The 72,089-nt window shown below is 38.8% G+C and overlaps 2 protein-coding genes and 1 pseudogene across 2 annotated transcripts; 1 reads left to right on the forward strand and 2 right to left on the reverse strand.

The window, feature by feature from the left end:
• Window positions 1-6,840: 6,840 nt before the first annotated feature.
• LOC121761431 lies at window positions 6,841-15,266 on the reverse strand (annotated as a pseudogene).
• A 3,887-nt stretch (window positions 15,267-19,153) lies between these two features.
• Window positions 19,154-21,607, reverse strand: LOC121760583 (zinc finger MYM-type protein 1-like). Its single transcript, XM_042156226.1, has one exon. It carries the CDS (start codon window positions 21,605-21,607, stop codon window positions 19,154-19,156), a length of 2,454 nt encoding a protein of 817 aa, XP_042012160.1.
• Window positions 21,608-39,538: 17,931 nt separating this feature from the next.
• On the forward strand, window positions 39,539-43,038 carry LOC121762722 (MLO-like protein 10). Its single transcript, XM_042158688.1, has 15 exons — window positions 39,539-39,836; window positions 39,934-39,991; window positions 40,059-40,264; window positions 40,361-40,480; window positions 40,666-40,726; window positions 40,838-40,926; window positions 41,016-41,090; window positions 41,184-41,272; window positions 41,390-41,439; window positions 41,512-41,552; window positions 41,628-41,801; window positions 41,986-42,021; window positions 42,103-42,170; window positions 42,241-42,301; window positions 42,397-43,038. The coding sequence occupies exons 1-15, from the start codon at window positions 39,711-39,713 to the stop codon at window positions 42,838-42,840; spliced, it is 1,698 nt and encodes a 565-aa protein (XP_042014622.1). The 5' UTR covers window positions 39,539-39,710; the 3' UTR covers window positions 42,841-43,038.
• The last annotated feature ends 29,051 nt before the right edge of the window (window positions 43,039-72,089 follow it).

The following is a 72,089-nucleotide window of genomic DNA, read 5'->3' on the forward strand; positions in this document are numbered from 1 at the left end:
CAAGTTGAGTATCGAGATTTTCGATACTTAACTTGCACGATCATCAGTTTGATTAATAGTTTATACTCGTATTTAGGAGTCCTTCAATTTTTCATTGATAGTTTAGGCTCGTATCATAGAGCTTCTTCAAATCATCATTGATAGTTTAGACTCATATCAAAGAGTTCTTCAATTTTGGTTAACAGTTTTTGCTCGTGTCTTAGGAGCCGATTCCGACAGTTTTAACTCATGTCTTAGGAGCAAATTCCGACAGTTTTTGCTCGTGTCTTAGGAGCCAATTGCGACAGTTTTTGCTCTTGTCTTAGGAGCCAATTTGACAGTTTTTACTCGTGTCGAGGAGCCAATTTTAGACCATTATTGGCCCATTCCGGCTCAAACCAGTAGCCAATTTCGTTTCTTTTTGGAAGACCATTTTCGGCCCTTTCCACAGCTTAAACCATGAGCCAGTTTCATTTCTTTTTTTTCTTTTTTCTTTTTTCCATTGATGGTGCTTCGTTCAGCTTTCCTCCTTTCAACAGTGGCTGAGCGACACCGCTTCATCAGAGACCACCAACAAACCTTTTCATTTTAGCATCTCCATCTCGGAAACTCTCAGTAGTCCGGCAGGATTTCTTCCTCTCCCATCGATTCTCTTTCTCCTTTCTTTTCTCAAAAAATCGTTTGCCAATCGTAGGCCGGTTTAGGGTTTAGGATGTTGCTGCTGTCAACAAGTGATCAAGTTGATCTGCTCACTTGATCAACTTGAAAAGCTGAACTTGCCTCCTATAGCACACTTGCTGGACATGAGCACTTGATCAACTCTTCTTCAGCATCCGTTCCTGTTCGCCGTTCGCTGCTGTCTCGCCTTCTTCGGCAGAGACCTCTTCACCCGGCTCCAAACCGCTGGTCTGCTTCTCCTCTGTTTGTCCGGTCGGAGCACTTAATCTCTCCCTCGGCCGGACAGAACGAGAACTCCTCTCTTCCGGTCTCCCACCAACTCCACTTTCTCGCAAAATGCCCATTTGATTTCTCTCAGACCTTTCAACAAACAGCTTACGCGCAAGAGTTTCTTTCTGAAAACCTCACCCAGATGCTCTCTTCCATTTCCCCACAATTCGACCTGCAAATCCACTTGTATTCCCAAAATCCGCTCGCTCAAATGCTCGTATTCGACTTCAGATTGGCTGCAACCACTAAAAAACTTTCTCCTTCGAATCCCTAAAATCATCCCTCGCCCAATTAACGCCCCTCGACATATGCAAATGGTGTTTCGCGCTCTCCGCGGCGATCGCAGCGTCGAAATGGGCGGTGAATCTGCTCTTCAGCCCTTTTTTCTGGATGTACCTGAGCTGGACGTGGGTATTCTGGCCGTGGGCGGCGGCAATTGCGATCGGCGCGTACGGCCTCTACAGCCTAAGCAGGCACCTGAAGGGTGAGGCCACGTTGGCGGAGCAGCTCGCCAACGTGACATCGACGCTAACGTGGCTGACGCTGGTGCCGCCGGCACATGTCAACGGTGGCGGCGTGCACTGCGGGCTGAGGGAGGCCGACCGACACCTCGAGGTCATAGTCAAATCAAGGTCAGACTCATCAAATTAACACCATCTGGTTGTTCTCTAGCACCACTCTCACTGTCTCCTTCCTCTTCTGCTCGATTTGGTTTGGTTATCTTAACGAATTAATTGCCGTATCATCTCCAGATCGCTCTCCAGATCGGACCGCTGTAGCTACGACCGTTTCTTCTCGTTCGGCGGTAGACGCGCCGATTCTACCCGTTGCATTTGCGGTACCGGCAGCCCGGTCGTGGTGGTCGCCGATCCTGGAGACTCCTCTGCCTCCTTGATTTCCTTTGTTCCGTTTTGCCATCTTTCGTTTCATCTCCTCCTATGGATCCGAGTCGCCCTCGAGATGGATCTGGGAGGAGGTTGTCTTCTCTCTCATGGCGGTCGGGTCAAGCTCCGTCCGTCGCATTCGCCACCAGAGTACTTCTTCGCCCGATGGATCAATTTTTCGTTTTTGATCAAATCAGAGGGATCTCTTTTGGTCCATCTGCAGCAAGACAGAACTCAAGCCAGGTTTTGGAAGTCCCTAGAGCAATCAAGAATCCCACCTCAAAGATTGTCTACGACGAGCACAACTCTCTGAATTTTTTTTTTGGATAGGTATATTAACAATTGGTTTTCAAACAAACTAACGAATTACGGATCGTTAGCTGCTCTGATACCATCTTGAAAAATATAATACAGAAAATAAAATACAAACAGAAAAATAAAAGAACAATGAAACTGAAGACTACATTGTGAATGTTTTTGTTGTTTTTTCAATGAACAAGTCCACCACCCTTATATAGGGTCAGCTTGTGGTCTAGTTATGGAATACAATCAATGCCCTTAATCTACTCCAAATTAGTGTTTAATGTGATTTTGTCTAATTGCCTATCAATCATGTCTCTAATTGATTCTTGATTGCTAATTTAGTCTTGATAGCCTCCAATCATGCTGATATTGATTCTGTTTGACACGTATAGCATAGAAATACACTTATTTTTTGTGATCTATATCCATGTACTAAAATAAATAATATTTATGAAATTTAAATATGTACTATTTGATCTATGCTCCCTCCGTCCGCCATTAGGAGTCTCATTTCTTAGCTGCAAGGGTTTTAAGAAATGTTAAGAAAAGGGGGTGGAAAAAAGTTATTGGAATATGGGTCACATTTGTATATACTAGTTTTAATTGAAATGTGAGTGGAATGAGTTAGTTGAAAGTGAGACCATGTTACCATTTATGATAAAGGTGAACCGGGATTCCTATTCGCGGATGGACAAAAATGGAAAAATGAGACTCCTATTCACGGACAGAGAGAGTATTACTTTTGTATAATATTTACAATAATTTTGAATTTTTATAATATTTACAACGATTTTATATTTTAAGATGAATAATACATATGTGCAAGCTAATGCATGTTTTATACTTTATTAGTGAAGCTAGTAATCTTAATATAGTAATATTTATTTTATTATTAAATATATTGTAATGTCTTTATTAACTCACAAGCTAAAGCAAATGTTTCATATTTAATGAGACGGATGGAGTATAAATGTATGTGTGTTTTTGTGAGCGCAGTTTGTGTATTTAGTGAGTGTGTGTTATGTATATGTGTGCAATGTGTGTATTTAGTTATTGTGTGCAACGTGTGTATTGTGTGAATAAGCATAAATTTTCATTTATTTCCTATATTATTTCTAGTTACCAAGCAAATGACCGAAATCAATCAAGGAATAACAGTTTCATTCCCTTTGTATTCATTGCGCTCACTAAGCATAAGAATGGATGAAATTGTCTCTCCATTCCAATCTTCATTTCATTCCCTCCCTATTCAATTCTGTCATGCCAAAAATGGCCTAAAGATTATCTTACTCACCGTCCTTGAAAAAATAAATAAGTAGTAATTCAGAACATAAATGAGAATGAGACTACCTATCGTGAACAGTTGTAGTGTTTAGCCTAAAGTATCATAACCTTATTATTACGAATGACATTAATATGATATAGCACTAAATAGAATCAAGTAAGACAAGTCTCTCTTGTTGATTACTAAAGGACAAAATTTTGCTTTATATTTTCTCTTACTCAATGTATATAACATCAAGTATACATCTTTCATTGCTTCTAACTCCATATGTAAAGACAAGAACTAATTCTATTTTAGTTTGTCCCTTAAAATTATGCATTTTTATTTTAAGAATTTATTCCTTTCTAATGTGATGTGACGTATTCATTAATAATACTTCATTAATTTTTTCTTTCTATTTTCATTAATTATACATTAAAACTCATATCTTTTCAAATGTTCTTATTTTTAAGGACGAAGGGAATATATAAAGTCATCATATATCAGTAAATTTATGTTACGTATGGGAAAATAGAAAAAAGAAAATGAACTCGATATGCAATTAAGAATTTTTGAAGGACTTGTATATTTTCATAAAAAATGCAAATCCTATTTTCTAAAAATCTTAATGTAAAGTTCACTCTATTAAAAAACTAATATATATAAATAGCATTAATAGAGGAGTGTTATATTGCTAACTCAATACTTAATTTTTAACTACAATTAAATAATAGCCATTGATATTTAAATCAATGGCCTAGATCATCAGCCCTGGATTGACAATACGATCAACAAAAAACATCAATAAGGGTATTAAGGTCAATTTAGAACAAATTAGTTGTAACTAACTTTTAAAAAATATCTCATACCTTTAAAACGCATATAATTTTCACAATTTAAATTATTTTTTCGCACAACATATATCAAATTAAAGATAATTTCATAAGGATTCTAACGAAATCTCACGTGCATATGTTCCGATGTCGAAATTTGAAAAAAAATTAAAAAATTTTCAATTTTTTCGTACAGCAACAAATGTCAACATAGTATATAAAATATATCAATATAATACATGTAGAATGTCATTCTTAAAGCAATGCGTTAACATTCTCAAAGCGTTGTGTTGATATTTTCGAAACACTATATTAACATTTTCATCCAACACCCTAATTTGATAGTTTTTTTATTTTTTTTTATTTAATTAATAAAAACCAAAATTACATATGGCAAATTTTAGATCACTAAATTTCTAAAACACTATGGTCTTAAATTAGTTGTAGCTAGCAATTAGAGAGCGAATTAGCAATGGATCACAAGCCTAGCATTCATATTACACAGAACTTTTTCCAGAACTTTTTCCACGAACTTACTTTTACATCTCTTAAAATTCACAGAATCAAAATGAGACATTATAAATGATTTCTATGAAATCCAACGGACCATTGAAATGTAACGGCTTAAATAAGCCACACAAACACGTCCCTCAAAATCTAGAAATGTATATGACTGCTATAGAAAGATTTCTCATACAGTATTATTACAAATAGAAAGTAATTACAAAAAAGAAAAAATCGTCGGACTCAATTTCTGTCAAATAGAAGAAAGAAAGACCGTTGGACTTAGGCCATCCGCAACGCTATCTCTTATCCGTCAACCGTCTCATCTCTTAACTATTCATGGGCCACACTGTACTTTTCACTCTATCTCTTAACTAAGAGACAGAACCTGCGACCCTCCATCTCTTATTCGTCTCTTAATCATCTCATCCCTTAACTATTCATTTAATTTCATTTTTTATTTTTATTTCCAACAAATTCAATTAATAAAAACACACTTCATTAAATAAAATAAAATTACAACTTAAAATCCTAAAAAAATACATAATTAAATTCTTGGCAAAATAAATAAAAATAAGGCATAATTTAAAATACAATTTTATAGAAATTATAAAAACTACTCTGCCGGCGAATCATTTCCCGAGGGAGGCGGTGGAGGCGGAATACCAAGTTGTCCCGCCAGATACACAATGCCAGCATGATGGGCTTAAAATTGGGCAGACGTGGCCGTGAAGTGTCCGCCATCGTGGCCGTGAAGTACATGGACATTAAGGAGGAGGGCGACCCTTGGGAGCCCGCCTGGCTTGATTCACCTCGGCCCCTCCTCCCTCTAGCCGCCTTCGCTGCCTTGGTCCCTTGCGGCCGACGACGCCCATAGGAGAACTCCCTGCATCGTCCGCCGTGCACTCAACCTCCTGCGAGGCAACCTCTTGTGCGGCGCTGCCCGAACCGCCTCCACTAGACGAGTATTGGCTGCCCGCCGTGTGCTTCGTGCTCTTCAAGGTCGAGCCCGAGCTGGACCGGACACTGCCTGCCCACATTTCCTCGTCTTTGACGGCCTCCCAAATATCGACATGTCTGAATTCTTTGCCGGTGTCGTCGAAATAGACTAGCAAACCCGATCTCAGAATGTCGGCTCCCGTGGCCGCTTTGGTAATGAGCCGTTTCTTTCTTGTAGATGCCGCAGAATTTTTTGACCTCTCTGTCGACTCAGTCAAAGTGAGATGTGTGGCGGCGGAACCCCTTCGGCTTAATCTCGTTGTAGGCCTTAGTGACCTTTTCCCAGAAGCACTTCCGGGTTTGTTGATTCCCGACGATGGGATCGTACGAGACGCTGATCCAGGCGTTGTACACAGTCATCGTGTCCTTGCGGCTGTACGGATGCCGGCCTACATCATCCTCCTCCTCCTCGGCCGCCTCCGCCTCTTCCTCCTCGGCGTCGAATGCCCTGGAGCTTCCACCGCCTCGTCCTCCTTCCGGAGTGGGTTCATCCGGATAATCCTCCCGAATTTGGGATAATCCCTGCGAATACCTCGGGGCAGAGGGACGAGCGTATGCATCAACATCAAAATGGGGTGGTTGGTACGCTGCCGGCGTCTACGAGCCTTGGGTGCCCGGCGTCGACGAACCGGAACCGGAACCGGAACCACCCAAGACATTGTACATGCCCCCCAGTCGCCAAACGCGTTGATGTCAAACCCGGACATTTTGTGATGAAAATTGGAGAGGTTAGATGAAAATTGAAGAGGAAATGAAGATGATTTGGGAAGAATAGATGTGTATTTGTGTGTAATGAGGATGAAATATGAGTATTTATAGAGTAAAAAAAACGATCGAATAAACGGTAATATTATCGTTTTCGTTTATTTAATTTTTTTTTATTAAATTCAAATTTAAAAAAAATGATTTATTGCGTCGTGACGAAGCCTACTCGCGGGCCGGCGAGTGGGCGTCACGCGTGGCGCCAGCTCGCACCACGTGGCGAGATAGCCAGCGAAACGTCTCGGTGAGACGGGCGTCTCGGCGAGACCGGGACGAGACGGGGCGCTGCAATGCGTCTCGCCGCCGTCTCGTCTCGGCGGGACGAGCGGGTGACCTTAATTTCTATCAATCAGAAGAACCAAACTGCCTCACCTACAACCTGAACTTCCCACTCAACATACCAAACAAGATTGCACACAAAAAATACAATGATAAAATTGCAGAAACTAGAATGCTTTCCAACTATCGGAGTCCCTTGATGGCGTTTTAGATTCATGCGATGACCTAAATGGCTCATCCGATCCAAACGGATCGGCTGTGTCATCAAATCTATGGCCATAATCAGCATCCCGCATGCTACTCGAGGAATCAAATCTCGTCAATGACGTGGGTGGAGGAAATGCTCCAAAATTATAATCAGAGTCAGCAGTGCTGCGGAAAGAGTCAAACCTTGTGAGGGTGTCTGGTTGAGCAGAGTATCCCTGATCGAAGTCAGTAGAATCTCCAGTGCTTCGCATCGAATCAAATCTACCGAAGGACTCTCGTGAACTGAATGGGGCACTGTCTTGCATGTTGAAGGAATCAAATCTTGAGAAGCTGTCAAATGAATGCTGCTCTTCTGAACCTTCACTGAACTTTCTCGGAGATGAGCTGAAGTTATACATTGGTGTGGTTGGCACAGAGTCCGCAAATGAGAACGGGCTATTCCTTGCTAACAGATTGTCTGCATGAGGAGAGCTTAGATTGTGAAGTGGTGTGCTTGGAACTGAATCAAAAAATGGTCCCTGCTTCTGGAAAGATGTGTTGGATGGGGTGCTGGGGACTGAATCAAAAAATGGGCCCTGCTTTGGAAAAGATGTGTTGGATGGAGTGCTCGGAACTAAATCGAAAAATGGGCCCTGCTTCGGAAGAGATGCGTCCGTGCCTCTGGCCCCGGTTCTGATTGGATTAAGAACCCAGTCGTCAGGGCCAAACAAAGAACCAGCTTCCTGAGTAACAATGTGAAGGAAAGTGTTAAGTCGCCACTAAACAATTAAAGCTTGAAAAACCGACACCAAAACATTCTTCTGACATACCTTTGAAGCAACAGAAACGGAATCCCATGCTGCATCCGCATGCATCATAATGTGAATCAGAGGTACCCCAACTTGGATCATCAAAACGTTTGTCCCCAGAAAATATTGAATCACCCCCATATTCACTGCAATTGCATATCAGTTAACTTCAGGATTTCTTGTAGAAGAAGAAGACCCACAAGGTTTAAACAGATCAAAAAACCTCTAGACGGGAACTCAGATGACGAGGTTAGCTAGACTACTAGAAAGAGGCAAATATTTTTCAGTCTAGACTATGGGGAAACAAGTAGTGCCATTACCTTTGGGTGTCAAATGCATGTGGTGAGCCATTCATATTGAAGTCCTTGTGTATTCGCAAATCTCGGAATTCCTTGGATGGGCTAGCAACTGCATTACTTCCTACTGGACTGTCAGGTGGAGTTCTTGCTGTATGCTCTGAGTTGTTGGTCTCTCGCACAGTTACTCTCTCCATAGAACTTGGCAACTCTGAGTTGTCATCAGCCATAGAAGTTGATTTTCCAGTCGTGCTGTTGTGCAACGAAGAAACCTTCTCTCTAAAGGAAGATTTTAGTTTTGGAGGAGCAATCACATTTTGCACTTCAAGAGTAAGCTCTTTGACATAGGTAAATCCTAAAAGAATTTAGGAATGAACACCGCCAGAGGCAAATAAGTGAGAAATATTTGAAAACGAATATTCTGCTCTTTCAAGGTATGAAGCTTTGGTAGCATCCAAAATACTTTTAGCATCAAAGAATCCAAGCTTTAGAAAAGTACCTTCACCTTCAAACTTATCCCAATCTTCATCCCAGTCAGCTGCTGTGCCTTCAATGCCAGGTTGCCATAAACAAAAATTTATCCCATCAGGCATGACAAATTCCATCATATCCTATTTGTAGAGCTGCCATTTAACTTTTCTCTTTACAGGTCCAGAGTCTTTTGTTGAGGCTTCGAAGTACAATGGCAGTATGACCAAGTGAGTACTTCTTTAAACCTATAACCAGTGGGCGAGTATATATACTGGGCACTTATCCTATCGCACTGTGGAGATGATGGTAGTATAAAGATAAAATGTAGATTATCTTCCACTAGCTTGACTCACTTCCACTTATCCAAGTGAAGCGTAAAAGAAACTTTACCAACCAAAATCACGCAAGAAACCTGATAGAGTTAAGGCCACCGGAGTACGCGAGCACAAGGAGTGCTCAAGATTATCGGTTTAAGAGACACACTAAATGTTGAACACAGATAGAACTAATGAGTAAGGGAAATAAGAACTCGGCTTTATTGATTAAATACTGGAATTGAGATGAATTGAGAGAACAATCCTCACCAAGGAGGCCTGCGACTAAGCGCCCAAAATACTGATTTCCCCAGATGATTTTCATCATTGTGGAGATTCAATATATAGACTTACAATGAGAGAATTCAGCAACAACTAACAAACTAAATTCAAATTCAAATTATAACTAAAGAAACTGCAACAAACTAACTACTAGCCGAGATATTTGCGCCTCCCTTTTGACCGCGCCTACTCCTCCTCTGTTTCCTCCGAATTCGCTGGCCATGTGACTTGGCGGTTCCCCCGTTTGTAGACCCTCCAAACCGTATCAAAACCAAACACTAAAACCATGTAGCAAGAGAAAAATAACTACAGTAGAGAGTCCCGAAGCTGTGAGGCTTTAGATTATAGACAACAAACATTACATGTTTCAAGTATAATATTTAGATTTTTAGCACAAAACAAGCATAAACGTGATACCATGTTTTGATATACAGACCACACAATGATTAGATTGCAGAGACAAATAATTTGAAATACCAACAACTTGTGGCAAAACATACTTTGTATAAATAGGGCTAATAAAGTGGTTTTCAATCATTCAAAATTACAAGAGATGCAGATGGCATATAGGCATGCATATATTATGATTACCAAATGGAAGCTCAAGGAGTGAAGTTGGTTTTGCACGTAATCCGTAAGTTTTGCACCGTTCATTCAAGGCTTTCATTAGCACCTCAAGATCTGATTGGACTTGATTAGCTCGATCCTGGTGGACACTGAACCTTTTTTATTCTGAAATTTTCAACTGTCCACTAAATTAATTGGAGGTGGTACATACCTGAGCACCATCCGCATTCTCTTGGTCCAATTTAACAATTGCTCGATAAAGTTCCATTTTTTTCCCCTACATACAGAATGATCAAAATAGTATCATCTGACGTCTGAAAGGAATGAGAATCATACAATTGACAATACATTGATATAGAGCAGAGGGAAACCAAACATAACGGTTACCTGAATATCACGAAAGGTGGACTCTTCAATTGTTAATTTTGAAGCACATCTCCGACCTGCATGTACTTCTCTTCATATTTCTTTGATAATAATTCAGCCTGAGGAGGGACAGCTCAGACAAATGAGTCAACAAATAGAAAGATGAACATGAATGAGTCATATCAAAGAATATACCTCTCTCTTGTCACCTACAACTTTTTCAGAGATCTCATTCAACCTATTGTCACATCTACTTTTGTACAGGACCTGAAATCAAATAGTACATCAGGAATGCAGCAGCTATGTCATATGTTCACAAGAAACCAAAAGGGAATTTCTCATTATTATTAATTTCGTATTGTGACAAAAGGTCAAAAAACTGAAAGTAGAAATTCGGTAATGTAGAAGTTGACAGAGAGATAATGACATATAATGAATGCTATTGCAACTTAAGCTAAAAATGAAAGTCCTCAAACAAGATAAGTTTTGAGATTAAAAACTGACAGGTGTAGATCCCACACATAATTTGTATCTTTGATTCTTTATGCCCGCATTTTCATCATCACATCAGAAATGAACGTCGAACTCACAAGTTCTTGCATCTTAGCATGGTAGAATTGAACTTTTTGTTTAACTTCCAGAATATCCTTCTCAAGTTCTTCCACCTGTATAGAAGAGATCGCATGTTCAAACAAATGAAGGTTCGATAATGCTCCAATGTGAAAGATAATGCCCTATTTTGTGTCAGATGTTCTAAATGATTCAAATTGTATATGTAGTAAGGTTACTTTCAGCTGTGGGGATTTCTCATCCCATTATGATGCTCAGCGTTGGGGGATTTCTCTAGTAAAACAAATGTTCAAGCTACCTATCCCGTCACTCTACTGAAAGTTACTTTGAAATTTAATTTCTACTTCCTGTGTGCTTGAGAATCTCTGTGTTCATGTGTATGGGAGAGAGAAAGTTAGATGAAAGGATGTTAAATTATTTGGTCTAAAAATAGCTACCTATAAAAAAGGGCACTTGATGTGTGAGAAATAACTTCAACAATGATTAGTTACATGATCAACGATGCACTAACCAAGTAACTAGTTAATTTAAAATCTCTGGAGATATGTTGAGAAAAATAAGAAGCAATTATACTAGTTTGATCAATATTAAAGCATTTTTCTTTAAAAAGAAACCAGACATCTAATTTCGATCATAAATGTTGATTTCCAACTTGTGCATTGACCATACACTATTAAAGTGTGACTTCAACAAGAATAGAAATATGCAAAAAATACACAAGGAGGAAAAGGATGGGTTGGATAGAAGAGGTAGTCCAGATACATATATATTCACAATGAACTATACTAGAGTAACCTCTCCATCCAGTATTGTACCAAAAATTATTTGAAGCACAAAAACAGTATTCACAACAAGAGTGAAATTCTGGAGAAATAGAACAGCAGTATAAAATAAACACCTTCTTCTCAGCATCCTTTGCCTCCTCAGACCTTTTATTCAATGCATTTTGCTCCTCTGTGAAAAGCTGGTTCAAAAGATGCTTCTCCAGCTCTGGTACTTTAGCCTTTAGTTGATTGGGCTCATCAGGGTGGGGAACAGCGACTGGACGTGGAGGCCTTCCAGGACCAGCAGAAGGTATAGCTCTTGCATTGTTAGTCCCTTGGGATTGTTGAAAACCTTAAAAAGAATAGACAGATTTTCAGTCAAGTTATTAAATTTCAACATAGATGTTTTAGATGAACAGAATAAAATGCCAACCGGAAGGTGGTCTCCAGGATGTAACACCATGCACAGCAGAAGGTTGACTTGGGGCGGGAAACAATGTGTCGTCTAGTATAAAAGAGTGGGGAAGTACTGTAGGAAGATGACGTCCTTCCCTGTAGCGCTCCATCAAATAAAGCGCAACACAGAATTCCCTCAAGGAAAGCATACTGTCATTGTCTTCATCAGACAAGTCCCAGACCTGTTTCAAGATCTCTAATAAAACAAATACAACAATTTATATCAGGAAAACAAGCAGGATGCAGCCTTTATAGCACAAGCCTTGATAGCATAGCAGAGAGTTTTTTTTAATGATGTCAGACAATCATACAAGGATGACATGCTTTTACAAAGAATACAAGCAATCATAGGATACAATCAGAAAACACCATTAAAAGTAACCCACCTAAGTTTGAAACTTTATTCTTTCAACCCAAAGCAACCACCACAAGGTAGGGACAATAGACCCCCCCATGTCCCCCACAGGACTTCACCCTTTTATAACTAATGAAACCTTCACCATTGGATAAATCAGATAAGGCACTGGGTGAGAGATAGATACTCCCCTCACCACTGCACTCAAACTTCATGATTACCACACTATAATACATCTTAGGTCCCACTAGGCCTGTGATATCCAACAATAGAAAAAGTATGTTGACCTCCTGAAAGCTTTCATTCATCAAAAGAAGCTAGACAGACAACTACAGATATCAACATACCATTTGAATGAAAGGTTTGACATGTAGCTTAACTGAGCACAACACAAACTGAAATAAAAATACTGCTTTACATAAGAAATTGTAACACAGCAAGAGCAGCTACAACAAAGACAGAAGAACTCATCATAAATTATTTCAGAAGGTAGATATGACTATTACCCTTCAAATCAGTTTTGATCAGCTGAAGATAGAAAAGAAACTGCTTATATACAAGATGAAACTGCAATAATCGAGCACCAAATAGATATCAGGATAGAGGGAAAATATCCAGCGTCTGCTAACCATGTTTTAAGCATTGTTAGAAAAGAAGAAAACAGATCAGAGAAAGTACAGATCAAACTAGATTTTTCAGTCACAAATGAATTAGGGCATACCTCTAGGTAACTTCCAACTCAAGAATAAATTATGTGCTTGTCCGCCACTAATTTTCCCATCTCTGTCAGTGTCAACTTGCACAAACACCTTGCCATACTTCTGAATATCAGACTGGGTAATTCTTGGCCAAGGACCCTTAGATTGTCCAGCTGCAGGAGGATGTTGTCCAGCTGCAGCAGGAAACAGAGGAGGTTTATGTGCGGAAACATGCTGGCTTGCTTGCCCAACGGCTTGGAATTGCTGAGCTTGAGTAGTTGGAGGTTGAGAAACACCACTCTGTTTAAATGAAGAGAGGTCTCTAGTTAACACCAAATTCCCGATGAAACAGGTCCGTTACTTGTTGGATATGCAGGTCCAGAGGAATTCTGTTGTGCTTGAGAAGATGATGCATAGAATACATCTCTAAACACCGAGTCTGACGAAAAACCATTCCCTATTGTTGAAAGTGGTTTTGGATCGTCCTTTCTGACCTGGGTGGAGGATGCAGATTGTAGTGACCCATTGATCTCTGGCTCTTTTAGTTGAGTCATAGCTGATGCCGTTTGGCCAAATTCACCCTGAGTTGCATGAGGAATCAAGATGTTGTTGCTTACTTGAGAACAAATTCCAGGTCGGGAGCCATCCACATTCCCACCAAGAGCATCAAACAAATTTTGGGGAGGAGATGTGGTCATCAAACCAGTCCCAAGCATAACATGGGTTGCAACAGTTGGCTTAGATTGAAATCCAGAACTAGGACGCAAAGGCCGGGGAGGCCTTGTCACTTGGTTTGGCTGAGTTAGAAGTGCCTGGCTACTTACACCAGTACCTGGCCAGGGTGCCTGAGGGCCAGCTAACTGTGCAGGAGATGGATTTGCCTTTGCATTAGACTGAGGAACCAGTAGCCCAAGATTTATCTGAGGAGGAGGAATTTTGAATGAAGCTGGACCATACAAGGCATTCTTTACGAGTTCTGGGGTCAACTCTCGCTTGCTTTGAGCAACTGTAACAAGTTTAAGAGCATTATAAAATTCTTGACGACCCAGGAAACCGAGTCGATTTTGATCAGCAAATGTCCATATCTGCACAATAGTATAATTATTTAGTATCCATTATACAAAAACTTTCCAAAGGGCGTATTGCTGTAACTGTAACAGATTAAGGTATTTGCATGAAGGTCTAATTTCACAACATTTCATGCTAAATCAATAAATAGCTCTTCAATTCAAATAAGAGCAGTAAGAAAATTACAGTAGGTGCTGCAGCACTGTAATAAAACACTTATCACCATATGGACTATTTTCAGTGACATCCATAAATCGCAGACATAAATATAATGTTTATGATGAAAGAAAGTACTGACATACCCTGCCTTTCTTCAAGATTAATATATTGGTGAACCACTGTGTAAACCTCTACTCTATATGTTGCCTTAGTACTTAATAGTCAGTAACATCAAAGGAAAGAAGTATCACTTTATTTCAAAAACATTTTCAGAAAATTTACACGTGCACCCAAAACAAACTCTTTACCAGCAAACAAAAGAAGCAGAGAACGAATCCAAACCTACTCCCATCCTACTTCAAAACAATGGGACTTAATGCTCTCTTTCTAAATCCCAAGGATGATTAAGCTTGAGCAACAGAAACCAAATTGACCTCTCAAGTTTAACCTTCAAATCCTCACAGCTCTAATGTTTCAGCTGCCTCTTCGTTCAAAGCTAAGATAGTCTAAATCCTCAAGGCAACAACAAATGTAACCTTCACAACCGAGATCAGCCTAACAAAGCCAAACCTGCTCTGCTGCTCCGTTGCTCAAAGCAACTTGGATGTTATTACTTCTCACATCCAATGATTAGTTTACAGAAGCAAAAATGTCTTAATCATCTAGTTACTGAGCATGCTAACCACGAGAAAATATACCCTCAACTTGAACTAACTTAGCTAGTGATAAGAGTGGCAAAACAACAAACCACTTAGCAATCTTAAGATGGGGAGTTGGTAGCTGGTTAAAGAGCAGAAGAACTATTTTCTTATGCACACTGATAAAGAGAAAATAGATAGAAAACCAAAAAAGTAGTAGAACCTGAGCGACGACTTGTCTGGGCAAATTTGAAGCTTGGAGAAAATTAACGGCCTCACTCCCACTAATCCGCCCATCCCGATCCACGTCAGCTATCTGGAAATACGCCTCGAATTGATCCATATTCGGATTCTGCCCCGCCATTTCCGTTGATTACAACGAGAATCGCGATGCCGACGAATCCGATGGATGAATCAATGCAGAGATCGAAATTAACCGCGAAGCATCCTAACACCGGATGCACGGGGATGGAACTAGCAAAATATCTAGATTAGGTTTTAGGTATGGGTAGTGCTTTGGTGTGGTGTGGTGTGGTGTGGTTTTTTCTTCTTTTGTACTAGATTAGAGATTTCATTCCTCGTTTGTACCGGAGTTTTTTTTTGTTCCGGATTTGGAAAAGACGCATGACCCTCATACGTCTCCTTTTAATGAGACGCATGACGATCATGCGTCTTTCATAAAGACGCATGAGGGTCATGCGTCTCTCTTTTTTTTTGTTTTTTTTAACGACGCATGAGGGTCATGCGTCTTACATAGAGACGCATCTCTCTCATGCGTCTTTTATTTTTTTAAAATTTTAATAGACGACGCATGAGCGTCATGCGTCTTAGGGAGAGACGCATGAGGCTCATGCGTCTCTAATTCGAAATAAATCATTCGGGCAGAGGCAGTAGCCTCATCCGTCACGGTGCACGCATGTGAACAAGGGACTCTCCACATCTGCCACTTCCCACAACTGCACTTTGAATCCATAAACTCGACATCTTGTCTGTTATTGCCCTTTGCCTGTCCCTTTTCAACACGTGGACGACTTCGAATTTGGTAATGACCTAATTCTCGGTCAAGTACTGAACAGTAATGCATTTGCCCCTTCGCATCATTCGCAGCAAGTTTGTCCCTCGCCCAGGGGGTCAACCGACCTTCGGTATGTTGTATTTCTGTCTTTCTATCTGCCCACCATTCAACTGTTCTCCAAAATGTCAGATCAACCAAAGCTCTAATTCGCAACTCTCTTACACCTCTCAACACGTTGTTGTAGCTCTCTGACATATTTGTTGAGGGCGCTCCCCATCTCAGTTCATCATCGTAACAAAGAGACCAGTTCTCTTTTTTGGCTTTGTTGAGCTCGTGTATCGCAATAAGACTTTCCTCCCGTAGTGCACGTCGCCTTCGCACGTCTGCCTATTCTGCCTCAGTGGGCAGAGTTTAGCAAGTTAGAGACGCATGAGCCTCATGCGTCTCTCTTTAAGACGCATGACGCTCATGCGTCGTCTATTAAAATTTTAAAAAAATAAAAGACGCATGAGGGAGATGCGTCTCTACGTAAGACGCATGACCCTCATGCGTCGTTAAAAAAAAGAGAGACGCATGACCCTCATGCGTCTTTGTTAAAGACGCATAATCGTCATGCGTCTCATTAAAAAGAGACGCATGAGGGTCGTGCGTCTCTCCCAAACCCGGAATAAAAAAAACTCCAGTACAAACGAGGAATTATATCTCTATTCTAGTATAGAAATAGAAAAAATCCGGAAGAACTGAATTGCTTCGGAATTCCGTCGGAAGGACGTCTTCTGGTGAACCTCCGTGCAGGGGAGGAGACGTCGGTGGTTGTAGTGGCGGCGGCGCCGTGGAAGAATCTAAAAGCGTCGGAGAAAATGTAGTGATGATGGTATAATCGGAGAGATTGGGGAAAATGATTGTGTCACACCAGATAAACTCTAATTCTACAGTTAATCGTTTTCTATACAGTAAAAGTAGTCCTCCCTCAATTCCCAAAAATTGACAAACTTGTAAATGATACGAGTTTGAGTTTTAATATGGGATTGATAAAGTAAAAACGAGATAGAAAAAAAAAGTAAAAAACAAGGAGAAAAAGGTAATGGAATTGTGAAAATAGTGTTTGTGCATTATAGGGTCTACATTATTAGTGGTGTTTTTGTTCAAAACTTTCTTATTAGAAAAATTAGTCTATTTTTTTAGAACCGAGAGAGAAGTTATTTATTAGAAATGAGTCACTTACCCACTTAAAAACCTCATAAGGAGAGGTTTATGCACTCTTATATATTCCTTTTGTCCATGAAATAATATCTAGATTTGTCATTTTCGTCTGTCCATAATATAATGTCCACATTTACTTTTTCCACTTTTGGTAAATGGACCTCACTTTCTAGTAACTCATTACTCTCACATTCTATTACTCCATTCGTCCGCTATTAGGAGTCTCAAATCTTGGCGGCACGGGTTTTAAAAAATATTAAGAAAAATGGGTGGAAAAAGTTAGTGGAATAGGGGTCTCACTTGTATATATTAGTTTTAAATGAAATGTGAGTGAAATGAGTTAGTGGAAGGTGAGACCCTATTATCATTTATGGTAAAAGTGAACCGGGACTCCTATTCGCAGGCGGACTAAAATAGAAAAACGGAACTCTTATTCGCGGACGGAGGGTATAAAACTATATAAAGTGGGACCTACATCCATTAACCTTTTCGACTCTTTTTTCGCATTTCTTAAAACCCGCACCGAGTCAAAGTGAGACTTTAAATCGTGGACGGAGGAAGTAGAAGAGATAGGATCATCACCAAGATGATATGGGACAAGATTTAAGATATTTAACATGCCTCCGCACGTGTGGACATGAATGACACATTGGACTTCCATCACGTGGGTAAACAAGAAAAGAGATAAAGAGATACTCATAATCGACTTGAGCCCGCTCGAACACCATATTAGAAATGGGTCACTCATTTCCTTAAATGCCTCATAAGGAGGGAGGGTTATCCACTCTTATATACTCACTCCATCCACAAATAGGAGTCCCGTTTTTCCATTTTAGTCATTCCGCGAATAGGAGTCCCGGTTCACTTTTACTATAAATGGTAATATGGTCTCACATTCCACTAACTCATTCAACTCACATTTTATTTAATACTAATATATGCAAGTAGTACTCCTATCACACTAACTTTTTTCCACCCATTTTTCTTAACATTTATTAAAACTCGTGCCGCCAAAAAATGAGACTCCTAATGGCGGACGCAGGGAGTAAAAGAGATAAGATCATCACCAAATCGATCAATGCCGTGTAGAAACTGATAATTGAAAACACATGATCTTTTATTTCATACTAAAACTTAAAATGAATCAATCGCTAAGGTTATTTTTGTGAGAATGTAATCAAATGCAAACTCATATATTATACAAACTCCAAACTATGATCTGGATCGTTAGAAAGTGTCAACAGATGACAAAATAGTAGCAACAGAAAATGTCAACACAATGTCAACGGTTGATGCTGTGTTGATTTTGTGTTGACACTGTGTTGACATTTTCTAATGCTACTATTTTGTCATCTGTTGATATTTTTTAAAAGGTCCAAATCATAGTTTGGAGTTTGTATAATATATGTGTTTGCATTTTATCAATACCCTATTTTTTGTGCGGGTAAACATAGCATTTATGACTATTGTTATGACCCATGTTATTTGTTTTATTTTTAAATATAATGATTTAGCTGGCCCAACCTACTTGCATTGTGGGTTTGGACTTAGATTGGGCCCAATACAACTTAGGCTTAGCCCAGCTGAATACAACTTAGGCTTAGCCCAGCTCACTTCAGACATAGCTCCACTTCATCTCTAATTAGAAATTACTAGATCTCAACAAAATACTCCCGTCGTTCTTTGTTAATAGATGCGCTTCTTTTCAACACGAAGATTAAGAACAATGTGTTAAGTACTGGTGAATAAAGCAAGAGAAAATAAAGTAAGAAAATGGTTACTTTTTGCTAAAAATAAAAATGACTCAATTATCTTGAACATTCATATAATAGAAAAATGACTCAATTAACATGGAACAAGAGGAGCACTAGCTATAAGTGGCATTAATTATTATTTGAGAAAAATTATCTAAACCAAGATTATTGATATTTCTATTGCAATTGCAGGCCCCCACTATTTCCCCACAATACAAATACATGGATTATCTTTTTTTTTGTGTGTAAGTATACCATAACAATCGTTATGTACAGTGGCGGATCCAGGAATTTATATTCGGGGGTGCGAGTCATATGATAAATCATTATATAACATACCAAAAATAAAAACTAATACTAAAAGCAATATATTTTGAAATATACAAATTTTAGAGTCATACATTTCAAAAAATAAACTACATTATATCTAATTTATTTTTCGACGAGTCTTCATTTCTTCAAAACGATTCACTATATCATCATCGGATACTTGTAGAAACACATCTTTCTCAATGAAAGTGACCAAACAATCGTTCAAAGGTTGATCACCCATTCTATTTCTCAACTTATTCTTCACAAATGTCATTCCAGAAAACACCCTCTCTACACTTGCAGTGGCAACCGGAAGAATCAAAATCAACTTGATAAGCAAAACCACACGCGAATAAACCACATCTCTTTTTGTTTCAACAAGCTTCATCAAAAGAGAACTAATATCTCGCAAATTCTGAAAGTCTTCATCACTTCTCATATCTCCAATGAATATATCAAGTTGGCACTCAAGGTCCATCAAATCAATGTTTGAAAAATCGGAAGGATAAAAAGTGGCAAGTTTGAGTACCTTTTCCTTGTCAAAAGAAGAGAAGCCATCTTTAGGATTGAAGCAAGCCATACATCTGAGCAACTCCATATTAACTTCATCGAATCGATTATCAAGTTCTTGAAGTAAGAAGTCAATCACTTTGATAAACACATCAACACGAAAATGATGAAGATATGAAACTTGTTGAACAAAACGTTTTGATCTTCCATGAGGGCTATAGTGAGCTTTCATATCTGGAACAACAATGCCATGTTTATTGCAAATTGAGATTACCTTGTTCAAGTGAATCTCCCATCCATCCTCCCTCATTTTCTGTAGTTGATCCTTGGTTAAAGTGACAAGCCTCATAGCATTAATGATGTCTTGATCTCTTCTTTGCAAAGCAAGACACAAATTGTTAGTGTACCCAAATATAGTAGTCATTAGTTGTGCCATAAACACGAAATCAAATGACTCTAGTAAGTACAAAATGCCTTGAGCTTTTCCCTTATCATCGAAAACGGAATCTTTCTTTCCAATCATCGTAAGAACTTCAAAAATTGTAGAAAATAAGTCCATGATATTCAAAAGAGTCTTGTAGTGAGAACTCCAACGAGTGTCTCCAGGCCTCTTCAAACTAAGTTCTTGATTCAACCCCGATCCCGATTCAAGTTCACCAATTTCCAAGGCTTGAGCAACTTTTTGTGCTTGAACTTCGCGAAGCAATTCATTTCTCTTACAAGAAACTCCAATTACATTCAACAAAATACCAACAGTTTCAAAAAGCCAACTACAATCATCGTTCTTTTTTGAAATGGCTACCAATGTTAGTTGAAGCTGGTGGGCAAAGCAATGTACGTAGTAAGCGCTTGGAGTATCTTTCATGATCAAAGTCTTGAGTCCATGTATCTCACCCTTCATGTTACTAGCCCCATCATATCCTTGCCCTCGAATCTTGGATGGGCTTAATGAATGTTCAACAAGTAAAGTCATAATTGCACTTCTAAGAGACAAAGATGTAGTATCACCAACATGCACAAGACCAATGAATCGTTCAACTACCTTTCCCCTTTTCTTTTCAACATAGCGCAAACAAAGAGCCAGTTGTTCCTTTTGGGACACATCACTAGATTCATCAGCTAATATAGCAAAGTAGTCATCACCAAGATCATCCACAATTCTCTTCATTGTTTCTTTAGCACAACAATTGATGATGTCTTTTTGAATAGTTGGAGATGTCAATTGACAATTTCCAGGGGCATTTTCCAAAGTCACTTTTGAAATAACTTCATTATGTGCCTTCAACCATTTTAAAAGTTCAAGAAAATTTCCCCTATTAAGGGAATCTTCACCTTCCCTGTGACCACGAAATGCCATGCCTTGTCCCAATAGGTAACGTAAACAAGAAATTGAAGCCTTCAAGCGAACATTATATTCGTTGTTAATCACATCACTAACATTATCTAAAGAAACCAAAATCGATTTCTTTTTGCCATCCCTCAAGTTCACATATTTCTCATAAGCAATATTATGAGCACTTCTAACTCCACCAATATGTTTTATAAATCGGTCCGGCTTATTCCACGACTTAAATCCTTTATTCACAAATGCATCACCCCCCGCATGTCCAACTTCATTCTTGAACAAGTAGCATACAAAACAAAATGCAGCATCTTCATCCATACTATATTCAAGCCAATCCCATTTATCAAACCATGAAACCATAAACCGACGACGCGAACCTCCAACTTCTTTTTGAGGAAAAGAAAAAGTTCTTGGCTGACAAGGTTTTCTAAGAATATACGCCCTCCTAATTGTATCTCGCTCATTTGGAGGATATTTCATTATATCGGTTCTTCTAATAGGATCATGATGAAGTTTTTCGATATCATAAATCAATTCTTCCTCATGTAATGGCACACTAGCATCTGAAGGAGATACAATACCAATTGAATTTGAAGCCGGAGAGCTTGAAGGTGGAGAGCTTGAAGGTGGAGTGCTTGAAGCCGGAGAGCTTGAAGGTAGAGAGCTTGAAGCCGGAGAGCTTGAACTATCATGAGTTTTTCTCCTTTTGGACATAAATTGTCGAAGATCGGATTGTTTTCTCATCACTTTTTATTTTATTTCCTGCACACGATTTCATTACAATAATTACTAAAATGTTCAAGAAAGGTAATATAACAGTAATTAGCAACAAAAATCTTACATTGGATGAGTAATCAAGGAAACCCCAGTTCCAAATCCAATCTTGGAATAAATTTCCACACAAAACGAATAAATTTTACTTTCTCAAGAACTCAGAGGCTGTTCAAGTTGTGTTCTGGTAATGATATGAGGAGCATCTTGTTAAAATAAAAGAATAATAATTTTCATTTATTATAAGGTTTTGGTATTTAAATGATCGAGGAGCAGAGCATGTGATATTTACTGAGGCAGGGCAGCCACAATAACTCAAACAACACCAGAAAACGAAATCAATTCGATAACTACATTACACAAAAATTCGAGCGTTAATTTGAGGAAAACAACTAACCTGATGGCTGATGATCAACCAGTGGCGGTGGCAGACTGAGGCAGGCAGGGACGGTACAATGAATTGAAAGTGGAAAATTTGAAGGCCCAATTTGGGAAGTTTTTTGGGCATATAAATCTTTAAAGGCCCACTTATAAATTTTATTTGTACAGGAGTAGCCCAATAGCAATAGGGGACAGTATACCTATATTATTAATATAATACTACTAAAAAATTTTTTTTTTTGGGGGTACACTCGTACCCCCTTTGTCCCAGCTCCCTCCGCCAGTGGTTATGTACTACCCAAATATCTTGATGATTCTTATTAAATGTGTGCAACAACTTTATATGCTACAATGTTTGATTTAATAACAGATTATTTGAATCTGTCTCAAATTTAATCCAAATCCAACCTTAATTTAATAGTTGTGTTCATATCTATTTTTGAGCTCCCTCCGCCAGTGGTTATGTACTACCCAAATATCTTGATGATTCTTATTAAATGTGTGCAACAACTTTATATGCTACAATGTTTGATTTAATAACAGATTATTTGAATCTGTCTCAAATTTAATCCAAATCCAACCTTAATTTAATAGTTGTGTTCATATCTATTTTTGTAATGTATCATAAAATATCAGACCTAATTATGACAACTAGAATAGGATGGTGGAGCCGCGGGGCTCCCAAATTATTAAATTTTCTCTTAAGACAATAAAGTTGCACCCATAATGTGGAAGTTGCCATGACTGAAAGTTTGAAAGTTGAAAACAGTTGGTTAGAGAAGACTAAGGCATTGCAATAACTTCATGAATTGATGAAACTAGAAAGAAATTTAAAAATTCCGCAATTGACGCCAGAATTTCAACGCTATAATTAATTTGGTAGATCATTTCACATGTAAGAGTCATTTAAATTGTACGTGTACCAATAGTATGTGGATAAAATAAAGTGATACAAAATGGAATGTGACGTAATCATCCCTTTCTTTTTTTTAACTTTTATTCGATTTTTTTAGTAGTTTCATATTCATATTTTTTATATTTATGTTTAATTTATGTTATAAATTTAAAATGACAATGTAAAGCAATTGATAGAAATAAAGTTAGAAACCAAGCAAGATAAATTTGAGCGATAAATGTATAGCAAGTAGTACTCCATTAACTTAAAATAAGACGAAACATACATATTTAATGATGTCATTCTTTTCCATTAATTGTGTCTTTTATTTTTATTATACGTACACTTACTAAATAAAATATGAGTAGTGATAAATTAACAAAAATTGTATACACAAACTTGGACATTTTAGGTATTTTATATCTATAATACATTTATTATGATTAATTAATTTAATGTATTACATAATTACCCTTCTATAATCATTTAGGATAAAATAAGCTTTCCATATCAACATTTACACATTTAGGAAATTATTTACTACTTCATAATCAGTGCATAATTTCTTCTTTCATTTTTTTCATTTCACTCTTTCTCAAAATTTAAACTCTCATGCAAACTAAATTATAGTTTGAATCGTGTAGCTGTATTGCGATCCATGTGATTGTATATTTTGTAACATCTCTGACCTAAAACTTAAAGTTTGCATAGCAATATATATATTTGTTTTTTGTTGTTATTGTATGTTATATTCTCTTTGGCTCTACAAATATAGTTTTCGGATATTACATAAGACCTTATTTTATTTAATTATGTGGAGTAATTATGGCTAGTATTAAAATTATTTTTTTTATCTATATATGAACGAAACATAAAAATAGTTATATATATATATATATTATATATATTTAGTTAGTAATAAAATTAGTGTCATTATCTAATATTGATATAGTCGTGTACATACATGAAAATATAAATAGAATATTTGTGCATGAAATGTATATAAAATATACATTCCACGACAACTTTGCAAGAAAGAGAAATAAAGACATGGTCTATTACATGTATACCGTACGTGTTAATTTAGAATTCTTACATGTGTTACAAGCCGGATGAGTCATTGTTATAAGATAATTCCAAATGTTTAAAAATTAAGATATTGTATCAAAGTATATATATAATATTATGCTGTATAAAAGATCTCAAATTAAAGTCGGTTTAGCCGACTTCGAAAACTCGCCTATATATATTTGCATGGTAAGACAAAGAGAAGGGTCACACTTCGAAAACTCGCCTATATATATTTGCATGGTAAGACAACACGATTAGCTAGACTTAAAAGAGAGACTTTTTCTTCGGCGGATATAAACATGACATGATAAATGAGAGAGAAGATAATTTTGAAAGGAGTAGAGAGTAGAACCAGAAGCTCGGCTAAATTATCTGGGTATAAATTATACTTTTAATTTTATATGCAGTATATAATTAATGCTATATGTTAAACTGAAGTGAATAATTAGATTATATGGAACATGATATAGATGTGTGAGTAATACAAGGGATATATATATATATATATATATATATATATATATATATATATATTATATATATATATATATAGAGGATTGTGATCAATACCGAACCACTCTTAAACCTTAAATGCCGAACAACATCATTATATGATAACATGGAGTTCATTATAATGAACTAATAACAAACATATAATGAACTTCAGATTTCTAAATTATGCATGATGATGTCATTGTTTTTAAATCTTAGAATTCCCTATAATAAACTACAAATAAAGTTGTAATGAACTCCGCATTATTATATAATGATGTGTTTGGCGTTTAGTGTTTACAACTAGTTTGGTATATAATACAACCCTAGAGTTGTGATCAATGTCGAACCATTCTTAAGGGTCGAACTAGAGACCAAATTAGGGCCCTCCATTTTTTTAATCTTGTGGTTAGGATTAATTTACAATTAATTTAATATTTTATTCAATTAAAACATGCTAAGGGGTATTTTCGGAAATCAGTTTATTAATCTGCATAAAATACGTGAATCTCTTTCCTTCTCTCAATTCTTCGATCTTCATACAATCTTCACGCAATCTCCATCAATTTTTACGCAATCTTCTTCAATTTCCTTGCAATTTATGTTAGTTGTATAATCTGCATCAACATCTTCTTCAATCTGCATCGATCTCCACGATCTACCTCAATCGCGATATGCCTCAATCTGCAATTCCTTCAATTCATGTTCTACATCCATCACGTTTTGCTTCCTCAGTTTTGCTTCCTCAATTCACGATCGTTTTGCAATTGCGTCAATTCACGATCTGCATCGCCGGACAATCGCGATCTGCATCAAATTCTCGATCGATCTGCCTCAGTTTTCGCAATTCCTTCAATTCACGATCTGCCTCAATTGTCATCCATGGAGAATTCCACACGTGAAATTCATCAGCATCTCGATGGAGTAGGAACGACACCGACAAATTCTGGGGTTAAAGATGGATCTTCATCGACCAATAATGAAGAAGCTAGTATTGGATCAATTCTGGATGATCTACAATATGAAGGAGGCACTCTATTCGATACAGATTCAGATTCAGATTCAGATTCAGAGTTAGAAGGAGAAAGTAACGCTGTTGAAGGTTTGTAATTTTAATTTTTTTTCATGCTATAGTGTAAACAGATTCATAATGAAGTAAAAGGTCGAATTAATGCGGTAACAAACACACTAATGAAGATTTTATCGTAATATGTATGCTGACATGCTCTGTATTGTATGCGATAAATACGACTCATAATGAACTAATCTTTGATTATAATGAAGTAGTAATACAACTGAATGAACTTATATTCTTGTTGAATGAATATGTTTTGTTTTGTTTTGATTTTCCACTAACAGTAGTTTGTATGCGACAATAGTTTGTATGCGATCAATACGACTCATAATGAACTACTGTGTGATTATAATGAAGTATTAATAGAGCCGAATGAACTTATATGCTTGTTGAATGAATATGTTTTGTTTTGTTTTGTTTTGTTTTGATTTTTGTTTTGATTTTCCACTAACAGTAATTTGTATGCGATCAATACGACTCATAATGAACTACTATGTGAGAAAAGAAGTACTTGGTGAGGGAAATGTATTGTCCATAAGTGAAAAGAGACAGATGATTGAGAATTTTTATGGCTCACAAGTCCCTAGTGAAATAGAAGTTCATCCACCTGATGTTGTCAGCACCAAGGGTTCCGGTCGACGTCTTTCACGCCTTGAGAAACAATTAAGAGAGTTGTCCAAGCCTAGTCGGAAATGTGCAAAATGTGGCGAGGTTGGTCGGCATGATTCAAGGAATTATGACAAGATACAGGAGGAGAAGAAGAAGAAGAAGAAGAAGAAGAAGAAGAAGAAGAAGAAGAAAAAGAGGAAACAACAATGTTGAGGCTTGTTGCTCTGTTCTGTTCCAGTAGTTCTGTTCAATTGTTTATTACTTCAGTGGGATATGTTCTGTACTTCATTCTTTAAGTTCTGTACTTCAATCCCGTAGTTTCTTATTTCATTTACACTTTGAATTTGAATTTGTTTAAACTTTTTGCAATCTTAAAGAGTATTGACTAAAGTATTTTTATAATGGCTTATGTTGTTCTTTATTATGATGTTTTTTTATTGTTGAGGCTGAAAATATTTTATAAGTTCTATAGTTTAGTTTATTAATTGACATAAAGTAAAATGTCATTATTTCATTTAGTACACAAATAGCTTCATTATAGCAATTCAGTACTTCACAGCAACTAGGTTATAGTTAATATGAAAACAGATCATTTGCATTACCTCATCACATGAGGTTATATATAGTTCATAATTAGAGTATGTTACTTCATTATTAGAGTCTGATACTTCAAATTTGTAGTTTGTTACTTCATTCTACCAATTTACTACCCAATGAACTATATCTATTACCTAATGTAGTATTTAAAGCTAATAATGAACAACATTAAAAAGCGTGGTACTTTATTTTCAATTGCTCAAAACAGATGTATGAGTATTACAAAATTTAATATGCTAAAATCATCATTTCTTCTCTAAATATGCTGCAATCATTTTCTCAACATCTATTACATGGTGTTTGCTTTCCTCCTCGTAGTATGCTGCTGTAACGTGTTTTCTGTTGAAGCTTTCATGGCTGTTATTTGCTAACATCAACGCTGAGCAATATTTGGCCCTCAAGCTCTGGAGCACACCTAAACTTGATTTTTTTAAGCCACAGTTCCAGCAACCTTCACGCTCACCCTTGTATATTTCCATGTGGCGCATTAGAAATACTCCACAGTCTTCAACTTTATCAGAAGTTCTCCATGGCATTTTGAATCTTTGTATTTTAGCATTGGATATTGTCTTGCACTGTGTGAAGACCAGTTTGGGTGAGGAAGTGACAAAAATATGATCTATGCATGTATAAAACAAATATATGTTATTTTTAGTTGTGTATCAATTTCATATGTAAGTCTAATAAAATTCAATCATATGAGAAGAATACAAACCAGTGTCTCTGGAATGTCACCATAATTGATGGTGAGATCATTGTTGTTGCCATTTCCAGAGTTATCTAGTACATCAATTCCACTTCTTTTGAAGCAAAAGCAAATACCATAATAATGTTGATTCGCACATATGGGGAAGATGACCTATGTAATGAAGTAACAGACCACACGAATGAAGTAATAAACTGTGAGAATGAAGTACAATAAAAAATTTAGGAAATAGAATATTTCAATTTATAATAATAATATTACTCCATCAAAATATATCATTACTACAGTACTATGTGCATATACTTCATATAATAAGTACAACACTTCATTATCTTAATTTATTACTTCATTTTAATAATAAACCCTATTGTATAAACAGGTCATTTATATTACTTCATTATCATAATTTATTACTTCATCTTACCAATTTACTACTTCATTAAAAAGAATATGTAGTTCATTTTAATGTGGAAACAACACAGATCCTAAAACCCTAACCCATGCAACACAGTAAATAGATAGTTCATTTTTAGACTATGTTACTTCATTATCATGTTTTATTACTTCATTTTACCAATTTACTACTTCTTAGCTTTATATAGTAGGAGTAGGGCTTTAACTTCATTACTATCTATTTACATGTACAATAGATTGTTACTTCTAAACCTTTTACATACATCCAGTCAGTGTATATTACTTCATTTAATAGATTATAGATAATAGTAAAACAGATTACTTGCATTACTTCATCACGTGAGGTTATTATATCATAAATTAGAATATGTAGTTCATTTTTATGTGGAAACAACACAACAGTTAAGTTTAATCCTAAAACCCTAAACCCATTCATAAGAAACATTGTATCAATATACAACATATCATCCACAATTATAGACAGTTCCCTTGGAATACTCTGCTACCTCATTATGATAATTTATTTCTTCATTTTACCAATTTAATTTCTAGGTTTTACCTTATGGATCTGGAATTTTGTTTTCAGCATCTGCATCGGGCTTCGAATTTGATTGTTTGACCGTCTTTGATTTACCCGGCTGCTTGCGAGTATATTTAACTACTATTTTGACAAAAATCATATTCCAAGTTAGGAATTGATGACGTAAATTAAGACTAAGAACTTTGCAAAGCTTCAAAGGTGTATTACCGTCACCAGAAGATCGGCCAAAACGCAAGTGGAGGCCAGAATTTTCGGTCGAACTTTTTCGAGTATCAACCATTTTGAATATGTGGATTCGATGTAGATGCTAAATCTACCGATTTAAATTCTGAACAGATAGATCGAAGTGCTGAATCGTCGATGAATGTCGTCGATTTCAGTCGTTTTTGCCGGAGATGACCGATGGAAATGAAGATTCTTCATCGGATTTTAGCTAGGTTAGTGAGAGAAGTTTTGAGAGAAAAGAAGCTTATAGCTGAAGACTCGTAAGCGGGACGAGTAAATTTTTGGTGATTTTGATTTTTTACCCTAATTATGAAATTACATAAATACCCCCGCATTGAAGTAAATTGAGTATGCAATGAAGTGCGAAAAATAACCCTTGATTATCTAATCTAATCCATCAAATTTATGATCTAAGGGCCTAAATTTGGTCTCTAATTCGATCTTTAAGAGTGGATTTGCTATAATGGGACTCTATATATATATATATATATATAGAGGATTGTATTCAATGTCGAACTAATTTTAAAGACCGAACCAGAGACCAAATCTCAGCCATCCGATTTTATAATCCTGTGGATATAATAAATCATTCAAATCTTTAATTTTTTAATCTTAAAAATCGGCTTAGGGGTTGTATTGGAAGACTGATATTTTCAGTAGTTAATTCTTTCCTAAAATCATACACAATTATATATGGAATATATTGTCAAAATTTGTCCATTATCCCACGTTAATTATTGTAGATAGATAGTATCACTATTTTCTTTTCTTATACACTCAACCAATATTAATGAAGGATTCAATCACCACCACATCAACAAGGTAGATCAACGAGATTCATAGATTGTCTGCCACACACATTGCTCAAGCTTGGGATTTCATCTCTATTGATTCACGCCTGCAATTACAGCTCCATCATCAATTTACGTTTACAATCACATCTCCATTGTCAAGTCACGCTTGTAATTTCACACAATTCATGCGTCTTCAATTGATCATTGGGTTCTATTCCAACACTAGACAACCAAGAGGATGAAGAGAATGAATCCGAAATTAAATTTATTCAGTTTAAAAAGAAATCAGAGCATTATATAATACATTTAAAAAGAAAAATGGATTATGGGGAGTGGTTGTTGTGTTATATAACTTCATCTTATAATCAAATTTCTTTATCTTTTAGTGTAATAATTTCACTCGAGAAGTGGACATATTTTAGTTATAATGAAACAAATTTCAACAATTTAAAATAAATAATTTCATCTTATGACATTATTTCTTCATCTTGTTAAGAATTCAATTCATCTTATATTGTAATCAATTCCCCTTATACATTTAAAATGAATCAAATCTGAACCATTGAAAAAAATCCAAACTCATATCTTGAATGAAGAGCACCAAGAAATCCTAAATTGAGAACCAGTTCCACAATACTAGTAATTTGGTTCACCATGATACACAAAAAATTGAAACCAATGGAAGTATAGTAGAACCAAATAGATAATCAGTGTGAACCGAATAAGATTTCAAAATACATATGTAAAATCTTATTCGATTGGTTTAATATACAATGAAAATGGATAGTGTATGCTTGAATTAATCTTCTTGTTTTAACTTTCGCCAACATCGCATCCATTTTCCCATTCATATGTAGCTGTGCGCCTGACCTTGACATTCCTCTTCGTAACAGGCTTCTTGGCATCACACTTCTGGTCTAATACAATTGAAAATACACATATTAATCAAATATCCAAAATTTATCCCAAATAATAATTTAATATCTTCATATTCTAATTTAAACCTTCATAACGTAACAATAATTTCATCTTATACTTTTATTACTTCATCTGAGTATTTAATAACTTCATATTTTAATTTAAACCTTCCAAAAAAATAATCCAAATTTGAAGCAAACAAAATTTGAATCAAATCACTTCATATAACAATGTAAAAACTCCATCTTACACTTAAACTACTTCATCTTTACTGTAATCACCTATCTCTTGATTAGTGTTCATTAACTCCAAAAATCATAACCAAAATAGTAAAAAAAAAAATAAAAAAAATGTAGACAACAATTGAACCATCCTAGACCATAATCTAAAGACATCGATTGATTTATCTTACCAGTCGTTTCCTTACAGGCGGCAATCTCGGGTATGGCCTACTGGTTTGCGCACCCCCAACCTTTACACAAGCAACAGTTGTTTTACACGTGTTCAACAATTTCATTACAAAACATATATCTACACTTCACCAGAGACTAAATTCGAACTACAGAATCATCTTTACAACAGAAATAAGCAAAAAAGAACATAAAATACTAACCACAAATACACTAGAAAATGAATCAAAATTTCGAAATTATAGTATGAAATTACTTCATCCTATCATTAAATTTCTTCATCTTTTAATGTAATAACGTCACCCCGAAAGTGGAAACATTTCAATTAAAATGAATCAAAAATTTCAACAATCCAAAATAAATAACTTCATCATATGATATAATTGCTTCATCTTACATTGAAATCAATTCACCTTATACAGTTAAAAAAACATGAAGCTTACTAAATTAACGTATCACTGAACTCACCACCACCAGATCTGGAATGCAGATTCCGCTCATCGACAACCAAAATTCAAAACTTTAGTTTGTAAAGTTTTCATCGAATGGTAAAATTGTAGAATAAAAATAATACTGTTAAGTTTGGATCACCTTGTGTCCACCATGGTGATAATTGTTTGATAACTAGGGATAAGAAAACGGACTGATTTGAATGGTGCTGACGTGGTGGGAGAAGACGATTAGAATCGGGCCATCGCGGTGAGGGAGAATACGATTGGAATCGCGCCGCTGGTGTGGGAGAAGATGATTGGTATCGCTCTGCCGCTGTGTGGGAGAAGACGATTTGAGTCGTTCCACCGCGTGGGAAAAGAAGTGGGGAGTTGAAAAGTGAGGACGGGAAGTGGAAGTGGAAGCGGTGAAATTAAGTTTTACCCTAATTCATGGGTCCTTGTTTTACGCAGAATCAATTTTACTGCTTTAGAAAAAGACTATTATATCCCTTGGCTGAAACAAATAATTAACCGGATGAATGAGGGGATTAAGATGTAGTTTCTTTAATCTCAGCCATTAAAATCTAAATCCAATGATCAATATTTAGTCTCTAGTTCTATACTAAAGAGGTGTTTGGCATATAAGGGGACCCTATATATATATATATATATATATATATAGGGATGTATTCATTTCCTTTTCCTATATTTCCTCATTTTTCCTTCTTAATATCAGCCATTAGATTAGAGAAATGGACGGTCAAGATCAACATTTGGTAATTAATCACGTGTTGCATTATTTGTCCTATTTTGTGCATTATGAGGGTACAATAGTAATCTAATCTAGGCTGGAAACCGCTACGAATAATGCACCACATGGTCACGAGTAATGTATATAATTGCCTATATAATGCACAATATGTGAACTGCAATGCATACGAACAAGATGTGTTGTGTTATGATGTTTGACACACGTTTCTTGTTTCCCCTAAGGGTTTAATAAGCTTAGGGGCTAGGGTATAGTACGTAGACATGTATGTAATCTTCACATGGTAACGAGTAATGCATATAATTGACTATATAATGCACAATTTGTGAACTGCAATGCATACGAACAAGATGTGCTGTGTTATTATGTTTGACACACGTTTCTTGTTTCCCCTAAGGGTTTAATAAGCTTAGGGGCTAGGGTATAGTACGTACGCATTAATAACAAATTATAAAACGATACGAATAATTCACCAAATTATCACGAGTAATGGATGTTATTAACTATATAATGCACAATATGTGAACTGCAATGCATACGAATAAGATGTACCATGTTATGATGTTTGACACACGTTTCTTGTTTCCCCTAAGGGTTTAATAAGCTTAGGGGCTAGGGTATAGTACGTAGACATTACTAAATACACGTATGTAATCTTCAATCCGTTGATTAACCCATATACACAATACCTCTAATAATGCATAATATACTGAGATAATGACAATTAACAGCTAAATAATGCACTACCTAAACCAAATAATGCACATACGTATATTCCAATAACAACAATTTGTTAGTAATGTCTACGTACTATACCCTAGCCCCTAAGCTTATTAAACCCTTAGGGAAACAAGAAACGTGTGTCAAACATCATAACATGGTACATCTTATTCGTATGCATTGCAGTTCACATATTGTGCATTATATAGTTAATAACATCCATTACTCGTGACAATTTGGTGAATTATTCGTATCGTTTTATAATTTGTTATTAATGCGTACGTACTATACCCTAGCCCCTAAGCTTATTAAACACTTAGGGGAAACAAGAAACGTGTGTCAAACATCATAACACAGCACATCTTGTTCGTATGCATTGCAGTTCACAAATTGTGCATTATATAGTCAATTATATCCATTACTCGTTACCATGTGAAGATTACATACGTGTCTACGTACTATACCCTAGCCCCTAAGCTTATTAAACCTTTAGGGGAAACAAGAAACGTGTGTCCAAACATCATAACATGGTACATCTTATTCGTATGCATTGCAGTTCACATATTGTGCATTATATAGTCAATTATATGCATTACTCGTGACCATGTGGTGCATTATTCGCAGATACCAAAATGTGGCAGTTACTTTTCCGTCAAATGTCAATAATAACCCTGTAATGCATACAACCACCTTCTATACTGCAACACGGAACCAGTTTTATAGAATCAATCTGATCCGTTGATGCCTTAGATCTAACGCGTAATATTAAGAAGGAAAAAGGATCTAAGATGTGAAAAGGAGAATAACGCTCCCCTATATATATATATATGCATTATTTGATTTATCTTGCGCATTATGGGTCAAGTTTTTGTCATTATTTACAGAATAGTATTCATTTTGAAGAGTATTGTGTATATGGGTGAATTAACTCAGTGAACTTTAAAGTGCGCATTATTTGAATGAATAAATGCATGCTGTCATTAGTATTATGCATTAGAAAGCTCATGTCATGCTTTATTCTGTTTTTAATGATAAATTTCTGATGTTTTATGTTGGTGGTTCCATATCAGAGAAGCAGCTATGACTCGACATCGACGAAGCAGTCGACGATGTAATTCCAGTAGCACTTTCAAAGAAATTTGGGATAGATTGGCTGAGGTACGGCTGCAGATGAGGGTGAGCCAAAGAACCCTAGAGGAAGAAAGGACGATCGTCTCTACTGTCGACGAACCCCGTCAGAATTCCTCAGCTGCTTGAATGAGGCTGTGTATTATCTATCAAGTAGTTGTCATTATTTGCAATGTATTATGCATTATTAGAATTATTGTGTATATTGGTGAGTTGTTGTTTTTGTCATAATCAGTCGTGTGTTTTTAATTTTTTAAGTTCTTTTTTTAATTTAGAGATTAACTCAGTTAATGATCAATGTGCGCATCGGTCAATTAAAAATTTACATTATTTATGTTCTGGGATGCATTGTTTGTCAAGTATTTTGCATTATGTGTCTGTCTACTGGCTGGTGGGGGAAAAGTGATGAATGGAATATACATATGTGCATTATTTGATTGGGACTGTGCATTATGTATCAAAAAGTTGTCATTATTTTGAATGTTGTAGGCATTACGAAGTATCAATGGGAACATTGGTACTTCATTGAGTTATTCTCACAATTATATAGAGTAATTGAAGATATAGAATCCAATAATGAACGAAAATAGTGTACTAATGCAAGAAATAAGATGTTGACACTTGGAATACAATGACACCGAGCAAAAACAAATCAGTGATGTTGTGTTTATCGACGCTGAGTCAAGCTGGTCTCGTGCCCTTACGCATCTCTTTCTCCATTGTCATCTCTTTAAGCATTGGACAGTTCCTGGACAGTTTCCCTTAGGGAAAACAAGAAACGTGCGCCAAACATCGAAACACGACACAACTTAAATGAAACGGGTCAGGATAAATGTTCATTACATATCACAAATATTGCATTACAAAAACTAAACTACGCATTATACTACACAATATGTATATTATGTATATCAGTTAAAAAACTACGCGCAATGCATGTGCAACCCTAGACGAATTACTGTAGCTCGTGTATTTGGACAACATTTTTTAGGCTTAGAACATACTACACCCTAGCCCCTAGGATTGTTAAACCCTTAGGAAAAACAAGAAACGTTCGCCAAACAACGACACAAGGCACAACTTAAATTAAACGACTCAGGATAAATATGTTCATTACATATCACAAATAATGCATTACAGAAACTAAACTACGCATTATACTATACAAAATATACATTATGTGCAACCCTAGATGAATTACTGCAGCTCGTGTTTTTGAACAACGTTTTTTAGACTTAGAACATACTACACCCTAGCCCATAGGCTTGTCAAACCCTTAGGAAAACAAGAAACGTGCGCCAAACACCGAACCACGACACAACTTAAATGAAACGGGTCAGGATAAATGTTCATTACATATCACAAATATTGCATTACAGAAACTAAACTACGCATTATACTACACAATATGTACATTATGTATATCAGTTAAAAAAAATACCTATGCATGTGCAACCCCATACGAATTACTGCAGCTCGTGTATTTAGACAACGTTTTTTAGACTTAGAACATACTACACCCTAGCCCCTAGGCTTGTTAAACCCTTAAGGAAAAACAAAGAAACGTCCGCCAAACATCGAAACACGGCACAACTTAAATTAAACGGGTCAGAATAAATATTCATTACATATCACAAATAATGCATTACAGAAACTAAACTACGCATTATACTATACAAAATGTACATTATGTGCAACCCCGGACGAATTACTGCAGCTCGTGTTTTTGGACAACGTTTTTTAGGCTTAGAACATACTACACCCTAGCCCCTAGGATTGTTAAACCCTTAGGAAAAATAAGAAACGTTCGCCAAACAACGACACAAGGCACAACTTAAACTAAACGACTCAGGATAAATGTTCATTACATATCACAAATAATGCATTACAAAAACTAAACTACGCATTATACTATACAAAATATACATTATGTGCAACCCCAGATGAATTACTGCAGCTCGTGTTTTTGGACAACGTTTTTTAGACTTAGAACATACTACACCCTAGCCCTTAGGCTTGTTAAACCCTTAGGAAAACAAGAAACGTGCGCCAAACACCGAACCACGACACAATTTAAATGAAACGGGTCAGGATAAATGTTCATTACATATCACAAATATTGCATTACAGAAACTAAACTACGCATTATACTACACAATATGTACATTATGTTTATCAGTTAAAAAAATACCTATGCATGTGCAACCCCATACGAATTACTGCAGCTCGTGTATTTAGACAAAGTTTTTTAGACTTAGAACATACTACACCCTAGCCCCTAGGCTTGTTAAACCCTTAAGGAAAAATAAAGAAACGTCCGCCAAACATCGAAACACGGCACAACTTAAATTAAACGGATCAGAATAAATGTTCATTACATATCACAAATAATGCATTACAGAAACTAAACTACGCATTATACTATACAAAATGTACATTATGTGCAACCCCGGACGAATTACTGCAGCTCGTGTTTTTGGACAACGTTTTTTAGACTTAGAACATACTACACCCTATCTCCTAGGCTTGTTAAACCCTTAGGAAAAACAAGAAACGTGCGCCAAATATCGAACCACGGAACAACTTAAATGAAACGGGTCGGGATAAATGTTCATTACATATCACAAATATTGCATTACAGAAACTAAACTACGCATTATACTACACAATATGTACATTATGTATATCAGTTAAAAAAAATACCTACGCGCTATGCATGTTCAACCCCAGACGAATTACTGTAGCTCGTGTATTTGGACAACGTTTTTTAGACTTAGAACATACTACGCCCTAGCCCTAGGCTTGTTAAACCCTTAAGGAATAACAAAGAAACGTCCGCCAAACATTGAAACACGACACAACTTAAATTAAACGGGTCAGAATAAATGTTCATTACATATCACAAATAATGCATTACAGAAACTAAACTACGCATTATACTATGCAAAATGTACATTATGTGCAACCCCAGACGAATTACTGCAGCTCGTATTTTTGGACCACATTTTTTAGACTTTGAACATACTACACCCTAGCCCCTAGGCTTGTTAAACCCTAAGGGAAAACAAGAAACGTTCGCCAAACAACGACACACGGCACAACTTAAATTAAACGGGTCAGGATAAATGTTCATTACATATCACAAATGATGCATTACAGAAACTAAACTACGCATTATACTATACAAAATATACATTATGTGCAACCCAAGACGAATTATCGCAGCTCGTGTTTTTGGACAACGTTTTTTAGACTTAGAACATACTACACCCTAACCCCTAGGCTTGTTAAACCCTTAGGGAAATCAAGAAACGTGCGCCAAACATCGAGCCACGACACAACTTAAATGAAATGGGTCAGGATAAATGTTCATTACATATCACAAATAATGCATTACAGAAGCTAAACTACGCATTATACTACACAAAATATACATTATGTGCAACCCCAGACGAATTACTGCAACTCGTGTTTTTGGACAACTCCTTATCATTCTAATTTTATCAGAAAACTCCTTGTCATTCTAATTTCATCAGAAACAGGACCGCATGAACATGTTAACAATTAAACAAACAGTTAGAGGGCAAATGAACCCCCAATCCTTGAAAATGAGAAATCGAAATAATTAAGAGGAAATGAGCTTATTGAATCCATTTTCGACGTGGTAACTGAAGGTACGACCATCGCTGTTGTAAGTGAATTTGTTACTGGAAGAGGGGAGCCTCTGCAGACACTGGGAAGCGACGGTGGTGAAATTCCCTTTGAATTCAGTGTACTCAGCCAAAATGGTGGTGCCTTTAGCGACGAAGCTGTAGATCAATTGCTGCTGGCCCATGATTGATTAGGTCTGTAGATTGAAACCCGGAAGCGCAGAGATGATGAGAAAATGGGGAAATTGAGATGAGAGAAAGGGGGAGGAATGGTGAGGCGGCCATGAATTGAGATGAGAAACGTCCACAACCGTGCTCTTGCCAGCGGCACGGTTGTGGGCCCGACCCCACTTTTTCTGCCTGCTCTCTGGCAAGAGCACAACACCCACAGCTGTGCTCTTCCGCAAGGACGAGCACAATTAATTTAAAATTCAATTACACAAAAACATTTCCATAATACTAAAATTCATTAAAAAACCTCAATAAATATTATAAATTACAAATAAAATAAAAAAGACATAATTAAAATCCTAAAAATTAAAAATTACATAATTAAAATCCTAAAAATTAAAAATTACATAATTAAAATACTAAAAATTAAAAATTACATAATTAAAATCCTAAAAATTAAAAATTACACAATTATTGGCTAATATTACCCGAGGAAGACTACGCATCCGGCGGCAACAACCCCAATTGTTTTTGGAGACCCAATATCATGGTATCGTGCGTTTGAAGTTGCGTGGGGGTCATAAATGACCTATCGGCCATATTGAGTTGGGCCAAAAGGGCCCACAACGAGTTGTTCGGGGGTGGAGGTGGAACATAGGGTGCGGGTTCGGGAGCGGGGGCAGATGGAGTCGCGGCGCGACGGCGTTCGGCCGCCGCCTTCTTCCTTCCTTGCGGTCGGCGTCGGGAACCGCTTGGTCCGGCATCGGGGCTACCCAAGTTAGCTTCGGCGAGTTGGCTAGCCACTTCTTCGCCGGCGTCGGATAGGGATGCTGACTGTGACCGTTTGGAGGAGCCGCTAGAGGAGGATGTTACGCCTCCCAGATACTTCGGGTGCGTCCTCGTTTCCTGCCAAACATTTAGGTACTTGAACGACTTACCGTTCATGGATTGGTAGGTGCTCAGCGCCGCAGTGATGATGTCGACCTCGCTCCGGCCGCTCCCGGCATTCCGCGACTCCTGGAGGAAATAACCATTGAACTTGCCAATTTCGTCGTTGGCTCAGCCGATGCAGTTGCGCACCATACTCTCGTTGCGCTCGATCATTCCCGGCGGCCGGTTTGCATTGTACCGCCGAGAGACGCGCCACCAAAAGTGATCGCCGGATTGGTTCGTGCCAACCACCGCATCTTCGGATATTTCCAAGTACGCCTTGAACAATCTATCCTTCTCCGCCGGTGAGTACGGTGTGCGGACACCGGCGCGAGATGGAGGAGTCGGAGTTTGGGAAGGGACGGGAGGCCTAGGCTCCGGTGTCCACCTGTATCGCCCATCGGAGCCACCTTGGTCGTCGACCGGGTATGGCCGGTAGCCACCCGGAACGCCCGAATCTTGGGTGAGAGGAGGGGCCGAATAGTCCGTTTCCGGACTAGGAAACAGTTGTGAACCGAACTATTCGGGGTTCCAACAGTGGGAGCCGCTTGGGTTATCGTCGTGACCGGACATAGTGGTGTTGTAGGGTGTGAGAGAATGAAGATGAAAATGGATATGAGAGATTGAAGATGAGAATGGAGATGAGAGAATGATGATGAGAATAAACGGTTATAAACGGATATAATTTTTTTGGGAAGTGAAATTTTTTTTTTATTTTTTATCGGTTTTTTTAATTAAAAACCGATTTTAAAAAAATAATAATAATTTAAACACAACGGCTATGCCGTTGACGAATGAGGGCGCGCCACGTCAGCTGCTCGCTGGCACGGCGCTGCTCGATGGCACGGCGCGGACCGCCGTGGTGACGGACGCCACCGTTATGGATGCTCTTAGGGCGCCCAAGTGCTGATGCCCTAATAAAAAAATCAATGCTCAAAAACCAAGACATGATGAACAGAATAGCATCCCTTTTCTGAACTTTCTAATTAATGGAGGAAGCATATGTTAGTTCATGAATGTGGACTTGATTTTTTTTTTTTCAATTTTCATTAGCAGATAGCAAAAAAGGCAGCCATAGCTGAATATCTGTGTGTTAGAAGTTAGAAGTGGGTAATTTGTATGGCTGGAGAGGCCGAAAAAGAGAGAGATCTTCAGCATACAGCAACATGGGCAGTTGCTGCTGTTTGTGCTGTCATTATACTCATCTCTATTGTCCTTGAAAAGCTCCTCCACAAAGCCGGAACAGTAAGAACATCAATTAATTACCAAATTATTCTTGATTCCTTTAGAAATGTAATTTTTGACCCATGAATTGGGGCTTGTTTTATGCCAATTTTCGCAGTGGTTAACAGATAGGCATAAGAAAGCTCTCTATGAGGCGTTGGAGAAGGTCAAAGCTGGTAAATTTGTAATTGCTGCTCAAATTTCTCCACTTTTTACAACTTAATTTGGTTTGTTTTGCTGCAGAGTTGATGATTCTTGGCTTCATCTCTCTAACCCTTGTATTCAGTCAATATTACATTGCTGAAATCTGCATACCTCACGCTGCTGCTGATATCATGCTTCCTTGCAAAGCGGTTAAGACTGATAAGGAAGAAGAAGAGAGCCATCGCAGGCGTTTGTCACTTCAACGCCGCGTTTTAGCTGGCAAATCTTCTGATAAATGTGCTGAGGTTAACCATTGTTATTGAAGTTGTTGTATGGTAGCTGTGTATGATGTTTCAATAAACACAATCTAATTAATTGCTTAACATAACTGGCATTTTTAGAAGGGGCGTGTACCGCTTATGACGGTGGATGGACTGCATCAAGTTCATATTCTTATATTCTTTTTAGCTGTCTTTCATGTGAGCTACAGTGCCATCACTATGGCCCTCGGAAGACTTAAGGTACGTCTCAACATTCAGTTTATCAATGTGTTTTTGCATTTATTCGTTTATGTCGTCTATTGAATTGGTTTCTATCAAATGCCTTTCGTCAACATATTATGGAAAAGATTGCATTCAGTGTACAACTCATAAATTATCTGAAATTGAGCCTTTTGATTGATATGGAATATCTAAACGATGTATAGATTCGTGGCTGGAAAGGATGGGAGCAGGAGACTTCTACCCACGACTATGAGTTTTCTAATGGTATTGATCTGTGTACACTCTGCTTCATTTTTCATTAACTTGCATAACTCCTTACATGAGTAGGCACACACACTTAGTGGTTATTATCAATCTATCTGGACCGCCTTTCAGATCCTTCAAGATTCAGGCTTACTCACGAGACGTCTTTTGTGAGAGCACACACTAGTTTCTGGACCCGAATACCTCTGTTTTTCTACATTGTGAGATTTAACTTCGTGTTTTTTTGTATTCTCGATTTTTCAGTGGTCACTATGCCATTGTAGCTCGCTGATGCTTACCTTTCATGTAGGGATGCTTTTTCCGACAGTTCTTTAGGTCTGTTAGCAGATCTGATTACTTGACTTTACGCAATGGGTTCATTTCTGTAAGTCCTTTTCGTTAATTTGACTGACCTATGTAGTCATTTCTTTTACATGTTCAATCTTTTGTAGTACTAAATCTTCACTTCTTTTTGTAGGTTCATTTGGCCCCTGGAAGCAAATTCAACTTCCAAAAATACATCAAAAGGTCATTAGAAGATGATTTTAAGACTGTTGTTGGAGTAAGGTAAGCATTCTTAATTGGATGTATAGTTTCTGATTACTTCTTCAATCAGTTGATAGTTCTCTTCCACACACAAATATATGGATGATTTCATTTTCCACTTCGTTTATACGTTCACAGTCCAGTTTTGTGGGGATCATTCGTTGTGTTCTTGCTCCTAAATGTTCATGGTATGTTACCATTACTTTATACAACTGTAGTCCCCTGGGTTGTTTAGGTTATGACATAATGTTTCATTTTAGGGTGGCAAGCACTGTTTTGGGCATCCTTAATTCCCGTGATTGTAAGATTCTTATCACTTATACAAGTTTCAAATGCTGAAGAAGAGAAAAACTTAGTGACAAAATGATTGTCTCAGATAATCTTAGCTGTCGGCACAAAGCTACAAGCTATTTTGACAAAAATGGCCCTTGAGATAACAGAGAGACATGCGGTAGTCCAGGGCATACCTCTTGTTCAAGGCTCCGACAAATATTTTTGGTTCGGTCGGCCCCGGTTGGTGCTGCATCTCATACATTTTACACTATTTCAGGTACTGAAAAATTCTCTATTACAACAACGTAGGCCACTTTCATATTCTATAAACTTGGGCAATTAAAATGAAAAATAGAGTTTATAGGAGTAATAAAAGGATTCACCTCAGTGTTGCAGTAGTCATGATTATGCATATAATTTGTCTTTTGCTCGTATGTTAATCCATGTAACCGTCTGTGCAGAATGCGTTCCAAGTGACATACTTCTTGTGGATTTGGGTAATGATCCCTAGTCAACATTCAATATTAAATTTCCTTACAAAATGTCACTAACTAGAGGAAAAAACTTCTCACGTGCAGTACGAGTTTGGGATTGATTCTTGCATCCATGACAATCTCGGACTTGTGATTGCCAAGATGGGTGTAGGGTAAGTGATGAAGAACCATGGTTCCTTGCATTCTGGATGGAATGACTTCATTTTTGTGTTAATATTATAGGGTGGCAGTCCTATGTTTGTGCAGCTACATCACACTTCCACTTTATGCCCTCATTGCTCAGGTGATCTTGTTATATTGATTTTCGCGGTAATTCATTCTATAGATTAATTATATGAAGGGAACATTATCTAAAATGTCCAAAATATCGAAATCCAGATGGGATCTAACATGAAGAAAACCATCTTTGATGAACAAATGTCCAATGCCCTCAAGAAGTGGCATATGGCGGTGAAGAAGAAGCAAGGGCGGGGAGGAAACACCCCTACGCGAAACTTAGGTGGGAATGCGAGTCCAACGTCTTCCATGGGATCACCTTTCCACCCCACGGGCACGATGCTTCAGCGATTCAAGACCACTGGCCACTCAACTCGGGGATTTAGTTATGAAGAGCATGATGCATCTGATCTCGAGGAACCATCCACACCTCCACCACCCACGGCCAGCTTAATCATACGGTCAAATGATCCTTTGGATCACGACCACGACAATGATGGACACCATCTTGATGATGACCATGATGGGGATTTTGCTCTGAATGGACAAGAAACGAGGAATGAAGATGACTTCTCGTTCGTGCGGCCCACACCCACCCAACAGTAACGTTGTTGAATTTTTCTCAAGATTTGCCCATTGCTCTACTTGATTCTCTACTTTATTTTATTTTGTTGTGAGTTCCAGAGCACTTGAATCGTTTGCGCTCTGTTCTGCATTATCTTGGAAGCCCTAAACTCATTCCTCCGATGAACAATGTAGACCTTGGTTAAAAAGTTTCCATAGCAGAATTGGGACCACCAATAACCGCAAGCCGCCTATTGGAGAAATAAGGCGAATTAGAGTATAGAACGTTTGTAGAGAGTGGGTAGTTGTGTTGTGAACCAGAGTTTTTCCGCGTTGCACACCCAGGGCTGAAATCGACTGTCTATTCCAGCGAGTTGACGTGATTTGAGAACACTTGTAACGAGTTTCTGGTTATGGTTTGGATGAGTTTTACACACGAACATGAGACCAGAAAAAAAAAAAAAAAAGAGAGACGAGATGGAGGAGAAAAAGAAGAAAGTCAATTTCGGCCATAATACACACACCGTTCCATTCCATTCCATTCCATTCCACGAGATTGTTACTTGTTTAGTGTTTGCATTTTGAAGTGTTTCCAACATCTCAATATTCACGATTCATTTGATAACGAGGCAACAAAAACTCACCCGCTTCTTCTTTGTTTAAGTAGTACTATTTGTTAAGAGGTTAAATTTCGTAATTCATAACAATATATCTCGCTCTTATAGTTGGGACCGAGAGCTGCCAAGGGGAGGAGGCACACTCAGCCTCGATCCCCCGCGTTGTCATTTTCTGTTGCTTGGCGTCGTGCCTCCCTTTGCTTGTACAACCTTTAGCCGAGAGCTTTTGAGGCTAACAGTCCCCCAGCCTTGGCCATGTCATGCTCCCATCGCACGTCACCCCCCCCCCCCCCACGCTATCGCCTATAGCCTGATTCAAACGTATAATTTTCCCTTCATTTCTTTTCTTCATTTTTCTCTCGATCAATTACATGAATTTACAAGGTCTAACATGGTCAGCCCTAAAAAACAATTACATCCAAGACAAGACATCCATCAAATAGGTAACACTGATTTAATTGCAGCTATTTTGAAAAATAGGTTTTACTTTTCACAATCAAAATTAGAGCCTATGATCGTGCCCATGTGACAATTGATAATGGTTCCGTCCAATATTAGGAGTTTCATTTAAGTTTAGCATGAATTTTAAGAAATATAAAGGAAAGTGGATGAAAATAAAGATAGAGGAATGTATGACTCATTTTAGTATATTTGTTTTATAATAAAATATGAGTGGAATGTACGCTCTACCTATCACCTAATCGCGAGCGGTCTAAAACGAAAACCGGGGCTCTAATGACGGAAATTGAGAGTATTAAATATCCCTAATTCCAGAAATTTATAGGATGACTTCCAAAAGTTGCATGTTAATTCATGAAATTAATCTACTCTAAAATGCAAGTATACAAACAACTTATTTGAAATAAAAGGCTCATCGACATGCTCCTAGAGATAATGAATACTCCCTCCATTCCTTCTTAAGAACGTCAGCAATGGGGATGGATGTCCCGGCAGACACCAAAAAACACCTCCTGCCACTTAGGGGTGTCGAAACGGGTAGCAGGTAACGGGTAATTCCGAACCCGACCCGTTACCCGCCGGGTATCGGGTACTCGATACCCGACGAAATCGGGAAACGGGGCGGGGTCGGGTATAATAATTTTGGGTTTTGCGGGTATCGGGTATCCCGATACCCGACCGGGTAATCCCGATATATATATTGATATTTTATAATTTTTTATTTTAATACTTGCTCTTAATGATGTAATTTTGTTAAACCATGTGAAACTTTTATTACTTTAGACTTTTGGTTGAAGTTATTTACTTATTTTATATTTAGACTTTTGATTAAAGTAAGACATTGTTGCTTGCTTTGTTAATTGTTTTCATATTTAGATTTTTGAATGGTAATTTGGAGTTTGGATTTTTTGGCATTGTAATTGAATTTGGATTACATATTTACTTTACAGGTGGTATTTGTGCAGCTCATATGATTATTTAAAGCAGATATTTCAAAGATTACATGGCTTGATCTCAATTCTCAACAAAATTAAATAATAATAAAAAGTTTCTGGACAAAGTACATGTTATGCCTTGAATCTGTATAGTTTGCCGCTAGCCGAACGGGGGTCTCGCTAGTATGATATATTTTTATTTTAGGCCTTCATTTTCGACGATAATACATACGTTAGAGTTTTTAAAATAATCGTATACATAGAGTTTGAAACGAGACGTATAAATAGGGTTTAAAAAAATAAAAAAATTGGGACGTCCGTCGTGGCACCGCAATGGCGGAAGTCACGACGGACATCAGCGGACGGCCGCGGATACCTCACACCCGCCGAGGACGTCCGCGTCCGCCTCTCCCGACCCAATGGCGAACGTCCCGCGCGGACGCTTGGCACGCCGGTCCGACGTCCGCTGGGACATCCGCCATTGTTGATGCTCTAATAGAGACATTTCTTTTTAGCACGGAGTTTAAGAATAGTGTGTTAAATGGGGTGAAAAAAGTAAGAGAAATGAAGAGAAAATAAAGTAAAAAAGAGTATTACTAATTGCCAAAAATAAAAATGACTCAATTAACCTGAAATTTTTCAAAATAGAAAAGTGACTCTGTTGACATGGAACTAGGGGAGTACCTTTTATTTACAATTTTCTTTGTAGACGAGGGTCCCGTCACTCCACTAAAAGTTTCGAATCTCAAAATCTTATCAATTACCATGACTCGAAATTTGAATGTTACATTTTCAATAAAATATCAAATTCTAAATATGGGAAAGAGAAAATATATCACATCTAATGCAGATTGCAGAGAGAGAATCAAAGTTCCTTAAGTGTAGGAGGAAATTTTGATATTGTGTTCAAATTCTAATTTCCTATAAATAAAGTATTAATGAGCTTACTAGGGATCCAATGAGATTTCAATATACTTTGTCTTGGACTTTTGAGATAATCAAATTAAGCTTTATTTTATTATATTGGTCAGAGTCACTATCATGATCAATATTTTGATATATTGTTCCAATATATAGTATCACCGATTTTCAGTCTTTTTTATAATTAATAATCCCATTCTCAAATTTAAGATATTTTATGTCAATCAATTAATTAAGTTCGGAGCTAGTTATATACTTAAAAGTATATTCTTTATCAAGAGTACTATAACTTTGAAATCATTGTTTATTATATTCGAATAAATTCCAACTAGCTAAGTTTTTATATACATAAAACTTTGTTTAAGACATCTCTTGAGGACAATATTATTTATAGCACATTGAGACACAAAATAACAGTATTATACTTTTTCGTATAATAGTTACCAATAATGAAGATGTTAACATTATTGGGTTACAAAAGCCTTGCACCTATCTACGAGTCAAACTAATGTATAACTAATACCCAAGTTCAATTTTACCTCCATAAATTTATAAATAAAGCGAGACTTTCATATTTGGTGTAAACAATATGACGTACAATATCTTTTTGTCATCCAATTGGTACTCTTTCCGTCCATTAAATATTGTCACACTTTGACAGATACAGATTTTAAGAAATGTAATGAAAAGTAGGTTTAAAAAATTGGTAGGACGTGTGTCCTACTTTTAAAGTATCATTAGTATTACAATAAAATGTGAGTGAGAATAAAATACTGGAATGCAAGATCCATTACCAAAAATGGTAAAATGTAAAATGTGACAAATTTTGTGAAATGGACGACAATGGAAAAATATGATAAAATTTCAGGGACGAAAGGACTATTATACCGTATCTCAAATACAAATTTTTTATATACTCCTATAAATTAATGAGGTATTAATTTAATGTAAATATTAAAACTCAATATATCGGAGCTGTATAATTTGCCTTATCCACTTCGAATTAACTTCGTATAAATAAACCTTATACTACTAAGAAATTTATTTGTATACCCTGGCAAATTTGGAGCCACAGAAGGAGTTATTTTACAAAATTGAAAATTGAAGCAAAAACAAAAATGAAAAAAGAGGCACCAAAAATAACTGAAGAAAAATGATGATAATGTCTTCTTCCTCTGCCACAGACCTTCTTCCCCCACACTCTTCACCATCTCCTCCCCTTCTCCACCACCACCGTCTCCGCCGCGGCTGCTCTTCATTACTCCTCCTACCGCATTTCCCAAGCTTCTCCACCGTGCGAAAATTATCACTTCCATCAAATCTATCGACGTTTCCAAAGAAGACAAGCAAGAGGATAAGGAACCGGAAACGAATCTCGACGCGAGACGGTTCCAGAAGAAATTCGCCGTCGTGAACACAAGAATCTACGAGTGCAGATCCTGCGGGTATAAATACAACGACACCGCGGGAGACCCGTCGTACCCGATTCCGGCGGGGCTTCCCTTCGAGAAGCTTCCAGAAGATTGGAGGTGCCCCACTTGCGGCGCGTCGCAGAGCTTCTTCGAGAGTAAGAGAATGGAGATTGCGGGATTTGAGCAGAATCAGCAGTTTGGATTGGGAGGGAACGCGCTGACGTCTGGTCAGAAACTTCTGCTCATCTATTGGGGTTTGCTCTCTTCTTGTCTGGATATTTTCTCCAACGATCCATCGCCTGTTTTTGGTATTTGTTTATTATGTATATCGAATTATACGTTTAAGCTGTGAGTAATGTATATCAATTGGAAAATTGGAACGCCTATTTTATGTTTGATAAAATGCTGCTGAGATCAAGAGATAGGTAATGAGTGAATTTGGTTGAAAAGTACAGGCTTGGAGTAAAAAAAAGGAATAACAACTTCAACTAACTAATAAAATGCCAATTATTTAATTTTCAATTTCAACAATAATAGAGGTGAGGTTAAGTTAGGTTTTGCTTACTACTCCCTCCGTCCCATTAAATATGCAACATTTGGGAATCGGCACAAGTTTTTATATAGTGTTTATTTTGTGAGTTAATGAAGAGAGAGTAAAGTAAGAGAGATGAAAAAGTAGAGATAGAGATGTTTCCATTTTAGGAAACGTTTCATTTTTAATGGGACAAACTAAAAAGGAAAACGTTTCATTTCTAATGGGACAGAGGGAGTATAATTCTGCTAGAGATAGAATTTGGGAATATGATTCGAATTGTGGGAGATATAGCTTGGTAACGACTAACGAGGAAGTTGAGAGAGTAGGTTTCATTTTGGTGGAAGTGTAGAAATCATGGAATAAATATGCCCGGTCAATGGATTTGACCAAATAATAAATGTGACGAGACATCTAATTTTGTGAAATTAAATGATATATCGTCGATCTACATTTTACTTAGATAAATGTAGTATATTCACTTTCTCAAATCCGATTCACTTTCTCAAATCCTTTCAAAATGGCACCATTGCCGGGGATGATGGTGTTTATCCTGCGTTTATTGTGAGACACCTTGGGTGTAAATATTTTTAATATTTGTTGTTCTTTGTTTTTATTTCAGTTTAGAGACAGCTCAGGGTAGCAACTTTGAAGAATCAATGTCCTTATCTATGTTGATCAAGCATTTTTCCTGTTGGTATGAACCAAGGGAGATACTGAAGCAAGGGAACACATAGATGGACGGAGCGTCTCAGGTTTTATTTAAGAATCTTAGTTTAAATTTTGTAAATAAACTTTTTGTTGTTTTTTGTTTTCCTCAGTTCGAAGGCACCGAGTCCAGAGGGCTGTCACGCCCGCATTTTCTAAGGATAGAAAACACGGTTGATCGCGACTAGGGGAGGGTTAAAGAAGCGGGGAAGACAACGCAACTCGACCATAGCTCGAAACAAATGACAATAGCTTGAATAAAATCAGAGTGTCTTAACGATCAACAACTCCAAATGAAAATATCTCAACAATACACGAACCCAAAAGAAACAATATTTAGCGGAAGCATTTCGAGAGTAAAATAATGCTATGTATGAAGACACAACATATTCTAGACATTTGATAGACATTCTTCACTTTTATCCTCAACACCCACCGCGCTCGTCACCGCTCAACCTGCACATAGGGAAAACACATGCAGGGCTGAGTACTTGATGTACTTAGTGAACAAATGCCAAAACAATTTTGTAAAAACAGTTATATCATGCCACCATTGAGTGACCTCGGGGTTTTAACTTGAAAAGGCCCAAGACACTAAAATCATCTCAAACACAAACTTTCAACTCATCCTCAAATCCTTTTTCCTCATCATTTCAAAACACAACCATTTCTCCTTGAATTATTTAAGAAACTGCCATATCTGTTCTTTAGGGTGCCGTGTAAGGGGGCCACTTTCCACGAGCACGAAAACCGGCCAACCCGTTCGATGACTCACGGTCCTCATGGTGTACACTAGTCCGAGTAGGGACGCACCCTTGCTAGGACCCGAATTCGATTAACTCATAGTAGAGACTCACTCCCCACTAAATAATCATCATCTCAACAACCCCAACATCAACAACAACATCATCATCAACATCAACATCAACATCCTGTGAACGAGAATGTGGCTGCAAACTCGATCGCTAGACCGGCCGACCCAAGAGACTGCTCACGATCCCCATTGGTGTACACTAGCCTGAGTAGAGACTCACTCCCTAATCAGACACGAATTCGATTTCAATAGGTCTAGTTGGGACAACTCCCTTGCTAAACAAACAGATAGGCATTTCTCAAAATAAAAACATGGAATGATAATCCCTTTGCAAACCCTATTTTTCTCAAAAACGTATTTGAAACACAAATCACTTTTTTGTCAAGGTCGAGCATCATCTCACATCACATCAACAAGTCGAGCAATTCACAACCACTCAAAAAGCTATACAACACAACACATGACAATCACTTTCACTTTTAGCACATAAATCACGTAATCATGTAATAATCGCAATCACAGGCATTTCGTCACATAAAATGATGCTCAAACCAATATATTAAAACGAAAGCCCACAGTAAAACTTTAGCTCGAAAGCCCACCTCGTTCGTTTTATTTTTCTGAATTTGAGCTCCTTACTTCGACTCCAATTTTGTTCGTGGAGAAAATCCTTCCTTGAGTCCATGCTTTTATGCTCTTTCAATTATTTTCGAGGCTGCAGCTTCATATATCCTTCTGCCAAAAGACAAACCAGCTCCTTTCGTCACTTTATTTTTCCTTGATCAATCTATTAGTCAAAACAAGCCCACTAATAAAAAAGGCCCAACTCTCCCTCTTCTCCTTAATGACACGGTCAACACACATGATCAACAACTTTCTCTCACAATTCATAGCTCATGCATCTCCATCTTCCTCCCCTCCGTCTGTCCATCTCTTCCCTCCCTCCGCTCTCTTTCTTTTCTTTTTCCTCTATCTCTCCCCCCTCAGATCTACTCATACCGCCACTGCCGCTGCTGTGCGCCTTTGCCTCTCCTCCGCGCCGCTGCCGGGATCGTTATCGCTGTCTCGCCCCCTTCTCGCCGTCGCTGCCAAAGTCCAGCCACCGCTGCTCCAGATCGAGATTGCCGCTGCGGTTTGCTGCCGCAGCTCGCCCTCCAAGTCCGACGCCGCCGTCGCTGAGCCGCTGCACGGAGGCTGTCCTTCGCCCCTGTTCCCAATCTCTCTCTCTCTCTGCTCGCCCGTATCTCTCTCCTCTCCAGACTCCCGAATCGCGACGCCATCGCTGGGGTCGCCAGCCACCGCCGCCTCTTTACTTTTCGTTGCAGCTCTCCCTCAAATTCGTCGACATCTCCAACCCAAAATTAAAAGAGAACTCGCTTCATCTCTCAATTCCTCCGATCTGAACTCCATCGTCGCTGCCCCACGCTCCGAATTGCAGCGCCGTCGCCGATGTTTTCGTATTCTCGCCGCTCCGTGTTCAGCCCGTTCATCCCTCTCCGCATCGCGCAAGAACTCTCTTTTCTCTCGATTATAGTTGTGAAAACAAGTCGTGGGATAATGAAACTTGAGAGTTGATATACGTGTGTTTTTATATCTAAAACTGTTGTTGCCCATTTATTCCTATATTTCAGGTAGGGTGGATCATGGCATATCATGGCCATATTATGTGGAGCAGAAATTGGGTGAAATCAAATTATTGAGAGTAATCTGGCGGTTTTCATCTCCAATTGGGCTTCAAAATGTAGTTTCAAAAAAAGAATTGGGCTTGGAAAATTAAATAAATTGAGGGTAGAAAAGAATAATTGTTATAGGCCTAAAATGATATATCCTTCTATCGTGTAACGAAACAAAGGCAAAAAAAAATTTCAGATGCACAAACGATGTCACTACGAGAACAAATAAAAAGGGTAGAAAAAGTCGGGGTGTTACAATCTACCCATCTTAACAAAAATTTCATCCCGAAATTTACTTACGTTCTTCGAATATAGAATTTCTCCATCATCTTGTCTTCAAATTTCCAAGCACCTTCCTCATCTCGTTTAATTAACATTGTAGTTCAAAGTCACATCGTCGCTACTTTTAATAAATTACCCGAGGTTAGACTATATTAAATTAAATCGCGCACTTCGCGTCATCCTTCCTTGTCTTTCACCCTCTTTTACGTTTGAACTTCATTTCGTCTTCGTTATCTTCCACTTCTTGAAATCTTCCTCGTATTCTTTTTGTTCTTGCCGTTCAGGGAAAACGTAGGAAATAGTAAAATAGTCCACCTATCAAGCTTGGTCCAAAGTTTCACGCAATTCTAAGAAAAAGTTTCATGGTCCATCGACCTCCATTCGCACTCTCGATCTCCTTGCCTCGTCGTGCCTTGACAAATTAGGGGTTCACCCCAAACTTTCAGATTCTCGTTCGTTTCATTGCTCGGAAAAGCAATAGTTAAGTTTTCAACTTAGAACTATGATTCGCGCGGTCAAGTAGGCTTATATTTTAGGTACTCTAAGTTCACAACTCATTTCATCATCTCATATCTCAATATCCATCGTAATTCACACCATTTATACTTCATGATAATTAAGTATAAACTCATAACACATTTGCATTCCAAACAAAACACTCATGCACTTCACATATATGTTTGAAACAAACATTTTTAAATGACTCACTTTTTTTTCTCAAAAATCTCAACATTCTCAAAACAACTCATCAATTTTCATCTTTCATGCAAAACACTCCATCATTCCTCTTCTCTTTCTCAAAATTTTTCTCATCTTTCTTTCACCAAAACTTTCTCATAAAAGTTTTCTCACAAAAATATATTACCTCTTTCTCGGTTGAGCGTGGCGAAACGGGATGTTGAGCCATCAATACACAATTATTATTTAATCTACTTTTATTTTATTTATTATTTATTATTTTAGTCTAGAGAAACAAGTCTAGACTAAGACTGAAAAAACACTCTCGGGTCCAGAGCAGAAAGAAAAATTGCTCTGATACCAGTTTGTCACTCCCGCATTTTCTAAGGATAGAAAACACGGTTGATCGCGACTAGGGGAGGGTTAAAGAAGCAGGGAATAAAGGGGAAGACAACGCAACTCGACCATAGCTCGAATAACATCAGAGTGTCTCAACGATCAATAACTCCAAATGAAAATATCTCAACAATACACGAACTCAAAAGAAACAATATTTAGCGGAAGCATTTCGAGAGTAGAATAATGCTATGTATGAAGACACAACGTATTCTAGACATTTGATAGACATTCTTCACTTTTATGCTCAATACCCACCGCGTTCGTCACCGCTCAACCTGCACATAGGGAAAACACATGCAGGGCTGAGTACTTGATGTACTCAGTGAACAAATGCCAAAACAATTTTGTAAAAATAGTTATATCATGCCACCATTGAGTGACCTCGGGGTTTTAACTTGAAAAGGCCCAAGACACTAAAAATCATCTCAAACACAAACTTTCAACTCATCCTCAAATCCTTTTTCCTCATCATTTCAAAACACAACCATTTCTCCTTGAATTATTTAAGAAACTGCCATATCTGTTCTTTAGGGTGCCGTGTAAGGGGGCCACTTTCCACGAGCATTAAAACCGGCCAACCCGTTCGATGACTCACGGTCCTCATCGTATACACTAGTTCGAGTAGGGACGCACCCTTGCTAGGACCCGAATTCGATTAACTCATAGTAGAGACTCACTCCCCACTAAATAATCATCATCTCAACAACCTCAACATCAACGACAACATCATCATCAACATCAACATCAACATCCTGTGAACGAGAATGTGGCCGCAAACTCGATCACTAGACAGGCCGACCCAAGAGACGGCTCACGATCCCCATTGGTGTACACTAGCCTGAGTAGGGACTCACTCCCTAATCATACACGAATTCGATTTCAATAGGTCTAGTTGGGACAACTCCCTTGCTAAACAAACATATATGCATTTCTCAAAATAAAAACATGGCATGATAATCCCTTTGCAAACCTTATTTTTCTCAAAAACATATTTGAAACACAAATCACTTTTTTGTCAAGGTCGAGCATCATCTCACATCACATCAACAAGTCGAGCAATTCACAACCACTCAAAAAAGCTATACAACACAACACATGACAATCACTTTCACTTTAAGCACATAAATCACGTAATCATGTAATAATCGCAATCACAGGCATTTCGTCACATAAAATGATGCTCAAACCAATATATTAAAACGAAAGCCCACAATAAAACTTTAGTTCGAAAGCCCACCTCGTTCATTTTATTTTTCTGAATTTGAGCTCCTTACTTCGACTCCAATTTTGTTCGCGGAGAAAATCCTTCCTTGAGTCCATGCTTTTATGCTCTTTCAATTATTTTCGAGGCTGCAGCTTTATATATCCTTCTGCCAAAAGACAAACCGGCTCCTTTCGTCACTTTATTTTTCCTTGATCAATCTATTAGTCAAAACAAGCCCACTAATAAAAAAGGCCCAACTCTCCCTCTTCTCCTTGATCACACGGTCAACAAACATGATCAACAACTTTCTCTCACAATTCATAGCTCATGCATCTCCATCTTCCTCCCCTCCGTCTGTCCATCTCTTCTCTCCCTCCGCTCTCTTTCTTTTCTTTTTCCTCTATCTCTCCCCCCTCGGATCTACTCATACCGCCACTGCCGCTGCTGTGCGCCTTTGCCTCTCCTCCGCGCCGCTGCCGGGATCATTATCGCTGTCTTGCCCCCTTCTCGCCGTCGCTGCCAAAGTCCAGCCACCGCTGCTCCAGATCGAGATTGCCGCTGCGGTTTGCTGCCGCAGCTCGCCCTCCAAGTCCGACGCCGCCGTCGCTGAGCCGCTGCACGGCGGCTGTCCTTCGCCCCTGTTCCCAATCTCTCTCTCTCTGCTCGCCCGTATCTCTCTCCTCTCCAGACTCTCGAATCGCGACGCCATCGCTGGGGTCGCCAGCCACCGCCGCCTCTTTACTTTTCATTGATGCTCTCCCTCAAATTCGTCGACTTCTCCGACCCAAAATTAAAAGAGAACTCGCTTCATCTCTCAATTCCTCCGATCTGAACTCCATCGTCGCTGCCCCACGCTCCGAATTGCAGCGCCGTCACCGATGTTTTCGTATTCTCGTCGCTCCGTGTTCAGCCCGTTCATCCGTCTCCGCATCGCGCAAGAACTCTCTTTTCTCTCGATTATAGTTGTGAAAACAAGTCGTGGGATAATGAAACTTGAGAGTTGATATACGTGTGTTTTTATATCTGAAACTGTTGTTGCCCATTTATTCATATATTTCAGGTAGGGTGGATCATGGCATATCATGGCCATATTATGTGGAGCAGAAATTGGGTGAAATCAAATTATTGAGAGTAATCTGGCGGTTTTCATCTCCAATTGGGCTTCAAAATGTAGTTTCAAAAAAAAGAATTGGGCATGGAAAATTAAATAAATTGGGGGTAGAAAAGAATAATTGTTATAGGCCCAAAATGATATATCCTTCTATCGAGTAACGAAACAAAGGCAAAAAAAATTTCAGGTGCACAAACGATGTCACTACGAGAACAAATAAAAATGGTAGAAAAAGTCAGGGTGTTACAAGGGCAGACAAAGGAAGAAGAGGGAGTGGAACCACAGACTGATCAAGACGAATCACCTCCCACTCCACTAACTGACTCGACTGCCAATTGTGAAGAAAGTGAGGACATCACCTTTGTGAGTCCACTGGAGTCAATAGCCACCCCAGACAAGGAGGAAATCAAGGACGAACCCACTATGGGGCGTGATCAGGAAGAAGACCTAGAGATAGGTTCACTCTATGCCCACTCGGTGACTGAGCCGACATCTGCCATATTTATCACTCTGGGGCAGGAAGCTGTGTATATGAACCCAGAAGTGCTTGCCCTCTTACCTAACATTTTGGGAACTGATGCTGAGAGCCCAATTGAATTCCTTCGTGAGTTTGACAAAATTTGCAAAGTGCAGAAAAAACTAGAGAGGTCAAGTGAGGAGGATCTCAAGCTGAGAGTCATATCCCTATCTCTGAAGAGCGAAGCAGATGTCTGGTTTAGAGGATTGGAACCCAACAACATCAAGACGTGGTCGGATTTCAAAATGGAGTTCCTAAACCAATTGGTTACTGGATCCACTCATCTGCAGTTTGCAGGTAACAAGCATGCATAGGCTGGCTGGATCAATTTGAACATCCAACTTGAGCAAGCCACAATGATATAAACGAAAGAGAATGAAGAGAGAAGTCGGAAGGAGCGAGTCCTTTCAGGCATGCATCACATCCGTGTTGAAGAGGGTGCCATGGCCCACCGTGAGCAATAGAGGAAGTTGAATCCTAATATGAGAGAGGAAGTTCTGAAGGAGGTTCTTAAATTGCTAGCTTTGGGAATTATATACTCCATTCCGGACAGCAAATGGGTCAGTCCAGTACACATGGTACCCAAAAAGTCTGGAATACAAGTAGTGAAGAATGACAAGAATGAGTTGGTACCCACGAGGTTGGTCACAGGTTGGAGAATGTGCACTGACTATTGAAAGTTGAACGAAGCTACTCAGAAGGATCATTTTCCACTACCTTTCATTGACTAGATGCTTGAAAGACTAGCAGGTAAGCAGTACTTTTGTTTACTAGATGGCTATATTGGGTACTTCCAGATATATGTGGATCCTGAAGATCATGAGAAAACAACTTTCACATGCCCCTTTGGAACGTATGCTTATAGAAGAATGTCGTTTGGCCTGTACAATGCACCAGGAATTTTCAAAGGTGTATGATGAGTATTTTCTCTGATTTGTTAGAACTGTCACGCCAGCATTTTCTAAGGATAGAAAACACGGTTGATCGCGACTAGGGAATGATTAAAGAAGCGGGGAAGAAAGGGGAAAACCAACACAACTCGACCATAGCTCGAAACAAATGGGAATAGCTCGAATAAAATCAGATTATCTCAACAATCAACAACTCGAAACAAATATTATCTCAACAATATTTGGCAAAAGAAACAATATTCAGCGGAAGCATTTGAGAGAAGGAATATGCCACGGGTGAAAACATGACACATTCTAGACACTTAGATTTCTTCAACGACCTTGCTCAACACCCACCGCGCACGTCACGCTCAACCTGTAAATTTTTAAAAGAAAATGCAGGGCTGAGTACTTGATGTACCCAGTGAACACATGCCAAAATAATTTTCATAAAATATTGTGTCAGCATTTAAAAGTGAACTCGGGGTTTTATAAAAGACCAAGTCACCCAAAACATTTTCTCGCTCAAAAGTATGGCCGCGCAGCCCATTTTTCTCTCTCCTCGTACCATATCTGAACCTCATATGTGAAACGAGAACGTGGCCACATTCTCGATCACTAGACCGGCCAACTCGAAAGAGATAGCGCACGATCCCCTCTGTGTACACTAGCTTGAATAGGGACTCGCTCCCTAGACAAATCAGAATTCGATTAAACTCATAACTTCTAGTAGGGACTCGCTCCCCACCAGGCGATCAGATAGGCACATCCTCAAAAACAAAATACGGCATGACACAATATATTTGGAATTTAATCACATAACTCGTACTTGAAATAAACTGCTTAGGACAAAGTCGTTATTTAAAAAGAAAGCCCACAAAATACTTAGTTAGAAAGCCCACCTCGTTCTCTTAATGTTCTTAACTTGAAAACTCTCACTTCGTCTTACTCGCTTGCGAAAGAAAATCCTTTTGAAATAAAATAATAAACTCCTTAAAACTCGAGAAAACATCTAATTAAAAGAATGTATGCTTCCTATGTGATTGCTCAATTCGTTCTCATGTAATAAAACAGATTCATCAATTAAACACCAAAGTTCTCGATATAGTTAATCTCTCGGTCGTCACTGAAAAAAGGCAGTATGTAAATTTCCAAAAAAATAAGTTTAATTACTTAATAAACCATACCAACCCATGAACCAAACATTATTAGTATTACTAATTAACTAGCTATACGATTAAGTCCAAAAAGTCAAAACAACAAATAATAAAGACATAAATAATTAAACTATATACTCCCTTCTTTCCAACATGCAACACGTACTGCCCTGCCTCCCACTTTTATCAACAATAAAGTAATAATAAACTATTTCTACTATTTTAAAATCACACACAATTTAATAAAGGGGTTGGATTTAAAAAGAAGATCAGCGTTGCCGTCGACATCTCCCCGTGGTGCCGCCGCTGCCGCTGACTCCATCGCGCGCCACCGCCTCTGGCCGCCGTTGTTCGCCGCCGCTCCAGGCGGTCAGCTCTTCCGTCGGCAGCGTCTCGTCTCACAACCGGTAAGACCCTCTCCCCAATTCATTTTAATTCTATTTCTCCTAATCGATTTTGATTTGTTTCTCGGATGATTAAATTTTCAGTTGAGACAAAGGCTAAACTTAAAGATTGAAACTTTGTACAGAGCATGATGATTCAGAATTATCCTAAATGAATGCAAGGAATTCAAGGCTAGGAATTGATCGGTGATTATCTTCTTAGGCGGCAGAAAACTCTCTTCTCCAACTCGGTTCTTTCTCTAAATTTTAGTTCCCGATTTTTCTTGGTATTGAATTTATGTGTAGAAAGATCGTGGGATTGATTGGATATATATATGGAGGCAAAACTGATAGATATTGATGGATTTGGTGGTTGGAGAGATTTGAGATAACTACCGAAGATTTGATATTAAATAGTGATATATATCCTTAGATTAGAATTAACAGGATTAATTTTGGGCTCAAAGAAGGAAGAATTAAAAAGTTTTGAGCTCATGACAATTGGGTTTCAAATTGGGCTAGGAAAGAATAATTGTTTGGCTCAAAAAGTGAAATACTTCTCTCGACAAATAAATAAAGGCAAAAAAAATTTCAGATGCGTAACGACGTCGTTTGGAGAATAAACAAAAAGTCGGGGTGTTACAATCTACCCAACTTAACAAAAATTTCATCCCGAAATTTGCTTACGTCCTTCGAATATAGAGTTTCTCCATCATCTTGTCTTGCACCCACTTTCGTGTTTGAAACTTCATTTCGTCTTCGTGATCTTCCTCTTCTTGAAATTTTCTTCATATTCTTTTTTATTTTATCATTTAGGGAAAACTATAGGAAATAGTAACTATCCTACTAGAGATAAAATGGTTCCCACCTAGCTTGCTCCAAAGTTTCACGTAATTCCAAGAAAAGTTTCATGGTTCACCGGCCTCCATTCGCACTCTCGATCTCCTTGCCTCGTCGTGCCTTGACAAATTAGGGGTTCACCCCAAACTTTCTGATTCTCGTTCGTTTTCGTTACTCGGGAAAGTGATAGATTATCTCAACTTAAACTACGGTTCGCGCGTATTCAATCTTGCCTACAACATAAGCATTCTATGTTCACAACATACTTCATCATCATTCATACATAAAGATAACCAAGTATAACACACAACATTTTAACATCGCAAAGCAAAACACTTTCATACTTTAAAACTCAAACTCGAATTAAAACTCATAATTTCTCTTCAAAACTTGCTCTTTTCTCAAACATTAGAAAATACTATTCTCAATTTGAAACCAGTTCCTCACGGAAAGATTTTACTTCCTCGTTCTTATAAAAATTTTGCAGTGGGAGCAGTTTTGGGTCAGAGAATCGATGGGAAGAGTTACGTCATTGTATACTCCTTTGAAAAATTTCGCCCTTATCTACTTGGTTCCAAAGTTATTGTGTACACTGACCATGCAGCAATCAAGTACTTGCTGGCGAAAAAGGAGTAAAAACCCAGACTGATCCGTTGGGCATTACTGTTGCAAGAGTTCCACTGGGAGGCATAAGATAAGACAGGAATAGAGAATAGAGTTGCTGATCATGTGAGTATAATAATTCAGGGGAAGATAAAGAGGATATTCCCGATGCTTTTTCGGAAGAACATCGGTACTATGCCAAGGGATCGACTGTCCTAATCAATCTAACGAATATGCTCGATTCAACTGATCCAGATGCATTTTTGAATGAAGTAAGCAAGAGGCAAGCTGTGCCGTGGTTCGCTGATCTAGCGAATTATTTGGTAACTGAAGAATTTTCCTCTACACCAGAGGTGACTAGAGCTCAGAGGTTAAAAATCAAGAGCGAAGCCAAGTACTATTTTTGGGATGACCCTTATTTATGAAAGATGGGAGTTGATTAAGTCATTAGGTGGTGCATACCCGAGTGGGACCAGGAAGACATATTGGTTCATTGTCACTCTCTTACATGCGGCAGTCATTTCGGTCCAAAAAAGACAGCCATGAGGGTTCTAGACAGCGACTTCTATTGGCCGAATTTGCATAAGGATGCCTACGAGTTCTACAGAAGGTGTAGCCGATTCCAGTTAACTGGAGGAATTTCTGCAAAAGATGAAATGCCACAAGTACCCATCGTGGTTTGCGAGATATTTGATGTATGGAGGATGGATTTTATGGGCCCTTTTCCTTCATCCTATGGGAATTCTTACATTCTGGTCTGTTAGTATGCCTTGAATCTGTATAGGATTATGTTTCCTAATTGGGATAGGATTATGTTTCCTAATTGGGATATGATTATGTTTCCTAGGCCCAGTCTATCTCATGTGTCTATATATATCGGAGTAGGGCGCATAATTCTGTAATCTGAAATCTGTAGCCACAATCCGAAAACACTCTGAATAATATCTATTCTCCGTTTCCACCCGTGGACGTAGCCAACACAACGTTGGTGAACCACGTAAATCTATGTCTTTTTTACGTTTCTGTTTACCTCGATTACACAATTGCTCTATTCTGTCACAACAAACTGGTATCAGAGTGAACCAAGGCACTGGAATTATGATTGTTCGAAGAAAGTAGATGTCAATGATTCAGCAACTGTAGCAGAAGCTGATGACTCAGATTCTGAAGTAAACTGGTTGCAGATGACCAGCCACACAACAACGGTGTGTGGATTTTTGACTCAGGAGCATCGTACCATCTGTGTTCGCACATGGAGTATTTCACCCCTTACGAGCAGATAGATGGAGGCAATATTACCATGGCCAAAAGTGATGTGTGTAAGGTGGTTGGCATTAGCTCAATCAGAATAAGGACGCATGATGGGGTGTTCTGCACCTTGAACGATGTCAGGCATGTTCCACAGATGACGAAAAATCTGATATCTCTGAGTACCTTTGACAGTAAGGGATTCAGCTTCAAAGGTGAAGGTGCACTAATGCATATTATGAAAAGTTTGAAGGTGGTTCTGACAGCCTTGAAATTGGGTACCTTGTATATTCTAAAAGGTTCCATCGTGACAAGCTCTGCTGATACTGCATCATCCGAGATTCCGGCCGAGAGTTTGACAAAGCTATGGCATATGAGGCTTGGTCACATGGGGGAACGAGGGATGCAAATTCTGTCAAAGCGTGATTTTCTCTCTGGGTATAAAGTGAAGAATCTGGATTTCTACGAACACTGTGTTTTTTGGGAAGCTTCATCGCAACAAGTTCCTAAAGAAGGCTGTTCATCGGACCAAGGGGACGCTCGAATACATTCATATGGATTGTTGGGGTCCATCACGTGCTGAATCTATTGGAGGTCACAAGTATTTTGTGTCGATGATTGATGACTACTCGAGGATGACTTGGGTGTTCATGATGAAGCATAAAGGTGACGCTTTCAAGAAGTTCAAACAGTGGAAAACCTTGGTGGAAAATCAGACAGGGAGGAAGATCAAGCGACTGAGAACTGATAATGGTTTGGAATTATGTTCGTCTGAGTTCAGTGAGTTCTGTAAGAACGAGGGGATTGTTCGCCATCACACTATCAGACATACGCCGCAGCAGAATGGTGTGGAAGAACGCATGAATCAGACACTGCTGGAAAGAGCGAGATGCATTCTTTTCCAGGCTGGGTTGACTAGGAAGCATTGCTATTGACAAAGCCAGGAGGATAGGTGTGAAGCCACAATTGAAGTACGGTTTTGAGGACATGTTGGCATATGCACTACAGGTTGCCAGTGAGGTGGAAGATGAACCATCCACATACAAGGAAGCTGTTTTGGGTAGTGAGCGTGCTAGATGGCTCGCTGCAATGGGAGATGAAATGGAATCGCTATGGAAAAATCTGACTTGGGAGCTAGTCAAACGGCCGAAGTGGAGAAAGGTTGTTACTTGCAAGTGGATATTCAAGAAGAAAGAAGGGACCACAACAGATGAGGGTGTTAGATACAAAGCTCGGCTAGTTGCAAGAGGGTTCACGCAGAAGGAGGGGGTTGATTATAATGAGATATTCTCACCAGTGGTTAGACACACTTCCATCAGAGTGTTACTTGCGATAGTCGCACATTATGATTTGGAGCTTGAGCAACTATATGTGAAGACGGCTTTCCTATACGGACTGCTCAAGGAGGATATCTACATAACTCAGCCAGAGGGATTTGTGGTTCCGGGCAAGGAGGATTATGTTTGCAAGTTGAAGAAGTCCTTATATGGACTAAAGCAGTCCCCGAGGCAATGGTATAAGAGATTTGACAGCTACCTGACCCAGTCGGGATACAACAGGAGTCCGTATGATTGTTGTGTATATCACAACAAAGCTTATGATGGTTCCATGGTCTATCTTGTTCTGTATGTGGATGATATTCTTATAGCTGCAAAGTCGAAGTCCGAGATTCAGAAGCTGAAAACTCACCTCGGTACTGAGTTTGATATGAAGGATTTGGGTGCTGCAAATAAAATTCTGGGCATGGAGATATCGAGGGATAGAACAAAGAAGAAGCTTTCCCTGTCACAGAAGAGCTACATTGAGAGGATCTTGTCAAGATTTGGCATGTCTATATCAAAGGCTATTGATACTCCAAGTGCCATAAACATTCATTTGTTAACTGATTAGGCACCAAAATCTGAAGCTGAGGAGGAGAACATGTCTCGAGTTACTTGAGAGGATCTTCCGTTACTTGAGAGGTACATCTGATGTTGGTCTCGTTTATGGAGGTGATACTAACTGTTCAGCGATTGGTTATTCTGATTCTGATTTCACTCTTGGTGGTTCCGTTGTTAGTTGGAAGGCAACTTTGCAGGTTGCAGTTATTTTGTCTACGACTGAAGCAGAGTATATGGCATTGACTAAAGCTGCTAAAGAGGGAATATGGCTGAAAGGGCTAGTTGGTGATCTTGGTCAACATCAAGAGCAAGCTGTTGTTTTCTGTGATAGTCTGAGCGCTATTTGTTTAGCCAAGGATCAAGTCCATCTTGAGAGGATCAAACATATTGATGTGAGGTATCATTTTCTGAAGAATGAGAAGAGAATTGAGGTGAAGAAAGTAGGTACTACTGATAATCCTGCTGATATGTTCACCAAGCCGGTCCCCAGAGCAAGTTTCAACATTGTTTGGACTTGCTTAACGTCATGAGCTGTTAATTGCCCGATGGGGGAAAATCTGAGGCAAGGAAGGAGAAGTTTGTTCGTCTGGCATTGTAATGATGCATCTGCAAGGGAGAATTCAAGTCAAGGTGGAGATTTGTTAGTATGCCTTGAATCCGTATAGGATTATGTTTCCTAATTGGGATATGATTATGTTTCCTAGGCCCTGCCTGTCTTATGTGTGCCTATATATATGGGAGTAGGGCACATAATTCTATAATCTGAAATCTAAAATTTGTAGCCACAATCTGAAAACACTCTGAATAATATATGTTCTCCGTTTCCGCCCGTGGACGTAGCCAACGCAACATTGGTGAACCATGTCTTCTTTACGTTTCTGTTGCCTCGATTACACAATTGCTCTATTCTGTCACAACATGGTCGCAGTAGATTATGTGCCCAAATGGGTGGAGGCTAAGGCAATTGTAACCTGCGAAGCGAAGGAAGTCGCAAAGTTTTTTAAATCAACCATTTTCAACAGGTATGGAAGTCCCAGAGCCATAATCTAAGACCAAGGTACTCATTTTTGCAATCGCACAATTGAAGCTCTCATGAAGAAGTACGAGGTTAACCACCGTTTATCCACCCCGTATCATCCGCAAAGCAATGGTCAAGCAGAGATTTCGAACAGAGAAATCAAGAGTATCCTAGAGAAAGCAGTGTGCCCTTCGAGGAAAGACTGGAGCAAGAGGTTGGACGATGCCTTGTGGGCCTATCGTACCGCTTACAAAACTCCGATCATCATGTCACCATACAGATTGGTTTTCAGAAAAATGTTCCTTCTTCCTGTGGGTATTGAACACAAAGCTTACTAGGCAGTCAAGGAAGTGAACATGCAACCTCAAGTGTGTGCTGAGGAAAGGAAGCTCCAACTGTAAGAGTTGGAAGAAGCTGCAAGTCGGGCAGAGAGTTCTGTTTTTCCAATCAAGACTCAAATTGATGCCTGAGAAGTTGAAATCAAAGTGGACGGGACCATACACCATCGTCGCCCTAAGAGCGAATGGGGTAGTGGAACTTCAGGGAAGTGAACCGAACTCTGCCCCTTTTATGGTTAATGATCACCAACCTTTTAGGGATAACCCGGAGGTGTGCACAGTGGAAGAAATTCCACTGCGCACAACTGATGCACTATTTTTTAGCACTACAACTACTTACAAGTATACAAAGCAGAAATAGTATAGCTAAATGTCAGTACCGGGATATCGAACTCAGAGAATAGAATTGCAACTGACTATCATGTACTAAGCATCATATACTACCTAGAGAAACAAGAGTTTTGGGTTTGAAACTAAACAAAAATAAATAAAGTAAAAGCATAAAACAAATAAGATAGAATCAAGCAAATAGAGGAATTTTAAGGATAATGATTTCACTAACTCTTTAGTTATTCTAATTAGTTGTACAGTCATCTGACTCAAGTTTTACAACGATTTCTCCCTATCATGCATCAATACTCATGTCACAATTATTGTATGAACATATAAGATAAACCAATCAAAGCTATCACCGATCAAAGATTGACAATAATCAATGTAACGGCCAATTAGTCGAACAAAAGTTCAAGAAAAATCAAGTGGAACGAGTTCTGAGCATTAAACATAAAAAGAACTACATAAAAATTAATTACTATCAATCCTCAAAATTCTATTGTTTAGCAATCCATAGATAGATGAACTAAAACAATAATTAAAGTACGAGACATGAAATAAACAAACAAAACCAAAGGTTAAATCTTGAAGTCTGAAGTCGCGAGTTTTTAGAGTAGCGTGTGTTTATATGTTGTGAGGTCGAGACACCAAGTCCTATGAATCCACTAGATCACTTGGTCTAGGAACTCAATGTAACTCAGAATTCTCTGTCGTTGTACACACAAAACTCCCTTCAAAGATCCCTCAACCCGAATACTATAAATTAGTATAGAGAAGCAGGGGCCGATCCCACGAAGATGGACACGTAAGAGAGCATTTAGAGACTCTTGACTAAGCGGTTGCTGCCACGCAAACAGGGTTGAGGTATAACTACTACTAGACCTAGGCAGGAAATATAAACGCTAGACCTAGAAAGCTGTAAACATGCTGAGATCAAACATCATCAAGACTTCGGTATATTAAGCTTACTTCCTAGACCGTGTAAACGACTACCTAATTTAGCTAGACAGAGACCAACCAACAGTGCGGACCATGACCCAGAAATAGCAAGTACGGCAGAAAAGCTGCAAATAACTAACTGAGCATTCAACTCACAACGGCATGCATTTCTTCAATGGAATTAAACACGAAGATGAAGGAAACAGAGCACATTCCCAGATTCGAACAGAATGTAAAAGTTTGGTCGTCGGAAACTTACGATAAACCGGAAATAACTCAGATCTACATATACTAGACGAAGCGAAATGAAAACATGAAGACTAGGCATCAAAATAAACCAACTCTGCTCAGATCTCACGTCGAACGCTTAATCCACTCCGAATCCAAGCAATCCGAAACCAACCATAACTCGATTCGTCTCCATAACTTCTGATTTAACAGATCTACTCCGATCAACACCGAATTTAAACGTTTCCACAATCAAGCTACAAACCAAATTCAAACCTCCGATTCATTCACCAACAAACTCCGATCACTCCGATCCAGCCATTACTCTGCACAGATTCAGTAAACAATTGCGAAACGCATCCAAAACAAGTAAGCTAGCTCAAACTCCAGAAAATCACAACAGCAAAATCAGACATCGACATAACAGAAAATTAAACTTGCATAAAACACGGAATAGTCGATAAAACAGAGTGCCGAGCTTCGAGCAATGAAGCTCGGTGAAATCCACAAAATACGAGCAAAAAAAACGGAAACTTGTTTCTTCGCCCTCAACAGGACGGTGTTACAACCCAACTTGAAAATACGAGAAAGCGGAAAATAAACCCAAGCCCGAAACCCCCCAAGTGTATAGAAAAGTGAACTAGCTGCAGACTGTTAGTGTGGTCTCCCCCCGAGAAGATCCCTCCAAAATGCATGCAACCTTCCTTTTATAGACACGGACATAATCTTCTAGAACCTTCGTAGAAATCTCCATTCTACCCTTCAGTTCTGAAATTTACTCCGTCTTGCAATTTCTTTCACAATGTTCACTTATTCGCCAGTTTCCTCGGGCGTGTGATTGCCTCCTTCTTTTCCTGGACCTGGCGAATTTCCTCTATACACCTGGCTTAAAACATGTGTTAGACCCAGCAAATTCACGAATTTATCCCCTAGACCTATGCATGAAATTAGCCTTATCAAAGTCATCATGCTCCTCTTACCTTGTTGCAATCTCCAGGAACGATGGAAGAATTAGGTTAAGGAGTGGAGAGGGAGGAGAGCCTTGAAGGATCCCCTTTTAGGAGCTATGAATTGGTGAATATTATGAATTAGGTTATGGGGTATATATAGACTTGAAAAGGATTTAAATTTGGTAAAAAGTTTCCTCCAAGCAATAGTAAATTTGCAATTTTCGTGCCCCATAGGTTAAGGAAAAGATTTGGCTTCATAAGGTAATGTCTTCTTTTCTTCTTTGAATTTCCGCCTAAAATTCTGCACTTGACAGTTTTGTGCGACTTTGGTAGAACGGCCATAACTTTATCCACAAAACTCCGATTAAGATGATCACAGTACTAACGCAAAGCTCTTTCGAAGACAAAGAGAATTACATATAGAACGCCCTGATGGGACTTCAGGATCTTTGGAAAATTGAGTTTGAACAGAGGTTGTCATGCGTGAACATGCCCAGCGGGCGCTGTGTCACGACCGCACTTCATAAGGATAGGAAGCACGAGAAATCGTGACTAGTGGGGGAAAATAAGAAGCGAGGATGAAGGGGGAAACAATCAAACAATTCAAGGCAATACCACTTAACAGTCAAAGACGAAATTCCATTTTAAGTTAACCAACGTTTCAATCCCGAAGTCTACAACATGAAAGATAACAGAGCTCGACAATAAAGAAAATAACGGAGTCTCTTGGGACATTGAATAGCGGAAGCAATTTGAGAGTTTAGCTACTACTACGTATGAAGACATAATAGTAACCGGACCAGTTCTTGAATCACCACTCAACATCCTCCGCCTCCCGACCTCGCTCAACCTGCACATAGGGAAAACATATGCAGGGGCTGAGTACTTGATGCACCCAATGAACTCACGCCCGAAAACATTCATCGTTAAGATATGTCAAGCCATCATCGTGTGGATCCCGGGTTTCACTTTAAAAGAACCGAGAAGCACAAGAAAAACCATTTCCATGAAATAGTGTCCGCGCGGACTAACATCATCCTCCATCATATACCATATCTGAACCATCATGTGAAACGAGACTGTGGCCACAATCTCGATCACTGGACCGGCCGACCTAGGGGACGGCTCACGATCCCCATCAGTGCACTAGTCTAAGTAGGGCATAGACCCTAGTTAGACCCGAATTCGTTAACCATCAAAGTCTAGTAGAGTTTTATTCTAGTAGACAATCAGATAGGCAGTTTCAAAACATAAACACGGCATGACATACTTATAGAAACATCTTTATAACACCGTAAACATATTGATTTAAAATAAACGTTAAAGAATAAAGCCCACCTCAAAAGCTTAGGATTTCCGTAAAATTCCTCGTTCTGACTTTTAGCGTGCTTGCGAACCACCTTTTCGGAAAACACATAAAATTCATATCAAACCTCGGTAACGACGATAATTAGAATGCATGCACTCTAATTAAAATCTTTTAATTCTCTTTCTCGATTTTCGTGCATTTTCGGTTATTCGGCGGCCGCCCAAGACATCGCGTGCGACGCCGGTCGGCCGCTTACGCTCGTTCTTTCCCTCGTTGGCCCCTCGTATTTTCCATAACGTCGAAAATAATTTCTAAAAATTATTTAAGCGTATACTTTAAATTTTCATAATTATTTACCATTGAAAAAAGTATTATTTCAAACTTAGGTAAATAATTCATTCTTCAAAAACTTTCGGGAATTAATTAAATACTTTCCCCCAATTTAATTTTAATTACCGGCCCATAAGATTAAGCTTAGTCCACCTCATTCCTCAAAATTAATTAGGAAGCCCCAACAATTAAAGGAAGAGCCCAACAACTAAAAAAAAAATTAATCCAAGGCCCAACAACAAAAGTACATGGCCCAATTCCCTCTATCTTCTTCCTCTCTTTCTTCCCTCTCTCTCTCCTCCCTTCTTTCTGTCTCCCCGACTCCTTCTCTCTCGCCGACTGCCACCACGACGAAGGCACGCCGCCGTTGCCCCCGGCGAGAGACGTCGCTGCTACTGCCCCATCGTCGAGGAGTCGACGCTTCCAGCCCGTCGCCATCGTCCCTTACAGCCGTGCAGCTGCTGTTGGCATCGTCGGTCGCTGCCGTCGCCGGATGGCACAGCAGCTGTCGCCGACTGCTGCTCCGTCGCCGTCGGTCGTCACGCCTGGAGCGGAGGCAGACCCAGCCGCCGGACAGCCACCCACCTGCCATCGCCGAGAGGTCCAGCCACCGGACAGCCACCACGCCACTCCGAACACGCCCGAAACCACTCCGAAACTTCCCGAAACACGTGCTATTACTATAAAGTTAAGTTCTTTCTAAGCTTCAGCTATGTACGGCGATCGTTTGGAAGATTCTAAGTTGGTTCCTATTTAGTTTGGTTATGGAAGAAAAGCTACGAAACAAGAATGTAATATGCATGAAAAACTAGAACAACACATGCTTTAAACAAGGAATGGATTATACCTCCAAGATGGTTGAAAATGGTGGAAAATACACAAGGTAGTGGCTCAAAGCTTCCTCCTCCCTCTCGGCACTCTCTCTCGCCGCTTCTCCTTCTCTCTTTTTTTTTTGCTAAGTGAAAGGTTACAAGAGTAAGTGGGGGGGTGTCTTTGGGGTGTAGATATTGATGGGGAAAGTGGAGAGGTGGATCAAAGAGGAGTAAAACCGATCGGTCATGGGGGAGGGGATGGAAAACCGTCGAAAGGGGGGGGGGCTCTTTTTGGGCTTAGCTAGTTTAAAACCAAACTTGGGCTTCCATAAATTAAATTTCAATTGGGCTAAAACCAATAAATAAATTACAAGCCCAAGTTAAAAACTACCACTTGATGTATTTAAAGAGTGATTAGAACTCAAGTTATTTTATTTTTAATTGGACTTCAAATTTATTTTGGAAAGTCCAAAGTAATTTCATACATTTTTATATTTTTCGCATTTTCCTTCGTTAAATAAAATTCACGGGCCTTTATTAAATTTTGTTATCTCGTTCTTCATAACCAAAAATTAAAGTACGAGAAATCATACATAACTTATATTTGGTGTTGTTCCAAATATAAAATTCATTCAACCGTTCCTCAAATTACGCGCGTCATTATCCATAAAACATACATACCTTTCCACTTAATTCATTCGCCTTGCTAAAGAATAACAATTTCATCATTGACCTTTCAACGAGACCTTAAACGTGTCTCTCATCGTTCACAATTAAAAAAAACAAAATAGTAACACATTCCTTTTCACACCACACACATAACCCACAATTTTTCCCATATCACATTTACCGAGAAGCATAGCATTTCGAAATAATTTTATCAATTATTCCGTTACATAAAATTAATTTCAAACTTAAGGTACGGGTGTTACATTCTACCCACCTTAACAGAAATTTCGTCCCGAAATTTACTCATTTCTAACGAAAAGTTCCGGGTATTTCTCTTTCATTTTATCCTCGAGTTCCCAAGTAGCCTCCTCGTGGCCATGGTGTTTCCAACGTACTTTCACGGACGCGATCGATTTGTTCCTCAACTCTTGCACTTTCCTGTCCAGAATAGCTTCGGGCTTCTCCTCATAACTCAAGTCAGGATTCAAAATCATTTCCTCTTGATGAACCACGTGCTTGGGATCGAACACGTACTTTCATAATTGTGACACATGGAAAACATTGTGCACAGTCCCAAAACTTGGTGGTAGTGCCAACCTATACGCTACGGGTCCCACCTTCTCAAGGATTTCATAAGGCCCTACGTATCGTGGCTTCAACTTCCCCTTTACACCGAACCTCGTTATTCCCTTTGACGGAGATACTTTCAAGAACACCTTATCTCCCATATTGAACTGTAAATCTGTACGCCGGACATCAGCATACGACTTCTGTCGGTCTTGAGCTTCCTTTATCCTTTGTCGAATTTGTCGCACGATCTCTATCATTTCCTCGACCGAATCTGGCCCGAGTATTCTTCTTTCACCATCCTCATCCCAGTAAAGTGGTGATCTACATTTCCTCCCATACAATGCTTCATACGGGGCCATATTTATTGTCGCCTGGAAACTATTGTTATAGGCGAACTCGATCAATGGTAGTACTACTTCCCAATTTTCTCCTCTGTCGAGCACCACGACTCTCAGCATGTCCTCAAGAGTTTGAATCGTTCTCTCGGACTGTCCATCGGTTTGTGGATGGAAGGCAGTACTAAAATTCAGTTGTGTACCAAGCTCCCGTTGCAGACTTATCCAAAACCTTGAAGTAAACCTTGTATCCCGGTCTGACGTGATTGTTACTGGCACCCCATGTAGCCGAATGATTTCCTTCACGTAAATCCGGGCTAGTTTGTCGGATCCATGCGTTATAGGGATGGATATAAAATGCGCACTCTTGGTGAGGCGGTCTATAATCACCCAAATGGCTGTATTCCCTTGTCGGGTCTTTGGTAGTCCCGTCACAAAATCCATGGCGATATGTTCCCATTTCCACTCCGAAATCCCCAACGGTTGCAACTTCCCATAGGGTCGTTGATGTAAAGCTTTTACTTGTTGACACGCCAAACATCTCTCTACAAACGAAGCTATGTCCCTCTTCATTCCATCCCACCAGAATGATCCCTTCAAGTCCTGGTACATCTTCGTACTTCCAGGATGAGCGGTGTATGGAGTCTCGTGTGCCTCGGTCAGAATTTCATTTTGAAGTCCTTCGTCGCTTGGCACACATAGTCTCCCCTCATAGGTGAGAGCATTATCAGCCTCCTCTCGAAACTTCTCTTGTTCCCCCTTCCTCACCTTCAGTCGAATTTTCTCCAAAATTTCATCATTTCGCTGCCCTTCTATTATCCTTGTCCGCAGATCGGATGCAATTACCAAGGTGGCAATCTTTCCCTTCACGGTCTCCGGAGCTCTTACTACCTCCAATTGCATCGTGCTAAAATCGCGAATCAACTCCGCTTCCTGAGTGAGAAAAGTAGCCAACTACGGTTGAGCTTTCCGGCTCAAAGCATCCGCCACTACGTTTGCTTTACCCGGATGATAGTTGATACCACAGTCATAATCCTTGACTAGCTCGAGCCATCTGCGTTGCCTCATGTTCAAATCTTTCTGCTCAAAGAAGTATTTCAGACTCTTGTGGTCGGTAAAAATCTCACACCGAACTCCATAGAGATGGTGCCTCCAAATCTTCAATGCGTGCACAACAGCCGCTAGTTCTAAGTCATGAGTAGGGTAATTCAACTCGTGTAGTCTCAACTGTCGCGATGCGTAGGCAATCACCTTACCATTCTACATCAGAACACACCCCAGTCCAATCTTCGATGCATCAGTGTAAACCACATAGTCTATTCCCGGTTCTGGCACGGCTAGAACAGGTGCGGTGGTCAATTTCTCTTTCAACAACTGGAAGCTAGCCTCACACTCCGGTGTCCAATTGACCTTGGTCCCCTTCTTCAATTGTTGAGTCATTGGCCTTGCAATTTTAGAAAATCCTTCAATAAATCTTCGGTAGTATCCTGCTAGTCCAAGGAAACTCCGAATCTCGTTTGGGGTCTTTGGTGCCTTCCACTGTTGTACGGCCTCCACCTTTGCGGGGTCAACTCGAATCCCTTCGGCCGTCACAATATGCCCCAGAAAGTTTACTTCCTTTAGCCAGAATTCACACTTACTGAACTTGGCGTACAACTTTTCCGTTCTGAGTGTTTCCAGCGTGATCCTTAGATGCTCCTCATGTTCCTTTTCATCCTTCGAGTAAACTAGCACATCATCTATGAATACCAGGACGAACTTGTCCAAGTATGGATGGAATACTCGATTCATTAAGTCCATAAATACCGCCGGTGCATTTGTTAGTCCAAACGGCATAACTACAAACTCATAATGCCCATACCTCGTTCGGAAAGCCGTCTTGGGTATGTCCTCCCTTCGTACCCTCAATTGATGATATCCCGACCTTAAATCCATCTTCGAAAATACTCCTGCTCCCCTGAGTTGATCGAACAGGTCGTCTATTCTCGGCAGAGGATACTTGTTCTTGAGAGTCAACTTGTTCAATTCCCGATAGTCTATGCACATTCTCAGTGTCCCGTCTTTCTTCTTCACAAACAGCACCGGTGCTCCCCACGGCGACACACTCGGTCGGATAAAACCCAAGTCCAGTAATTCTTGTAGCTGGATTTTGAGTTCTTCCAACTCCTTCGGCGCCATCCTATAGGGTGCTTTCGAC

This window comes from Salvia splendens, chromosome 13, assembly GCF_004379255.2.
Source record: "Salvia splendens isolate huo1 chromosome 13, SspV2, whole genome shotgun sequence".
NCBI classification, from domain to species: domain Eukaryota; kingdom Viridiplantae; phylum Streptophyta; class Magnoliopsida; order Lamiales; family Lamiaceae; genus Salvia; species Salvia splendens.

Coding starts and splice junctions, on each gene's coding strand:
- LOC121760583 (XM_042156226.1), bottom strand. CDS start 21,607: ATGTCCAAAAGGAGAAAAACTCATGATAGTTCAAGCTCTCCGGCTTCA.
- LOC121762722 (XM_042158688.1), top strand. CDS start 39,711: ATGGCTGGAGAGGCCGAAAAAGAGAGAGATCTTCAGCATACAGCAACA. Junction 39,837..39,933: donor TCCTCCACAAAGCCGGAACA/GTAAGAACATCA, acceptor CAATTTTCGCAG/TGGTTAACAGATAGGCATAA. Junction 41,553..41,627: donor CATCCTTAATTCCCGTGATT/GTAAGATTCTTA, acceptor TGATTGTCTCAG/ATAATCTTAGCTGTCGGCAC.